The sequence below is a fragment of the Drosophila willistoni genome, unplaced genomic scaffold, assembly GCF_018902025.1.
Source record: "Drosophila willistoni isolate 14030-0811.24 unplaced genomic scaffold, UCI_dwil_1.1 Seg714, whole genome shotgun sequence".
Taxonomy (NCBI): domain Eukaryota; kingdom Metazoa; phylum Arthropoda; class Insecta; order Diptera; family Drosophilidae; genus Drosophila; species Drosophila willistoni.
Genome location: NW_025814623.1, coordinates 664 through 72,752, shown reverse-complemented (window position 1 = coordinate 72,752; position 72,089 = coordinate 664). Strand labels below are relative to the sequence as shown.

At 39.8% G+C, this 72,089-nt stretch overlaps 1 non-coding gene and 2 pseudogenes across 1 annotated transcript; all 3 read right to left on the bottom strand.

The window, feature by feature from the left end:
• Window positions 1-36,657: 36,657 nt before the first annotated feature.
• On the bottom strand, window positions 36,658-36,837 carry LOC6646837. The gene has a single exon (XR_006955295.1). It is a non-coding gene; the product is annotated as a 5.8S ribosomal RNA (ribosomal RNA).
• Window positions 36,838-40,368: 3,531 nt separating this feature from the next.
• LOC124461890 lies at window positions 40,369-44,752 on the bottom strand (annotated as a pseudogene).
• Window positions 44,753-44,970: 218 nt separating this feature from the next.
• LOC6646841 lies at window positions 44,971-45,150 on the bottom strand (annotated as a pseudogene).
• Window positions 45,151-72,089: the final 26,939 nt, after the last annotated feature.

The following is a 72,089-nucleotide window of genomic DNA, read 5'->3' as shown; positions in this document are numbered from 1 at the left end:
ACATCATTGTGTACTCCACTTCATTGGAGGAACACATACTATCACTCAGAAAGGTATTTAACAAACTAAGAGAAGCTAATCTTAAACTCCAACTTGACAAATGCGAATTTATGAAAAAGGAAACTGCATTCCTTGGTCATATAATAACAACAGAAGGTATAAAACCTAACCCAGATAAAGTCAAAGCAATTCAAAATTTTCCGATACCCAAAACTCCAAAAGAAATTAAATCATTCTTAGGATTATGCGGATTCTTCAGGAAATTTATACCCAACTTTGCACATATTGCAAAACCTTTAACTCTAGGATTAAAGAAAGGAGCTAAAATAAATATAAACGACCCAAATTATATTTCATCCTTTGAAAAATTAAAATATCTCCTTATGAATGATCCTATACTTGCATATCCCGATTTCAAAAAACCATTTTTCCTAACCACAGATGCCAGCAACATAGCTTTAGGTGCGTTCCTTTCACAGGACCATAGACCTATTTCTTATGGTAGTAGAACACTTAACGAACACGAACTAAATTATTCAGCCATAGAAAAGGAATTACTATCTATTGTATGGGCAACTAAATATTTTAGGCCATACCTTTTCGGTAGAAAGTTCGAGATTCTAAGCGACCATAAGCCTTTAGTATGGCTCAACAATATAAAAGAACCAAATATGAAACTTCAAAGATGGAAAGTAAGACTAAATGAGTTTGATTACAAAATTAAATATTTACCTGGCAAAGAAAATCATGTAGCAGATGCCCTTTCCAGAGTTAAAATAGATGAAAACTTTTTAGGATCAACAGAAAGCACAGCAGCTACAATACATAGTGCTCACGAGGATAATGAAAACTACATTCCAATAGTAGAAAGACCCATTAATTATTACAACAGACAAATAGAATTCATTAGAGGTTCAGAAGACAAAGCAGAAACAACAACTTACTTTTACAAAACGAACATAAAAATAACATACAAAGAAATGACCAATGCTTACGCAAGGGATATAATCATAAGATATCTTTGCAGTAAGAACACTGTACTATATTTTCATAATGAACAAGATTTTCCCATATTCCAACAAGCTTTTATCGAAATAATACAACCAAACGCAAATACAAAAACCTCGAAATCTAGCATTAAGTTAGAGGACCTTCAAACGTTTGCACAATTTAAAGAAATAATCCTAAAACAACATAAAGAATTATTACATCCAGGAATCGAAAAAACGATTAATTTGTTTAAAGAAAAATATTATTTTCCCGATTTTCAAAACCTAATTCAAAACATTATTAATGAATGCTCAGTATGCAATATCGCAAAGACAGAAAATAGAAATACAAAACTAACTTTTGAAATAACACCAGAACTTTTTAATATCAGAGAAAAATACGTCATGGACTTTTACATGATCGACAATTTACAATTCCTCTCATGCATTGACATTTACTCGAAATTTGCAACACTTGTAGAAGTAAAGTCTAGAGATTGGTTAGAAACCAAGAGAGCAATTATGAAAGTATTCACTGAAATGGGCAAACCGATAGAAATAAAATCAGACAAAGATTCAGCATTTCTGTGTATAGCACTAAAAAATTGGCTACAAGAAGAAAATGTAAAGTTAGAAATCACATCAAGTAAAAACGGCATCTCAGATGTAGAAAGATTCCATAAAACAGTAAATGAAAAACTCAGAATTATAAATAGTGAAAATGACATCGAAGATAAATTACTTAAATTTGAAAAAATTCTCTACGTATACAACCATAAGACGAGACATAAAACAACTAACCGAACACCAGCGGACATTTTTATCTATGCAGGATCCCCCGACTATAATACCCAAACAAGAAAAATACATCAAATAAACAATTTAAACGAAGATAGACACGACTTCGAAATCGACACTAGATTTAAACAAGCACCACTAGTAAAGTCAAAAACGACAAATCCATTCAAAAAGACAGGAGAAATAAATCAGTTAGACGAGAAACATTTTGAAGAAAGAAATAGAGGACAAAAAGTTACACACTACAAATCAAAATTCAAGAAGAAAAAGAAAGTTAATAAAAGCAAATACGACAATTAATTAATTACAGGTCAACAACTCAAGATGACTTTTTTATACATCATGCTATTCTTAACATTAAAATCAACATGCAGTCAATCCATTGACATAAACCCAGTAAAAGCACCAAACGGTTACTTAATATTTAAAACAGGAACCATGGATTTACCGACAAACTTTGAATATCATTATTTAAAAGTGAATTTAACTCTAATAGACATTACATATAATAATTTAATGCAACAAGCACAAGAATTTAAAAACCTAATCCATATTCAATACTTAACAGAAAAACTAAGTAGGGAAATTAATGGAATACACATTGTAAAACGTAACAAACGAGGACTAATTAACGGAATTGGTTCAATATACAAATATCTTTTTGGTACTCTTGATCAGGAAGATAAAGATGAATTAGAAGAAAAATAAATAATCTTGAAAGCAATAGCGTACAAGCAAACGAACTAAATTACGTAATAGACACTGTTAATAAAGGTTTAGAAGTAATAAACAGCCTCAGGGAAGAAAAAGAAAAAGAAGTAAGATTAGAAGTCCTAATCTTTAATTTTGAGCATTTCACAGAATACATTGAAGACATAGAAATGGGCATGCAGCTCACTAGATTAGGAATTTTTAACCCAAAACTTTTAAAACATAATCACTTAAGTCATGTTAATTCGGAAAAACTATTGAATACAAAAACTTCCACCTGGCTTAAACCAAGTTCAAACGAGATATTTATCATTTCAAACATTCCTCAAGAAGTAATAAAAACCCCTATCTTTGAGATACTTCCTTATCCAGACGAGAATAAAAATATTTTGACAGAAAATTCATACGATAAATACTATTTTAATAACAAGACTTTGTTCAATAAAAACACAAAACAAATAGAAACTAACGAATGTATAATAGGCATTTTAAATCAAATCCCAACCACTTGTAAATACACTAAGACATATAAGAATTTTCAAACTAATTACATTGAACCAAACATAATTGTAACATGGAATCTACCAAAAACTAAACTTAATCAAAATTGCGTAAACAACGAATTAATAATAGAAGGCAATAACATAATAAAAATTTACGATTGTGCCTTACAACTAAACGAAATATCAATAATAAATTCATTACTTGACTATAGCCAAAGCATTTATGTAACAAACAATATCACCAGGCTAGAACCTATTTCCTTTATCCAAACAAAAGAGATAATTAACGAACATACGAAATATTATACTGCATTTCAAACTATTACATTAACCACTTTTATACTTACTATAATAAGTTTGATTACATACTTAATCTATAAGTTTAAGGCAATGCCACAAAAATTAATTATTAAGCATTTCCGATCAAATAACAATCGTGGTCCCACAGACATAACCGAAACCCCAATTGTTGAAAAAATCGAGTCCCAAATTATAAACAAAATTGATACTCCAATATTTACAGCTGAGAAAAACCCCTCGCTATATCCCAATGTATCCGCCTGAGGACAGGCTATTTTCTTTAGGATGGGGGAGTCATATATCCGACTCCAATACTCAATAACATATAAATATTTCGGCCCCTAAAAATCATAACGTAAACAATTGTCCCCCTCAAAACCAAAGCGTATGAACGCTAATCCATAAAAATTAACATAAACAATCGAACACTTGAAGTAATAATTGTCCCCCTCAAAACCAAAGCGTATGAACGCTAATCCATAAAAACTAACATAAACAATTGAACACTTGAAATAATAATTGTCCCCCTAACAACCAAAGGCGTGAGAACGCTAACTCAGCACTTAAAATCGGACCAATCAAATCGTCGAAATATCAACCACGCCACCAAAGGGCTCCCAAATTTAGCTATAAATATAACCATAAGACATTTTTGTACTTAGTTCTAAGTTTTCTTTCAAATAATAAAGTACGTTACTTAACTCACGAAAAAAATATCTTTTTTTTCCTTATCGAGAAAATCGAATATTTAATTATATAAACGTTTGATCCCTAAAAGTGGGCAATATAAGTTCAAAGAGTAACCTGCGTTCACTGCTTGCACTGCTTGTACTGCTTGTATTGTTAGTTAGCGTTATACTAACTAACAGAATGTAGACTAACATTCTATAATTTTGAGGAAAAAATAGGAAATGCGATTTCGAGATTCATTTTTTTTTGGTTCAGAAAATTTTCTTTGAATTTTTTTTTTCCGATTACTGGGCAGGGCAGCAGCGCAAAGGGCCAACTTACTAGCAGAAATGGCACAGAGGGATTTGAGTCAGGAAAGAAGGTTAGATTAGGGTATAGAGCCTTCCGAATCTGTTAGGAATAGCGACGTTAATTTAGCCAGATTAATAGCGAATGCCATGGCGACGGCTGCATCTCGCCAAAATGAGCGTCTGGAAATTCAAGTAGTTAGACAAACGGAATTATTGACACAAGCGTTAGAAAATGGATTCCAGAGATTGTAGCGACACACCAAGTGAACGCTGAGGAAAGTACACAACAGGCAGCGAACTTACGTAGCCAAGTATCAGCAACAGCAGCTAGTGAGCAGGCAAGTAATGGTAACAGTATTTTGGAGCTTAGACCAGAAAGAATAAGTCAGGTTATAAGTAGTTGGAAGTTAAGGTTTAATGGCAAGTCCGGTATATCAGTGGACGAGTTTATTTATAGAGCGGAAGCAATGACTCATCAGGCTTTAGAAGGTAATTTCGTAGTTCTGTCGCGGTATGTTAGCAATTTGTTTGAAGGAAATTCTAGTGAGTGGTTCTGGAGCTGCTATCAGCAAAAGCAGACAAGGGGATAAAGAATCGTTCGACGAATTCTACGAGGCGATAGTGACACTAGCTGACAAACTGTCTACTCCGTTACCAGAAATTGAGTTGCTAGAGCATCTTCGGGCTAATCTTCTGCCCGATATTCAGCATGAGTTATTATATGAGTCCATAGCTTCGGTATCTAAGTTAAGGCAGTTAGTGCGTACTAGAGAAACCTTTATGCAGACAGTACGCAAACCATTGAGTGTACCACCAAGACCCATGCCTAGGAGAGTGGTAAATGCAGTGAGCATTCAAACAGAAGAAGAGTCCGAGGCAGAAGATGAGGTGCCAGTGGTGGAAGCAGTTAACTTGGTTTGTTGGAACTGTGATACGGCGCGTCATCCCTATCAAGAGTGTGTAGCAGAACGGCGAGTGTTTTGCTATGGCTGTGGGAAGCCAAACACGTATAAGCCATCTTGTGCCCATTGTAATGATCATTCAAAAAACACGGCAGGTCGTGCACTTCGGAGAAGTGCACGCAGACAGATGATCTCGAGGGCCAGCAATACAGATTAAAGGAAACACTAGGGTTAGAAAAATATTTGCCCGAATTTACGCATATCTCTGATGAGAAATCGTTAGAAATATCTAAATATTACGAAACGGAACCAGTAGAGTCGCCTAGATTAGGAATTTATTGGTCACAGACTCGTTCAAGAGAGCGAAGGAAGGCTTTTAATAAAGGTGTTAAAAAGGAGCGAAAGCTAATAGCCCCGGCGGTAGTCGGCAATGTTTTTGATATCCGCCCTTATGCAGAGGTAAAGTTATTCAATAGATTAGTAAGTGGCCTCATGGATACTGGGGCTAGTATAAGTTGTGTTGGTGGCAGTTTTGCCGAAGAATTATTGGCTGTAAAACAGAATATTAGGCCAATGTCAAATAAAGTAAATACTGCAGATGGAACACCCCAGCAGATAGTAGGAAAGATAAGTACTGAAGTTAGTTTTAGAGGAAGTAGTAAGATATTGAAATTTTATATAGTCCCTGGCTAACCCAGGATCTCTACTTAGGCATAGATTTTTGGCTCGCTTTTGATTTATTACCATCTGGACTGTCAGTAGGACCGCTACAGATAGCTAGTAGAGGATACGGCGCAACGGATGTTAGACAGTAATCAGAAGCAACGTTTGTCTGAATGTATGGGTTTGTTTCCATCATTCGCTAAGTTGGGACTAGGGAAAACGCAGTTGCTGTCACATTCAATAGATGTTGCTGGTGCGGCACCAATTAAGCCGCGACACTATCCTATGTCACCAGCAAAGGAACAAATAATATATGAAGAGTTAGATCGCATGTTAAAATTAGGAGTTATTGAGGAATCTCAAAGTGCTTGGTCTTCGCCCGTTGTGTTGGTGAGTAAGCCAGGAAAACATAGGTTATGTATAGATAGTAGACGGGTGAATGCCGTTACAGTTAAGGATGCTTACCCAATGCCAATCATAGACGGCATCCTTAGCAGATTACCTAAGGCCGAGTACATTACAAGTCTCGACTTGAAAGACGCGTATTGGCAAATTCCTTTAGAGCCTGAGTCACGGGATAAGACAGCCTTTTCAGTAGCAGGTAGACCCCTGTACCATTTCAAAGTAATGCCTTTTGGATTGTGTAACGCGGCGCAAACCATGTCCAAACTCATGCATTAAATAGTGCCACCACATCGGCGTCATCAGATATTTATCTACTTGGATGATCTGTTAATTGTTTCAGATTCGTTTAACGAGCATATAACTCTGCTTACAGAGCTATCCAAATGTATATCCGATGCAGGGTTAACTATAAACGTCGAGAAAAGTCATTTCTGTAGAAAGAATGTCAAGTATCTAGGGCATATTGTAGGTGAGGGAACGATCAAGACAGACCCAGATAAAATATCCGCCATAGTCGATTTTCCCACCCCAAAATCGGTTAAACAAGTTCGGAGCCTTTTAGGAATGGCGGGTTGGTATCATAAATTCATTCAAAATTACGCTGCTATTGCGTCTCCAATTACCGATACTTTAAAATATAAGCGTAAATTCATATGGACATCAGAAGCTCAGTCAGCATTTGAAGACTTGAAACACGTTTAAGCCAGGCACCAGTTTTACATAGTCCCGATTTTAAAAACCTTTCTCCATAAACTGTGACGCAAGCCATACGGGAGTGGCGCAGTGTTAACCCAGTTGTTCACGCCACCGGGTGAACAGCAATGAGCGGCGAAGAGCAGTGAAGAGTGAGGAGGGTTTTTTTGATCCTCGGCATCTACGGTCACACCAGGAGGGGTGACTGGGTTTTTTCCAATGGGCATCGCCATTAGACTGAATCGAGATTTTCACCCGAACACCCGTTCACCTCCTGTATATATACTTTGCGATTTGTCTTTTTTCCAACCGAACCATTTCGTGTGTGTGTCGGTATATCTTGTGAACTAAATAAAGCAAACATAGAATTAAAACGAAGTTTTCGCGCGTTTTAATCATTCTACTCACGTACGAGACCCTGAAGATATTGGCACCCGCCAACCACTTGATATTATATCGGGTCCTTCCGCCCCGCCACAAACACTGGTCCTTCGAGCCGGATATCCTTCCGCTCCTCCAGCTTGCATCGGCGGAATTCCTGATAAGTACAAAATTTCATTATTCGTTTCATTTGCCCCTACATACTAATAAAAGTGTGAGGTTTTCCCGCTTCTCCATAGCGACCTACACACTTTTACATATTGTATGTACATACCTGACCTGTTCCAAGGGTCCATGGTAGTTCCTAATCCTTAGCGTGTTTGTCCAACGTTCTCGTTTTCCATTACATTTCCATTTCTTTATATATATATAAATATATATATATATTTATATTTTTCCCCGCACTTGTCCAAATCCACCTCTTTTACATATGCATTCACATGTACATGTAATTTCCACAGCTGTTTGCCAAGTCCGCGTAAAGGGTTAAAAAACAAAAAGAAAAATATTAAAGTGTTATAAAAAATAGAAAAAAAATAATAATCCAAGTGTTCACCGCGTTTTCTTATGTGTTGAAATAATTATTTTTAATGCCAAATTAATTGCCGCACGCGCGTATCTACGTACATACACACATCGTCATCTGTTGATGTACGCGCATATGTACATATCCATGTACATATGTATAATCCCTTCACACATTTACCACAACACAAAAGGCCAAAAAATATTGTTTTTTTTTTTAATAGCACTTAACGTATGCACCGCGATTTCTTGCGCGTTCGAATTAGGTGCGAAATTAATTCCCCACGCGCGTCTTTGGAAACCGTTGCACTTGCTTACATATGTACATACATACTTACATAGTCATACATTGCACATATGTATGTACATATCCACAACACATAATCCATTTCGGTGTCGCGCATTGATTTAACACCACCCCACCTCCAATTAAATGACAATTACTTACGTTATTTTTGTTGTGAACAACGCGTGTGCACACATATCTATATACTCACCTGTGTACTTATGCATGTACGTACATACATAGATCAAGCATTTGTCCACATGCATTGATCGTTTGTTTTGTTTGCCTTCGCACACAACACTCGCGGCGTGTAAAAGCGTTCTTTTGTTATTGGTTTTCTCCTTTTTTGCACAACCACAAAAAAAAAACCAGAGGGCCGGGGCTAACTTCGACCGCGTCAAAGTTTGTATACCCTTGCAACATTTTTGGTAACTCTTTCCTTACCTATAGCCATCAAAAGTGAAAAAACGTTTAAGCTAAAAAGGCTTCTGTTTCCGAAAGAACGGCCTACAATCTTAGCATAGTAAAAAACTAAGATATTGATCAAAGTCACTGTTTTGCACTGATCGTTCCTATGGGATCGTTCCTATGGGAGCTATATGATATAGTTACCCGATCTTTATTAAATTCGGCACAGTCATTAACAGATATATTAAACTAACAAATGTTTAATTTGAAAGCAATCGCGTCAAAAGTAACGAAGTTATTGACAAAAGTCACTGTTTTCGAAAGATCGTTCCTATGGGAGCTATATGATATAGTCACACGATCTTGATCAAATTTTGCACAGTCGTTTATATGTGTAATTAACTCACCAATATTAAATTTCACGACAATAGCTCAGAAAATAACGAAGTTATTAAGAAAAGTCACTGTTCGTGACTTTGCCATTTGTATGGGAGCTATATGATATAGTGATCCGATCCGGCTGAATCCGAGATATACAACGCCTGCAGTATATACAAGCTTACATGCAAAATTTCAGCTCTGTAGCTCTTACGGTCTAGGAGGAGTTTGCGTTGATCCAGACGGACGGACAGACGGACAGACGGACGGACGGACGGACGGACGGACGGACATGGCTATTTGAACTCGTCTCGTCGTGCTGATCAAGAATATATATACTTTATATGGTCGGAGATGCTTCCTTCTATGCGTTGCACACTTCTGACCAAAATTAATATACCCTTTTTGCAAGGGTATAATTATTAACATAATTAAACAACAACATCAAAATATAAACAACGGCCGACAGCTGTTTTCGGAGTAGTGGTGACACGTGAGTCGAGTCGTGATATCGATAGGCGGCTCAAGCGCGCCAAGTTCAAATCACATTATTTCCGATTCCCTTTTTTCGCCTAATTATATATCCGCCCATATTTATAACTAAATACATATATATTTTTCCAGCACTATCGTGCCCATATTTATATATCCATTCATATTCAAAAATTATAAATATATTTTTCCGGCCAGCCTTTTGCGCTCATATATATATCCGCCCATATTTATAAATAAATACATATATATATTTTTTCAGCACTATCGGCCCATATTATATATCCATCATATCAAAATTATAAATAATTTTTACTTTTGCGCTCATATATATATCGCCATATTATAAATACATATATATATTTTTTCCAGCACTATCGGGCCCATATTTATATATCCATTCATATTCAAAAATTATAAATATATTTTTTCCGGCCAGCCTTTTGCGCTCATATATATATCCGCCCATATTTATAAATAAATACATATATATATTTTTTCCAGCACTATCGGGCCCATATTTATATATCCATTCATATTCAAAAATTATAAATATATTTCTTCCGGCCAGCCTTTTGCGCTCATATATATATCCGCCCATATTTATAAATAAATACATATATATATTTTTTTCCAGCACTATCGGGCCCATATTTATACATCCGTCCATATTTATAAATTATATATATAATTTTTTCCGGCCAGTATTTCTCCGTTTCCGTTTCCGAGCCGCACGCGAGATAATTCTCCCGCAATCCTGCGGTGCACAGTGAGAAAGCTCTTGCGTCCTCATACAGTCCACTTCTCATTTCCTCAAATTTTCCTCATTTCCTCATTTTCTCAAAACCCACACACTCGGTGTTCGACGGTAAGGTCGTCCCCTGAGTATGTCCACGGAGCCGTCCAAGACTGCGCCGAAGTCTAGCGGTCTTTCGTCTCCCTCTTCAACTCCGGAGAAGGTTCGGCCTCCGATAACTCCGGCGACCGTGAAGCGTACGGATATTTCGCGCAAGTTCTCGTCTGTTCGCAGCCGCAGCGAATCCCCAAGATCCCGTCCGTCTTCGTCCAGCCTCCCTCAGGGTCGCAGATTCTCGGTTAAGGACTCGAGTGAACACAAAGGTCGTTCCAAGCTTTCAACCCAGACCCAGATCCCGCACGTTGTTGTGACGCACTGTTCTGACGCTCCCGTCACCCGATCCGTATCACAACAGCGCAGAGAACACTCCAGAATGTCCCTCTCCGATTTCATTCTGGCGTGCGACGCATTGACTCTGTTCGAAGCTCGGGAGAGTGAAGCTCTAACTTCTGAAGTGCCCTTGTTTTCCATTAAAATGCACTTAGAGCAGCTCAAATCGCTGTGGTCAACTGTCGAGATGGAACACTCCCGTTGTCACAAGGCCTTGACAGTCCAAACCGACGAGGAAAGCTTGGCAAACATAAGCCGCATCAAGGCGAAGCACGAATACGCTTATGCGGCGTATGTGCGATGCGGGACGTTGTTTGGAGAACGCATCGAACAGCTCTCGGCACAGATGACGAGTCTTATGCGTCAGCCCACCGCTCCGTCGAGGCCGGCGGGGCATAGAGTTCCTCCGTGTGAGGTGGAGACATTTGATGGCGACAGCCTAGCATGGCCCACATTCCGCGATTTGTTTGCTGCCATTTATATCGCCAACCCGTACTTGTCACAAGTGGAGAAGCTCTATCACCTGAACACCAAGACGCGAGGGGAAGCGAGAACCATCGTAGCTAAGTCCCCCCTGACGAATGAGGGTTTCCAGGCCGCGTGGGAGAACCTCACCGCACGGTACGAAAATAGCCGTCTGCTTGTCATGACTCAAGCCAGACAACTCCTTCAGATTCCCGCGGTGGCACAAGAGTCGGGCAAATCCTTGCGAGAGCTGCAGACTGCGTTTCAAGGGGGTCTTACCGCGCTTGAGCGTTCGGGTGTTAGTACGGAGAATTGGGATGTCTTACTTATCGCCATCTGCACTAGCAAATTGCCGAAGGCCACAATCCTCCTGTGGGAGCAATCAGTGCCAAATAAGACTGTCGTCTCAAATTGGTCCGATTTGAACCAATTTCTTACCGATCGGTATCGTGTCCTGGATGCCACCGAAGAACATAAGTCGGGCCCAAGTGTGCAAGCCATCCCCTTTGGCCCCCGCAAATCCTCTGCAACGATGAAGGTCCAAGCGTTCCCCGCGAAAGCCCAGCTCAAACCGGCTTCTTGTAAGCTGTGCCATCGGGAGAATCACCCTATACGGCTCTGCCCGAGTTTTCTTGATATGCCTGTTCACAGGCGGCTGGAAACCATTAGACAGCAGGGACTTTGTCTGAACTGTTTTGCCCGCGGTCATCAAGTGAAGGGCTGCTCCAGTGCGCATAATTGTCATACCTGCAAGGAACGTCATCATACGCTGTTGCATCCTAGTGATGTGTCCGTGTCCTCGCCGTCCGCTGCGCAAGTCCCACCATCCAGCGCCACAGAGGGTCCGTCCACGAGCAACCAGCTCACAAATGCTCAAAGTTATTTTGCATCTACCCCAGGCAGAGGCCTTTTAGGCACTGCGATTGTCACTCTGCACCATCGTGGTGTGGATCACCATATTCGGGCGTTGATCGACTCTGGGGCCGATTCAACTTTTCTCTCCGAGCGTGTCTTCAGCATGGTCCAGCCCCCCTTCTACCCAGTAGACGCTGCGGTTACTAGCATGGGCCAGAGTGATGGAGGCTGCGCCGACAAGGTGTGTCTGCTAATGCTGTCTCCCCCGTGTGACAGACTGAACAAGATCGAGGTCTCCGCCCTGGTCGTATCCAAATTGTCAGGGGCCATTCCAACAGCTCCATTCCTTAATACGGTTCCGACGCAGTGCCTCGATCGCCCCCTGGCTGACCCGTACTACAACAAGCCCGCGCCTATTGACATGATTATCGGTGTTGACCTCTTTCCCCACATCCTCGGAGAACGGATCAAAAAGGATATTGGTGAGTTCGTCGGGCTAGAAACCATCTTTGGATGGGTTCTGTGTGGAGCTATCATGCCTGACCCTCCAGTGTCTCGATCAGTTTTCGCGGCACAGACGCGAGTTAGGCCAGAAGCAAAACTTGATGTACTCCTCACCAAGTTTTGGGAGGTGGAAGACCTTCCCGCAAAACCGGAAAAGGAGGATGACGTATTCTGCGAGCGGAACTTCCAGGAGACCACCCAAAGAGGAAAGGACGGTCGATATGTTGTGTCCCTAACGTTCAAAGGTCCGAATAGCGTTGACTTGGGCCACTCAAGACCGATCGCGCTGGCTCAATTCCTGCGGAATGAAGCACGCCTTCTCAAGGATCCCGTCCTAAAAACGCAGTACGATGCCATTATTCAAGAGTACGAGGAATTAGGTCACATGATTCGGGTGACGCCTCCTCAAGATGGGAAAAACTTCTATCTCCCCCATCACGCGGGTTTAAGCCCGATAGCACCACCACTAAGGTACGCGTGGTATTTAACGCGTCGAGCCCCTCCACACAAGGCGTCAGCCTCAACGATGTCTTGCACACCGGCCCCACTCTTCAGGCCGACCTCACGCTTCAGGTACTGAAATGGCGGTTCTTTCAATTCGTTTTCAACGCCGACATAACGCAGATGTATCGACAAATCCGAGTCGACCCCAGGCATACCCCCTTTCAGCGAATCCTCTACCGAAACCGCTGCGGCAATATTCAGGATTATGAGTTACAAACTGTCACGTTTGGGGTTAACTGCGCGCCATTCTTGGCGATCCGAGTCCTTTTACAACTGGCACAAGACGTGCAAGCGATGTATCCTCAGGCGAGCGAAATCCTTCGGAACTACATGTATGTTGATGATGTCCTTGCCGGCGCTCACACTGAAGCCGACGCCTCCAATCTGCGGGCTTCCCGCTTCGGAAGTGGACTTCCAATAAGAAGGAAGTACTTCAAGCCATTCCGAGAGAGCACCTGCTGCGAGAGGACTTTCTCGAGCTGGAAGACGCGAGCACTGCAAAAACCTTGGGCATCCGCTGGCAAGCTGCCGAAGACGTCTTCTTCTTCACCGTAGCGGACCCCCCCTTGAAGGAGTCGATCACCAAGAGGCAGGTTCTGTCCCATATCGCTAAACTCTTTGACCCCGCTGGTTGGCTAGCCCCATTTGTCATCCGAGCGAAGATATTCATGCAACAAATCTGGCTTACCGAACTGGGCTGGGATGATGTTCTGCCGCCTCTCCTGCTGCAGCAATGGCACGAATTCCTGCAGGATTACCCAGGCCTCAGTCGACTCCGCATTCCCCGTTGGCTAAACACCAGCGATAAGCTCTCGTGGGAGCTTCATGGCTTCTGTGACGCGTCACAGAAAGCGTATGGAGCAGCCCTATATGTGGGGTTCGGTGCGGCGATCAAGTAGACGTCCATTTATTAACGGCTAAGACCCGTGTAGCTCCAGTCAAAACAGTCTCGCTGCCTCGGCTGGAGTTGTGCGGAGCGGTTTTGCTAGCCGATCTCTGGGCGTCGATCGTTCCTGAACTCCCAATCCCACCTGCAACCTCCCAGTTTTGGACCGACTCTACCATCGTGTTGGCTTGGCTCAATAAACCCCCGTGCAGTTGGTCCACCTTCGTGGCCAATCGGGTATCCAGCATCTCCAAAAGCACCAGTGGCCAAAGCTGGTCACATGTGCGCTCCGAGGACAACCCCGCTGATCTGGCGAGCCGTGGGGTCTCCGCGGCCGAGTTATCGGCCAGCAGACTCTGGTGGCATGGGCCGGACTGGCTCCAGCGAGCCCCCGAGTATTGGCCAACTCCCCATAACGAACTCCCAGACACCCAGCTGGAGCAACGAGTCCAGTGCCACACCACCGCGACCACCCTACTCGAGGACGTCAGCGAACGTTTCTCGGATTATGGTAGGGCATTACGAGTCATCGCGTACATCCTACGCTTCGCCACCAAAAGGATTTCGACGCCTTCCACGGTTCACCTCACCAATGACGAACTTCTCTCCGCCGAGCGCGCCTTGATTCGGACCTCTCAGCGTCGGGAATACCTCGCGGAGATACGGGCCCTGGGGGAAGGGCGACCCCTGCCATCATCCAGCACGCTACTCAATCTGAATCCATTTCTCGACCAGCATGGGTTACTCCGCTCCTGCGGACGACTCCGGGCCGCTGAGTCCCTCCGATATGATGAACGTCACCCTATTCTCCTCCCCTATAGTACTCATTTCACTCGCCTGCTTGTCGAATTCGCCCACCGCATCACGTTGCATGGCGGCAATCAATTGATGGTGCGGTATCTGCGCACCAAATTCTGGATCCCACGGATCAAGAACATGGTGAAGTCCCACCTCAAGGGGTGCAAAGTCTGCATCGTTCATCGTCGACGACTACAGACCCAGATGATGGGTGATCTCCCTCGAGAACGCATCACGTACTCCAGGCCCTTCACCCACACGGGCATTGATTTCGCAGGGCCGTTCGAGATCAAAAATTACACCGGGCGTGCGTGTCTCATAACTAAGGGTTATGTCTGCGTCTTTGTGTGTTTCAGCACGAAGGCAATCCATCTCGAGGCTACCTCCGACCTCACCACTGAAAGATTTCTTGCAGCCTTCTCTCGGTTTGTCGCACGGAGACAATGCCCACAGCGCATTTACTCCGACAATGGCAAAACCTTCGTAGGGGCCTCAAAGGCGCTCGAACAAGATTTCCTGAACGCCACCAAGCTTGATATAATGAAGGCATTTCCCCAGCACATTTTATCCTGGCAGTTCATTCCGCCAAGCGCCCCCCATATGGGAGGACTGTGGGAAGCAGGGGTCAAAAGTTTTAAGACCCTGTTTTACAAGTCCTCGTCCACTGTCAAATACACCTTCGAGGAACTTTCCACTCTCCTGTGTAGGATCGAAGCGTGCCTAAACTCCAGGCCAATCTCTCCCATGAGCGAGGATCCAGAGGACCTGCTGGCCCTAAGCCCGGGACATTTCCTGATTGGAGGACCGCTCTTATCCATTGCGGAACCGGAAATTCTGGTCGAGCCTATGTCACTGATCAACCGATGGCAGCGATGGCTTTCTGCCGCCGCTGGAAGAGTGAGTACCTCAAGGAGCTTCACAAACGGAACAAGTGGAATTCGCCGACTCGCAGCATCCAGACCGGCGACCTCGTGATCGTGTCCGAAGATCATCTCCCCTCCAACGAGTGGCTGATGTCACCACCGCGCGTGGGTCTATCCGAAGACCCGTAGCGAAGCTTATTCTGTTGCAAGACAGCAGGAGTCCTGAGCCTAAACCTTATCGTGACTCCCAATCCCTCTATGTTCCCTCCGAATGTCCTCGTCTCCGTGCATGTTGTTCGTTCCCGTGCATAGACTAATCCACTCCCCCCTACGTAATTTCTTTCGTTACAGTTCGTTCAGCTCGCCCCTTCATAGCGACATGGCCCCCACACGTCTGCCGCACCACCGCAGCAAACGAGCTGCTCCGCAGGGCATGAACGTGTACCGATGCCGGGTCTGTCGGGGGGTTCATGCACTCCGGCAGTGTCAGCGCTTCCTGAACCTCCGAGGGGAAAAACGGCTCCGGGCGGTGCTGATCAACAAGTATTGTCCCAATTGCTTGGCACACGAGCATTCATCCGACGCGTGCCGGACTCGCCATGGTTGCCGACGATGCGGGCAAAGGCACCATACCCTGCTCCACATGGCCGACCAACCGCCGAGACAACGTGCCTCCGCCCGGCGTCGCAGCCAATCACCCCCCTCCGGGCGTGCTGCACCCCCGCTACAACCCTGTTCCCGATCATCGTCCGACCGCTCCGCTTCCCCAGAAGGCGCACCCGAAATCTCTCTATCCTCCCTACTCCACGCCAGGACGACGACTGTCCTGCCAACCGCAGCTCTCCGGTTGGGCAATGGCTCGAAATCCTTCGAGACCCGCGTCCTTCTCGATGCGTGTGCGGCTGAGAGCCGCATCAATCGCTCCTTTGCCCGGTCCCTGGGGTTAGCTGTAACCAAGGTCGGGGTCGACCAAGCTGTACGGCCGTCCTCGAGTCGAGGTCCGACGAGACGTTCCGACGGAACGTTATATTCCGGGTCGAAGAGGACTTGCTCATTCGCACTCCCATCCGGGAAGTGGCGGCGCCGGTTCGGGAGAAGTTCGCCACCCTGATCCTGGCCGACCCCTATTTCTATCGGCCGGCGTCGGTGTCCGTGGTACTCGGGGCAGACCTCTATCCTGAGGTCATCCAACCAGGCTGTGTGCCCGGTCATAGCGGTACTCCCGCAGCCCAGAGCACCGTGTTCGGATGGGTCGTCTCCGGCTCCTGTGGGATCTAGGCGCTCCAGAACGTTGCCGTCCCCCATCCTTTATATGTCCAGGGTGGCAATTGCAACATGTTGCAAGGGGGGCGGTATGTTCACGCCACCGGGTGAACAGCAGTGAGCGGCGAAAAGCAGTAAAGAGTGAGGAGGGTTTTTTGATCCTCGGCATCTACGGTCACACCAGGAGGGGTGACTGGTTTTTTCCAATGGGCATCGCCATTAGACGAATCGAGATTTTCACCCGAACACCCGTTCATCTCCTGTATATTTTTTCGATTGTCTTTTTTAACCGAACCATTTCGTGTGTGTGTCGGTATATCTTGTGAACTAAATAAAGCAAACATAGAATTAAAACGAAGTTTTCGCGCGTTTTAATCATTCTACTCACGTACGAGACCCTGAAGATATTGGCACCCGCCAACCACTTGATATTATATCGGGTCCTTCCGCCCCGCCACAAACACCAGTTAACAGAGGATAAGGACGAAGTACCCATTGCGTTTATGTCAAAAAAACTGAACCAGGCACAAAGAAACTAATCATTACAGAGAAAGAGTGTTTGGCAGCCGTGTTAGCAGTAAAAAAATATAGGGCCTACGTGGAGGGTCAAGAATTTTCTATCATAACCGACCATGCTTCTTTAAAGTGGTTAATGAGTCAATCAGACTTGAGTTCTAGGTTGGCCAGATGGTCTTTGAAACTTCAGGGATTTAATTTTACCATTTCACATCGAAAAGGTAGTCAAAATGTGGTGCCAGACGCTTTGTCCAGAGTTTTTACCCCTGATTTAGCGGTATTAGATAGTGATTTAGGAATCGATCTCAATTCGGTGCATTTTTTAAGTCCCGAATATGTGGAGCTAAAGGCGAAGGTCGAAAAAAACCCCCAGTCAGTACCGGACGTGAAAGTAATGGGCAATTTAGTTTACCGGCGTAGTGAGCATTTTCCTGGAGAGAAGTTAGCAGATGATCAGTGCTGGAAACTATGGATTCCCAAGGGTTTAGTGGCGCAGTTGTTGAAATTCTCACGAAAGCCCACTAGCGGCCCACTGCGGTATTAATAAGACATTGGAAAAACTCAGGCGCTACTATTACTGGCCAAATCTAGTGTCAGAAGTTAAAGAGTTTATAAACAGATGTGATGTTTGTAAAGCCACTAAACACCCGAATTATACGTTAAGGCCACCATTAGGCAAGTCGGGTGTAACGTCAAGATCTTCGAGAGACTGTATGTGGACTTCTTGGGTCCTTACCCGCGTAGCAAGTCTGGCAATATTGGAATTTTTATTGTAGTGGACCATTTCTCAAAATTTCCGTTCCTAAAGAAAGTAAAAAAGTTTACCGCGGAAGTGGTTACCCAGTTTCTAGAAGAGGATCTTTTTCATTGTTTTGGGGTACCTGAGATTATAGTATCCGATAATGGGCCCCAATTTAGAGCACACCATTTTAATGAGCTGTTGCAAAGATATAAAGTGCGTCACACGTATACGGCTGCGTATGCTCCGCAGGCTAATGTGTCGGAGAGAGTAAACCGGTCGGTATTGGCAGCAGTGAAGGCTTACGTAAGTCCAAGCCAGTCTGATTGGGACGAGAAGCTAAGTAGTATCGCTTGTGCATTGAGGTCTACTATTCATTCGGCGATAAACACAACACCCTATAGGTTGGCATTTGGTCAGCATATGGTAACCGACGGGTCCGTTTACCAAGTGCTACGGAACTTAGAATTGAGGATCGGGCTGTAAGGTTTAGTAGGGACGACTCTTTCGAAATAATGGGAACTAAAGCTAAGGAGGAGTCACGAAAACAGCATGAGCGGAATGAGAATCTGTATAATTTACGTAGTCGCGAGGTGTCTTTTTCAGTGGGACAAGAGGTATTTCGTAGGAACTTCCAGCAAAGTAATTTCTCAAAGGGATTCAACTCCAAGTTAGCGCCACCGTTCGTGAAGGCGAGAGTGAGACGCAAGCTCGGCAACGCGTACTATGAGTTGGAGAATCTACAAGGCCATTTGGTAGGCAAATTCCATGCAAAAGATATTAAGCAATAATTTTTTTTTGGCCCGGTTTCAAGCGAGTATCACCCTTTCCATTAGGTAAGTGTGATTTTAGTGGGGGGGTTTTGTAGTAGCGCTTGTAACCGTTTGTATTTAGAAAGAAAACGAAAAGAAAAGAGTAGGAATGATTTTTCTTCTTCATAACTAAAACAATATATAAACGTTTGATCCCTAAAAGTGGGCAATATAAGTTCAAAGAGTAACCTGCGTTCACTGCTTGCACTGCTTGTACTGCTTGTATTGTTAGTTAGCGTTATACTAACTAACAGAATGTAGACTAACATTCTATAATTTTGAGGAAAAAATAGGAAATGCGATTTCGAGATTCATTTTTTTTTGGTTCAGAAAATTTTCTTTGAATTTTTTTTATCCGATTACTTTTATTTTTTTGTGGCGCCCCCTAGGCTTCTCTAGAGTTGGGATCAGGGAAGTTTAGGGGTAATCGAGGCGAAGAGAGGGGTCCAAAGAGGACTAAGGGATAGAGATTTAGCCAAGTATGTCGGCCCCCATGGGAATGACTTTTCTTTTCAAAATCATCTTCAACTAGTGCGGTCGAAAAGAATTAAAATCGTAGTGAAAACTAATTTTTTTTTCGGAAAAAGTCCGATTGTGAAGTTTGAATGGTGAATTCGAAGCAGTTTTCAAAAAAAAATGTAAGTCCAGCGCTATATAAACGCGCCTATCAGTTTGAGTAAAGGAAGCAATTTTTATGAAAAATGTTTGTCTTTTAGGCACATGGGCAGTCTGATGAAGTAGATTGTAATAATATATTTTTAATAAGTAATATATTTTTTTAATCCGGTGCCAAGTCAAATGGTAAGCAGTAAAAAAATGCGCCTTTTAATGTGTGTAGTAAGAAAGTTTTGTTTTATATGTAGAGTTGGCACCTAGTTCACAGACCAGATGCAATGGTCTAAGCCGGTCAGCCGACTAGAGAAAGGCTTATGAGGGACAAGCCGTCAAAACGGACCGAAGCCCCTGGAGCAGAAAACGCAGAGCATTGGCCAGAAAAGATCTGAGACGGGCATGAAGAGTAAAACAAAAAAATAAAGAGTATAGGATTCTCTAGACTAGAGGAGAGACTCCCCCCCGCCCTTACCATGCAAGCAAACTCTGATAAGTAAAAGCTTTTCTTTTGTGATAACTATCAACCAGCGGAGCTTTCATATGTGTAGCCGCTTGGCTGGCGTTCCGTTTTGGTTATTTTATTTACTGGTGATCTTTGCATAGCCTTCAGCCAAGAAACTAAATATCTTCGCCAGGCCCTAATATTGCATGGGTTAAACTAATGTTGGGCGAAAATAATTAAATGCTTTTAATTTTTTTTTCTAATACTTTCGCCTTAAAGCTAACTTTTAAATTGTAAAATTCTGAGTTTTTGGTGTACTCCAAAGCCAAGTTAATTTTTTTTGTAATTTTTTTTTTTACTTTATTTTTATAATTTCATTTGTAATTTTTTTTGTTTGGCATGAGTGGAACTTCGGTGAAAATTTTAGTTCACCCCTTTTTTGGTTTTTTTTGCACGCCACTGGCGAAAGCTTAGCATGGTTTAATTCTCTCTCGAATCAACAACATACTCTCTCCCCATATTTTTTTACCCAATTACTTACAGCGGTCACCAGAAAGATCTTTCTCCGTGGGATGCTTAAGTGAGTACTCTTTGGTTTTAATGTCATTTTTTTGTCTTTTTGGTATATGATTGACCAAGCAAAGTAAAGAGAGAGTTAAAGCAGTTTTCGTTGCTCTCGTTTAAATAACATATAAAATTTAATTTTGGTCTTTTTGGTCTTCAGAAGTTTAACTTATGCTCAAAAAAAAAAAAAAAAGGAATGAGTTTGGTTTCTTTCTTTGAGTTTATACTTTTCATATAAACATTGTCATATCTACATATCTACATATATTTATATCATAATCTATAATTTTTAATTTTTGAAATGCTTTATATTATTTGTTACTTTTATTAAATATAAGTTTTTAAGATGAATTTAGGCTGAGACGTTTACAAGGGGGGGGAATCATGCAAAGTAAGTTAGGTTAAAAATTGGTTTGGCATAGGGATCGGGTAATTTTTTTTTCTTTGGATACAGCGATCATGGTAGGGTGGGCGAATTTGTTTTGGGCGTCACTGATATCAGACCCCTTCTTGTTCAGCAGCTGCGTCAGGAAACGCGATATTTCTTTTCTTTTTCTCATTCTTTCTCTATTTTTTTTTCTTTTGCAAGTACAAAGCGTTAAACCGAGGATAAATTGTGTCAGTACGCGAATTCATTAATAAAATTGTAACTAGTAGAGCGGGTAGTCTATCCATTTTCCCCCATCCCCCATTCCTCACCGACTAATTGAGCCGAAACCAGCGCGTACTACTGATAGATTCTACCAGATTCCAACATCTCGCAGTAAAGTTGTAGCAGGTCATATGTTACAAACCATACATACAAACAGGCAAATGTAGCCCTTTTCCTTCCTGGGGTTTCGTCCCTTGTGAACCCCCAACAAGATAGGACCAGCATAATCGCATCCAGTATGCTCAAATGGAAAGCCTTGTCGCACTCGGACAGCCGGTAAATTAGCCATAAACTGATTTGCTGTGTGATGGCGCTGTCTAAAACAGTTTAAACACTCATGTGTGATACGTCGAATAAGATTTCGTGCGCCAATGATCCAATATTTCTGGCGAATTATTACAAACATTGCTGAAACTCCTGGATGAAGATTGACCTTATGCTCATGTTTCAGCAGCAATTCCACAAGGCGATGTTGTTTCGGCAAAACTACTGGATGCTTGGCATCTGCAGGCAATTGCGACCTTTCCAAACGTCCACCCACACGTATAGTTCCATCTTCGTCAACGAAGGGAGATAGTTTGTTTAAAATTGATCGTCGCTCCAAAGATTGCTTCTCAAAAGCAGCTGTCTATCGTCATTGAATTGATTTTGTGCCTGTCGTAGGCAAAACTTCCTTGCTCTGGTAACTTCATCGAACTTTAGAGGTCCTGAATATTTAGACTTGCCTGATTTGATTCGATGAACGAAGCGTAATACATATGCGACCACTCGAACCAGTCTGATCCAAGATGATGTCCTTCCGAGTAGTACCTCAAATGGGGAATCCTCAATATCCTTGGAAATGGTTGTCAAGATATTGGTTTTGAACTCAAGTTCTGCTGCTGGCTTGAGAATTGAGCAGCAAGTTGGTGGTCTATTCATTGTCTCTGAGTATAGTGTACAGTCGTTCAGCCAAGATGGTCCCTTCCACCATAGATCAAAGTTAATTAAGTCACTCGCTAGCATGCTTCGTGCACAATCCGCAGGATTCTCTTTAGTGCTGACATGTCTCCAAGCGCTACGTGGTATGGTCTCTAGTATTTCTGCCGTTCGGTTGGCAACAAATGTTTAAAGTTTACAGGGTTGATGCGAAAGCCATGACAAAACGATTGTAGAATCGGTCCATGCGTGTATCTTAACATCCTTCTGGCGCAGACCAGACCTTACTGCTGGGAATAAACGAGCTAATAGTAGAGCTCCGCAAAGCTCCAATCGTGGCAACGACTTCTGCTTTAATGGTGACACTCTTGTTTTAGCTGCAATGAGTGCCACTCCGATGCTTCCATCTAGGTGTGCCACACGGTTGTAAATGACAGCAAAATAAGCCTTTAACGAAGCATCTGAAAATCCATGCAGTTCGATGTCATCGGGTTGATTGTCTACAAATCGTGGTATCTTCAGGTTCCTTAACGTGAAAATGTCCTTTCTGAATGTTTGCCATAAGTGTGCTTGCTTCGTTGGCAGTTCCGAGTCCCAATCCAGATTAAGCAGCCTAATTCTTGGAGCAGAATTTTAAACTTGATCACCACTGGCGCCAAAATGCCGAGTGGGTCAAAGATGCGTGCCGTGTCAGATAGCACTTGTCGCTTCGTACAAGTCATATGTTCCGATAATGAAACCTTATATGTTAGGACGTCTTCTCCAGGACGCCAATGCAGCCCAAGCACCTTTGCTGCCATCTTTGAGAAATCGATTTCATTTCCCCCGTTGCTGGCAATTCGTTTACTATTCGAGACCCATTTGCTTAGCTCCAATTGTGCCCGTGACATAAGGAGTATCAGCTCTTCCTTAATGTCGAGCAGGTCTTGTTCGTTCATGGCTCCTGTCAGTACGTCATCGACGTAGAAATCACCCAAAACTATCCTAGCCGCCCTTGGAAAGTCGTATTCGTGATCAGTTGCCAGTTGTTCCAGCACTCTAACTGCCAGAAACGGTGCACATGCCGTGCCATAGGTGACTGTGGTCAACTTGTAATGCTTCAATGGTTCCTCAGGGTCTTGTCTCCAAAGGATTCGTTGAAAATTCTGATGTTCAGGGGCCACTAAAATCTGTCTGAACATTTTGACGATGTCCGCAGAAAATACGAATCTGTGCATTCGAAAACGCAGACAAACGTTCAAGAGGTTGCGTTGTATACATGGGCCAATGTGAAGTGCGTCGTAAGAGATCGTCCATCCCGATCTTGAAATGATCCATCGAACACCACCCGCAGCTTGGCGCCTATGACTGGATGGTGTGGCAAATAGAATGACTTCTTACATACGTTTGTGTCTTCGTCTGCAGCTACTTCCTTCATGTGACCCAGCTGGATATACTCTCTCATAAACTGAGTATATTTTAACTTCAAGCTGGAGTCCTTCATTAGACGACGCTCGACTGCGAGAAAGAGCGATCTCGCTCCTTGAAATGTATCCGCAAATTGTGGGTTTTGTTCCTTGAAGGGCAAATCGACTATGTATCTTCCATTCGAGTTGCGGTTGTGGGTACGCCGGAAGTGCGTTTCGACCTTTTCATCCTCTTCGTTTACAGTTGTGTGTGATGGAACTTCCTCTAGTTCCCAAAATCTTTGCAGTAGTCCATCTATATTAACCGTAGTCAGCAATGACGTAGATGATGTTTGCAATCTTGAAGTGTATACCGATGTGATTACCCATCCAAATACGGTGTTAACTGCAATAGGGTGCCCTTGACCATCGCATAACTTCTCTCCGGTGAGAACTAACCAAATGCAATCATTGCCCAGCAAAATGTCGATTGAAGCGTTAGTTCTGAAGTCAGGGTCAGCCATTTGGTATCCATTAAATACCGACAGTGATGAAGCATCAATGTTTTCACGTGCCAATGGTGAGGTGATCTTTCCTAAAATGTGAGCTTTAATATCGATGCAATGACTCGACACACGAGACATCATCTGTACGCACCGTTCCGAAATGAATGACAAGTCTGAGGCGCTATCCAATAAAATACGGCACGTCAGCAAGGCTCCTTGAGAATTTCGGACGTGTACCAATGCAGTAGGTAGAGTGCTTCTTCGTTGGCCATTTGGCTTACTGGTCTGGTAACATTCATCATTGCTATCGCTGATGCCGCTGGGGACTCCTCAGAAGCCTGGCCTGAGTTGCCTTGGTGCTGCTCTGAGCTATTTTGCTGTGTAGAATGGCCTTCAGAATGCAGCATCGAATGATGGCGACGCTTGCAATACTTGCAAGAAGACTTCGAGCCACAAGCGCTTACTCCATGTCCAGTTCTCAAACAATTAAAACACATATGTTTCTCTTTCGCAAAGGTGTAACGTTGCTTGACAGTCAAGCTCTGGAATTGAGGACAAGCCGACAGTATGTGCTCAGTACTATGACATTTCATACAATTACCTGTAATGGCAAGCATGGTGCGTGCTTGCCTTTTTCCTCTTTCATCCCTCGGTTTGCTCGCTGCATGATCGACCACTTGACTGAGCTCAAGGCGATCGCATCGTGAGTCCAAAAACTTGAGCAACTCTTCAATGGTAGGATTTTCAATATCCTGGCTTTTGTCGATCCATTCACGTCGGGTAGCCTCATCAACCTTGTTGATGAGCAAGTATATGAGCCAACAGTCACGGCCCGTTTGTCCAGAAGCGTCTAAAGCCCGAATAACATCACTGGCTCCGCATGTCAGAGCGCGTAGCGATGATGAGTTTTGCTCAACAGCTTTTGGCAAGGCTGTGAATTTGTCCATCAGTAAATTCACCAAGTAACGGGGCTTTTCATATCGATCACTCAATGATTTCCATGCAACGTCGTAATTTGATGCCACCACGGGCAAATGTTGGATGAGTATCGCTGCTTCTCCTATGACGCATGACTTCAGGTGATGAAACTTTTGGATATTCCCGTGAATGGTACTCTCAAACAGGTCTTTAAAGGCATGCCATTCCTTGTAATCTCCACCGAAGGGCTTGATGTTGATTTTCGGTAACTCACAATCTCTTGGTGCCGCTGTTGCAACCGACTGTGAGCCTGACGAAGACGAAGATTGCTGTGGCGAGAGCAATCTCTCAACCAATAGTTGCTGCTGCTCCATTTGCCGTTGCTGGTGTTCCATTTGACTCTGCATCTGGAGTTGTAGTTGTTGCTGTTGATTCTGCATTTGTTGCAGAATTCCTTGGAAGAGCGAACCATCGTTACCAGCCGCGCCGATTTCTTCCAACTTGCCAGACGGAGCCAAGGCAGCTCGTAAAGCCTTAAGGCGGGCATTTGCTATTTCATATTTCTCCTCGTATATCCCGAAGTCTTCGGTAGGGTCCACATAACCCTCCAATTCGTCGCCAGACTTCACGAACTCGTTCCACGCATTGGACAAAGTTTCCAATTTGGTGTCAATTGCAAGACGTCGGCATCCTGTGCAGGATTCTCTGCATATCCATATATGCGGGTAATGGTTGTCTTCAATCTCCCTCTGGCCTTTATGAATATTTTCACTTCCTCCATGATGAGATGTCAAGAAATTTCCACTGCTTGTGTGGACCAAAAATTTCAAGACGCGTGTTTCTCCCAGAGATGTGTTCCCTCACGATCTCGTCGATTATATCGATAACAGATACCGATAGGCGAGTGGCGCCACCGTTTGTCCGCACTTTTTCTAACAAGCACGCGATTGTCTATTCGATAGTAGGCCAGAACTATCGACTAATAACTTTGAGGTTAACAATTAATTGCAACCACGTTGCAACAAATTATTAAGCAATGAGTAACAAACAAACAATGCCCAACGATCCGGCTCGAAGGACCAAATTATGATGAACAATAAACCACTGTGTTTAATATCTCATAAGAACTTAACTTTATTTTTACTTCAATGTTACTGAACTGTGTCTGCCACTGCTAGAACACGTCTTGATCGTTCGTTTGCTTGCTTATTACTAAATTTTCAATTCTTACGCAACTGAGTAGGACATATAGGTTTATAAAGAGTAACAGAGACAGAGCATACCAGACTGGCGCCAGTATATTCTAGAAAACTTAAGAGAAAATACAAAAAAAAAGCATTGTGAGATGTGCAAGATCATTCATGAGTCTTTGCTTTGCTGCGTATAGCAATGAAAGTTAAATGACAATTGGTTCCTCAACATCCGGATTCATCTGAAGAATCGTCAACTGACTCTGACATGTCAATAGCTGACTCTTCTTCCACTGAAGAAGGCGAGTTTAAAAGAACAGTGGTTGATTCTGGAAGGAGGGCCACAGTCAGCAAGGCAGCGATTAAAAGTATGGAACTTGCAAGTACATCCAATGGCGCCAATCGGTTTGCATTGCTTGCAAACCTGGACAACGACAACATCACAAGCGAATCCAATGAAGCTGCTAGCTCATCATTAGCCAACAACAAAGCAGAACCACTCAAACCGAAGCCCCCTCCAATAATTCTTCCTGAGGTATCAAACATAAAAGGTATGACCACGATCTCAAAGCTGTAGCAGGAGAGGGCACCTTCACTTATAAGGCGGGTCGTGACGGCAAAGTACGTGTTATGGCCAACAACATAGCGACTTTCAGAAATTTTCAAAAATTCCTCGACGAACGCAACATGTTTTATCGGACTTATCAACCAAAAGAAGAAAGAACATATCGCATTGTCATCAAGGGAATCCACCACTCTACCCCTTGCGATGACATAGCCGAGGAACTAAATGCTGCTGGACATGCTGTGCGCAATATCATCAACGCAAAGAGCAAAACAAATAAAAAGCCAATGTCGATTTTCTTCGCCAACCTGGAGCCACAAGTGAACAATAAAGATGTTTTCAAAATGAGATATCTATGCCGTGCTGTGGTCACAATTGCGCCACCAAGAAAATTCGATGACCTGGTCCAATGTTACCGCTGCCAAGATTTTGGACACACCAAGCGGTACTGCAATCTCCCGTTCAAGTGCGTCAAATGTGCCGGCAACCATAACACACTCGAGTGCACAAAACCTAGGGAAGACCCACCTAAATGCACACATTGCGGCGAGTCCCACACAGCTTCCTATAAAGGTTGCAGAATTTACTTGATTGCAAAGCAGAAGAATGGCCGCAAACCACCCAGACCGCAACCTAATACCAACGAGGTAAATGAAACGGCTAATCAAACCAACAGTCATACCCAACCTGGCCTCAGCTACGCAAATGCTGCCAAAACTCCATATGAATGCACTCAGGTCAATACCCACAGTGCAAACGAGATATCCATCCTTGCCAAAATAGGAGCTATGATGGAGAAAATTTTCGACCAATTCAGCATGCTTACACAGCTGCTTACCACCGTCGTGGCAAAGCTATGCAAATAGGTCTTAGAGCACCCATATTTAATACCAACGGTCTCTGCGCACAAAGGCCAGATATCGAACTTTTTATAAAAACTCAACCCGTGGACATTCTGCTGGTTTCAGAGACCCACTTCAACACCACACAATACCTCAAAATCCCTGGATATGAGCTAGTCACCGCAAATCGCCCAAGTGGATGCGCACGAGGGGATCAGCTATCTTGGTGAAATGTGGAATCAAGTTCACAGCACTTCCACCAATCGAACAAACCTGGATTCAGTGTGCCCAAATAAACAGGAGACCTGATAATTGGAGCAGTCTACATACCTCCACCCAACTCGGTAGACACTCAAATGTTCGAGCAGTTCTTCTCAGAACTGGGGCCAAGATTCATAGCAGCTGGCGATTACAACGCGAAAAATACTTGGTGGGGTTCGAGTTTAACAAACCCCAAGGGCAGAGCACTGCAACGCTGTCTTGGCTTAAGAAATCTGTGCGCCCACTCATCCGGAGAACCTACATACTGGCCTACTAACACCGGGGCAACACCTGACGTTCTCGACATCGCAAATCAGCAAAGGAATTAACCCGAACAAAATTGTGCTCCAAAACTCCATGGACCTATGCTCGGACCATTGCACAGTCATGATGCTGTTAAACTTGCCCGCCCACCTCACAAAAGGCCCTGCTAGGATTTTCTGTAAAAACACAAACATAAGTCGCTACCAAAAATTGATCGAAAGGACCTTCCAAGCAGGTAGCTCTTCAGGAGTAGGAAGTAGGGCATTGGGAGTTGCTTCTTTAATTTATATATAAGCCCGGTGTGCCAGACGCGATCAAAGGCTTGTTTGACGTCTAGGAATACGGCTGAGCATTAGCACCAACGGGCAACTGGATAACGAAATGGAAATCGACAATGAAGTTGAAAAGCTAACTAAGCTAATACATGAGGCAGCTTTCCAAGCAACACCGCCACCACTGCCTGGCCCCAGAAAAACTGCTCATCTCGAACGTCACCTTTGGGCTCCCGAAGTCGCTGCAGCAGTGCGTGAGAAACGCAGGCTCCGAAGAGTCTTCCACACATCCCGAAACCCGCTGGACAAAAGAGCACTCAATAGGGCAACCAAAGAACTAAAAGAGCTACTGATCGCCCTCCGCAACAAGGCCTTCGCGGAATATACAAAAGACCTCGAGCCGGGAGACGCGTCTAACAACCTATGGAGAGCTACGCGATACCTCAAAAGGACAATAAAGAGAATCGCCCCAATACTAGGTCCCAACAACATCTGGTGCAGATCGGAAGAAGCAAAAGCAGAGGCATTTGCCGACCACCTAAGCGCCACTTTCACCCCTGTGCTGACCTGCTCTCAGGAAAATCACGACTCTATAACTAACTTCATAGACATACCTTGCCAAATGGACTTGCCCATGCGTGAAGTTGATCCAGAAGAATTCATAGAGGAAGCCAGCAAACTTAAGCTCAGGAAAGCACCAGGATATGATGGCATAGGAGCAGCACCGATTAAGGCACTACCTTCTGTTGCCTGGAACCTCATCAGCCGTATTTTCAACAAATGCTTATTGCTTGGACATTTCCCACGCCAGTCGAAATGTGCTGAGTATATCATTCCAAGCATATAAGCTGAACACAGAACTCATACGCCAACAGTCTTTGTCAGTCTCTAAATACTCGAAAAAAATTTAAAAGATACTGCAATTAGAAGACGACGGCTAATCCTAACCATCAATCGATTCAGACAACACGCACACCTGAGCAATGTCATCGCTTAGTGGAGACAATCACCATGTCATTCGAGAGGAAGGAATACTGCTCAGCCGTATTCCTAGACGTCAAACAAGCCTTTGATCGCGTCTGGCACACCGGGCTTATATATAAATTAAAGAAGCAACTCCCAATGCCCTACTTCCTACTCCGGAAGAGCTACCTGCTTGGAAGGTCCTTCTACGTCAGGGTAGGCAGTGAAGAATCCAGGATCCTACCAGTAAATGCGGGAGTGCCGCAGGGAAGCGTACTTGGCCCAATCCTATACACTCTTTACACGGCAGACCTTCCTATCTACTATCACCAAGACCTGCTGGTTGCCACATATGCCGATGACACTGCATTCCTGGCACATGCTAAAGATGCATCGGATGCATCACTAATCCTCCAAGAACAGCTCAACTTGGTGAGTCCATGGCTGAAAAAGTGGTGCATAACAATCAACGCAGAAAAGTCCCAACACATCACCTTCGCATTGAAAAGAGACGACTGCCCACCAGTAACGTTGGATGGTCAAACTATGCCCAGATCGGATAAAGCCAAGTACCTGGGACTGACCATGGACAGGCGTCTAACCTGGGCCTCCCATACTCGAAATAAACGTAAGCAGTTGGATGCTAAGCTCGGAAAAATGTACTGGCTCCTGGGAAGCTTCTATACAACACGATGCTGAAACCAATATGGGCATACGGAATTCAAATTTGGGGCACAGCTAGCGCCTCCAACATCCAGAGAGTACAAAGCTTCCAATCCAAACTCCTACGCGTGATAACTGGTGCACCGTTCTATATGACCAACAAAATCCTACACCGTGAACTGGAGGTGGAGACGGTACTCGAGACCATTCAGAGCAGAGCGAGGAGCCACATGGAGAGGCTAAGCAACCACGAAAACAACCTAGCGATCAACCTGCTGGACAACAGCTTGCACACCAGAAGGCTTTAACGCCACTATCCACTGGACCTACCTTTCCGACTGAGCTGAGCAGCCCAAGACCCACACCGACATTCAGTCCGTACAAATTGTCTTGTCCAAATGTTAACGTCTAATCAAATTCAAATTTATTGTTTCTATAAATTGCATGTATAATCACATTTAGTATTTTTTCCCATATGTTAATGTTTGAACAAATTTAATAATTGTCCTCCGGAGAGATCTTAAATAAAGAACACTGAATCAAAAAGTAGAAATACTATCAAATTTTATTATAATAAATAAATAAATAGACATTGCCAGACAATCCCATAAGTTATGATATATTTTCATATGATATGAAAAATTTTAAATGTTGAGTTAATTTTTTTTTTTTTCATATAAATATTAAATAAATCCCATACGTTATGATATTTTTCATATGATATGAGAAATTTTGAATGTTGAGTAAATGTTTTTTTTTTTTCATATAAATATTAAATAAATCCCATACGTTATGATATATTTACATATGATATGAAAAATTTTAATGTTGATAAATTTTTTTTTTTTTCATATAAATATTAAATAAATCCCATACGTTATGATATATTTTCATATGATATGAGAAATTTTGAATGTTGAGTAAATTTTTTTTTTCATATAAATGGGCGATATTAAATAAATCCCATACGTTATGATATATCAATATATTTTCATATGATATAAGAAATTTTGAATGTTAAGTAAATTTTTTTTTTTTTCATATAAATTATGAAGATGACAGTTGGCATCGCCGTATTCATTTATTAAAGCTATATACATGTAAGGTACCATGGAGAGTTACAGAGGCTTAACAGCAGCAAGCGGACAGATGATCTTTAACAGCAGAGTTTAGCAGCAGAGCAACAGAGAGTACAGCAGACAGCAGAAGAGAAGAACACGAGAGAGAGACAGTTGAAGTTGCAGGGTACAGCAGGGTAAAAGCAAGTGAACCGAAGCAGCAGATCAAGACTTGAATATTTGTAACTTTTCAAAACTACATTAAATTAAATTAATAAATAAACTTAGTTAAGTAAGCCCACTCAACTCACGTTTGGGGGCTCGTCCTAATTTGGAAAGTGCAAGTTATTTGGAGTTGTCCGGAGGTGTCTCAAATTTGGCCAGAGCTCTGGCCTGACGAAGCACACAAACAAGTTTTAGTTTTGATCTATAAATACACATAGCAACACATTGGACAATTGGACAATAAATAACAAAAACTACAAAATCTACACAAACATCTCATTTTACATACCTTCGTGGATTTTTTCCATGATAAAACTTTTTCACAAATGCAAATACTTTTGTTTTGTTTACTTTGAAAGTCAAAGAAGCTTTCCCGCGTTTTTTTCGATAACCAATGCAACCCTAAAACAGCTGACTTTAAGTAAGCGTAAAACATTAAGGGCACTCCCTAAAAATTTTTAAAAATAATTTTTACACTTATTGGAATGTTTTTAATTAGAAACAAATAAAAAAAATCAGATTTTCCAAAAAAAAATTTTTTAATTTATGCCAAAATTTTGGGAATTTTACCCAATGTCCAAGTCGATTGGCAATTGCTGAAGAAATCGATGTAGAGAAGCAGATCGATGAATGGTTAGCAGCCGGAATCATACGTCCGTCTTCATCGAACTACGCTAGTCGCCTGGTACTAGTAAACAAAAAGGATGATACGCGGCGTATCTGCGTTGATTTTCGTAAGCTGAACCTAATGGTCTTAAAGGACTGTTTTCCTGTTCCGGTGATCGATGATGTGCTGGATAAATTGCAGAACGCCAAGTTGTTTACGGTGATGGATTTGGAGAACGGCTTCTTTCATGTCCCCATCGAAGAGGAGAGTAAAAAATACACTGCTTTTATCACGAAAACGGGTCTGTACGAATTCAACAGAGCCCCGTTCGGACTCCGCAATTCGCCAGCCGTTTTTATTCGCTATGTGAATCATATATTTCAAGAGTGTGGTATAAATATTAAATAAATCCCATACGTTATAATATATTTTCAAATGATATGAGAAATTTTGAATGTTGAGTAAATTTTTTTTCCATATAAATGGGCGATATTAAATAAATCCCATACGTTATGATATATATTTTCATATGATATATGTTAACGTTTGATCAAATTTAATAATTGTCCCTTGGATAGATCTTAAATAAAGTAAACAGAACCAAAAAAAAAAAAAAAAAAAAAAAAAAAAAAAAAAATATGATATATATTTTCATATGATATAAGATATTTTCAATGTTGAGTAAATTTTTTTTTTTTTCATATAAATATTAAATAAATCCCATACGTTATGATATATGTTCATATGATATGAGAAATTTTGAATGTTGATTAAATTTTTTTTTTTCATATAAATGGGCGATATTAAATAAATCCCATACGTTATGATATATATTTTCATATGATATGAGAAATTTTGAATGTTGAGTAAATTTTTTTTTTCATATAAATGGGCGATATTAAATAAATCCCATACGTTATGATATATATTTTCATATGATATAAGAAATTTTCAATGTTGAGTAAATTTTTTTTTTTTTCATATAAATATTAAATAAATCCCATACGTTATGATATATATTTTCATATGATATGAGAAATTTTGAATGTTGAGTAAATTTTTTTTTTCATATAAATGGGCGATATTAAATAAATCCCATACGTTATGATATATTTTCATATGATATGAAAAATTTTAAATGTTGAGTAAATTTTTTTTTTCCATATAAATATTAAATAAATCCCATACGTTATGACATATTTTCATATGATATGAAAAATTTTGAATGTTGAGTAAATTTTTTTTTTCATATAAATGGGCGATATTAAATAAATCCCATACGTTATGATATATATTTTCATATGATATGAGAAATTTTGAATGGTGAGTAAATTTTTTCATATAAATGGGCGATATTAAATAAATCCGATACGTTATGATATATATTTTCATATGATATGAGAAATTTTGAATGTTGAGTAAATTTTTTTTTTCATATAAATGGGCGATATTAAATAAATCCCATACGTTATGATATATATTTTCATATGAGATGAAAAATTTTAAATGTTGAGTAAATTTTTTTTTTGTTTTCATATAAATTATGAAGATGACAGTTGGCACCGCCGTATTCATTTATTAAAGCTAAATACATATTGCATTTTTCTTCTTTTGACCTTTGAATAGGTACAGTTGCGTCACTAAATAAATGACGATTCATTTGGCTACATTATGACGATCACAGTTGGAACCGCCGTTTTCGTTCTTTTAAGTTATATACATATAACATTATTTTTCCACCTTTCAATATGGACATTATGAAGATGACTGTTGGCACCGCCGTTTTCATTTATTAAAGTTATATACATATAACATTATTTTTCCACCTTTCAATATGGACAGTAGGAATCTCTTTAAGTATATATATTGCGTCACTAAATAAATGACGACTCATTTGGCTACATCATGACGATAACAGTTGGAAACGCCGTATTCGTTGTTTTAACTTATATTTATATATAAGTTTTTTTTTCACCCATTAAAATATGAAGAGTAGGAATCTATTAATGTAAATTCATTGCGTCACTAAAGAAATGACGATACATTTGGCTACCTAAAAAATGAGGATAGAAATTAACTTATTATTATATGAAATACTCTCCCATATAATAAAAGTACATCAGCAATTTTAAAAAAATCGAATCATCAAGCAAAGGATAAGCTTCAGTGGATCGCAGTATGGCAGCTGCTCAACCACTTACAACACCTTGCCTGTTACAAAAGTCGTTTACTTCGTCGTTTGATTCTAGGCTTTGTCATTGTATTAAATAATGTTTTAATAAGAACCAGGGATTGAAAATGCTATGCTACGTCGGAGTTTTTTTTGTTGCTCCCGCTACTGCTGTGATTTCGAACGGCTACGTAGCATAGCAGAGAGCACAAACGGAAAACGATTGCTCTTCTGCTCTGCTCCGTAGCATACATTGTCGGAGCACAGAGCAATAGCAAGAGCAAAAAATTTTCGATACGCTATTTGTAGTTGTAGCAATAGCACAAGCATTAAAAGCGAGATGAGAGCGGAGCAAACAAAATAAATTTGCCGACTTCCCTTACCTACATTATTCTATCGACTAGAGACTCTTCACCTTGGAGACCAGCTGCGGATATTGGTACGGCCTGTTGAGAAGTTTGCGTATCCCCACCATAAATTTTCAAGGTCCGAGGAGAAAATATCGACACAATAGTATATGTCATTCTCTTCTAGCCCATCTCCCATATCTCTGTGCGAAAGACTTCCATGGTAGTACGGCTATAAAACAGAAAAGAAAACTCTTCCGATACCTCTCGACGGCTTCTTTATGGTCGTTCCTGTTGCCAGGATGAGCACGAGGCCCATATTTAATAACAAACGGATACTCAACAGGTTACGGAATTGGAACCGCATTCCCTTTCGTTCAAAATTATTCAAGTGTTTTATTATTTATTATTTCATTTGACATTTTTAAAACTTGAAAATTTTCGGCTTTCGCCTTGAACTTAGGACCGACTAACTCGTGATCAACCACTGTTCACACTAAACCCTTCTCCACTTCAGTCCTCCAAGGTCTCATTCGATTATTTGCGGCTCCATGCAGGCTTACGCCAAACACTTCTAAGCACACCATTGTACCTTCCTACTCACTAAAGTTTCAAAATTTATATTATAAATAATATAAATCATCTACTTTAGCGGTAATGTATAGGTATACAACTTAAGCGCCATCCATTTTAAGGGCTAGTTGCTTCGGCTGGTGAATTGTTACACACTCCTTAGCGGATTTCGACTTCCATGATCACCGTCCTGCTGTTTTAAGCAACCAACGCCTTTCATGGTTTCTGTATGAGTTGTTAATTTGGGCACCGTAACATTACGTTTGGTTCATCCCACAGCGCCAGTTCTGCTTACCAAAAGTGGCCCACTGGGCACAAGTTAAGGTTCTTACCCATTTAAAGTTTGAGAATAGGTTAAGTTCGTTTCGACACTAAGGCCTCTAATCATTCGCTTTACCAGATAAGATTATTTTATATAACATTTAAATGCACCAGCTATCCTGAGGGAAACTTCGGAAGGAACCAGCTACTAGATGGTTCGATTGGTCTTTCGCCCCTATACTCAATTCTGACAATCGATTTGCACGTCAGAACTGTTTCGGTCTTCCATCAGGGTTTCCCCTGACTTCAACCTGATCAAGTATAGTTCACCATCTTTTGGGTCACAGCATATATGCTCAAGGTACGTTCCAGTTAGAGGTATAAATAATATAAATACCATTATACATAACTATATAGAACGCCCCGGGATTGTATGAACTATCTATGAATAGTTAAAAAACTAATCCCATTATTAGTCAAGTTAATTATGCTATTAGGTTTATATCCCAATAACTTGCACATATGTTAGACTCCTTGGTCCGTGTTTCAAGACGGGTCCCGAAGGTATCCTGAATCTTTCGCATTGTTAATCATACAAGTGCATATAATAAACACAGAAAATCAATGATAATCATGCTATTATATAATTCCGAAAAATTAACGCACTGTATTCATATAAATCTTTATCTTTATCAAATTAATGACATTTATTCTATGTTAAAATGCAAGTGCACTCCTCGGTAGATGAGTTGTCTAAGTGGCCCAGTCATTTAGTCAACTGAACAACGAAGATCCGGGTTCGAATCCCAGGCTACTGTATGGATGTAGTTTTTGTCTAATCCGAAGGCCTTAGTTGCCAGTGCTTGTAAAATATAGTTAGGTTGATAGTTTATAACTATATCCTATACTTTAATAATAATAATAAAATGCAAGCAAAATAATTTAAATAAACTATAAGTCATATTTTATGATAAATTTGGTTTATGTTAATAGATTACAATGTCCTTATATGGAAAAAATGCACACTATTATTATAATATTATTAAAATATCAAAACTCTAATGATGAATTTTCCATAATGGATATTTAGGTTCATCGGGCTTAACCTCTAAGCAGTTTCACGTACTATTTAACTCTCTATTCAGAGTTCTTTTCAACTTTCCCTCGCGGTACTTGTTTACTATCGGTCTCATGGTTATATTTAGTTTTAGATGGAGTTTACCACCCACTTAGTGCTGCACTATCAAGCAACACGTCTATTTGCTCGCCGCTACTAAGAAAATCCTTGTTAGTTTCTTTTCCTCCCCTAATTAATATGCTTAAATTCACGGGGTAGTCCCATATGAGTTGAGGTTGTATACACACACAATATACACACAATTATTTTTTCATTTCACATTATTAATAAGATAGATATTCCTCAGTATCATTTGATTTGAAAAAGAAAATTATACATCTTCGTTTTTCTCATACATATCTGAGCCAATGTGTTTCAATTATTATTAATATTATGAATATACATATATATCAAATAATATACCATATGCTTTAATATTTCGTAAAATATTAAAACAACTTATTTAGCATAGTCTTACAACCCTCAACCATATGTAGTCCAAGCAGCACTCTAAAATTAATTAAAGTACCATAACAGCATGGACTGCGATATGCGTTCAAAATGTCGATGTTCATGTGTCCTGCAGTTCACACGATGACGCACAGTTTGCTGCGTTCTTCATCGACCCATGAGCCGAGTGATCCACCGCTTAGAGTGATTATTAAATTGTTTGTTTATTTCATTACGTCAATAATATTTTTATTGAAAGAAATTAAAAATACACCATTTTACTGGCATATATCAATTCCTTCAATAAAATCTTAACCCAAACGAATGCTGCGAAATGTCTTAGTTAACAATAGTGATTGAATACTGGACTTGACAAAATTTAAAAACTTAAAATTTAAAGTAAACTATCAATTTATGTAAAACGTTAACCTTAAATGCAGGTACAACATTGTACATTTGGGATGTTGCTTTAACCAATGTATGCCCAAACCAACAATGGCCAATACATTACGCAACGCCTGTATATTATGGTACATATACACGTAGATAAATAACGATATACAAAAATCATTGAATAGGGATTCCCGGAGAGAAGGAAAATAACCCAATCTTCATTCGTTGAATTCAAAATATTAACTGATTTTATTTCAAGAATTGTTGTGTATATAAATGAATTCTTAGACTCTAGGCAACAATTGTTCTTAAAAATACTTATTCTAATGACCCACGCTTTCGGGGTTTGAAAATTGTTTATATTTCATGCTCAGTGTTGGCTACTTGATACCGCGCCACTGTTTCGTTTTGTATATTTCTTGGTGCATCTGATTTGGTGAAGCCATTTCAGATGAACACGATGTTTAATCTTAAACATTCTGCAAAGGGCCGCCAAATGCGACGATTTGGATTCTTTTATTTTTATTAAGTTGTCTTAAACAAATTATTATTATTAATATTATCATTAGTAAGATAATTGTTGTTAGAGAAGCATAAAAGCTACATGTTGGACTGACTTTCTATTCTTTCCTATTCTGCCGTATGGTTTACTAAATTGGCTTCTACTAAATTTTATATTATATTTGGCAAATTACTAATATCGCCCAAATGCTTTATAATTTCTGTTTCGGGATATCTACCCACTCCTGATGTGTATTACTGTGTTGACTTCTAGCCTTTTTATATGGTGTAAACTTTAAAGACCTACTACTTCTACCTTTCGGTTTAAGCCAATGTGGCTTTTGCTCCACTGTTTTGACATTTCGCTGATAGCTGAACTTTGAGCGGTTATTCTGCTTTAATGTTGTCCCTTTATTTTGCAATACCTGTTCTTTTTCTAATACAGACTCGGACAATTTTTTAACGGAATCTTTTTTTACATTATTTTTTAAATTATCTTTATCTATTTCTACCATTGCCATTGGAACATTCCTTTTTTGTATTGGCTCTGGGATATATAATTTTTCTTCCCCAGTTTTTACTTTACCTCCAATGGTAGGTCCTGCCGGGGGCCATAAACTTATTTTTTGAGTTTTGTTGTTGAGTTTGTTTGGCATTGTATTTTTTTTATTTTGAGATTTACTTTTTTTGTTCTCCCAACGTTGCTTAAAACCTGTGACATCTATTGTTGTTGCCACTACAGATTTATTCTGATTTGATTCGGTGCATCCCGAGACGATCCAAACAAATTGAGTATTTTGACCTAGCAGGCCATCAATCTTTCTAATTCCCCCTTTTAAGATGTGGGTATAAACGTTTACCCCCATTATTATATCAACCTTACCAGGTTTATTAAAAGAAGGATCAGCTAGCACGTAAGTTTGCCATTTTGACATATCCACGTTTGCTATTTTTAATGGAACAGCTTTCGTTAACTTTGGCAACACAATTGCCTCTACCTTAAGATGCCTTTTCCAGGGATTTCGCGTCTTTACATCTATTTTTACCTTATATTTTGATTTTTTGGCTTTAATTGAGGACAGGCCACTTATTTCTGTATTTTGTTTAATTTTAAGTAATTTTAATATTTGAGCGGCCTCTTCGGACAAAATGGTGCTCTGTGAACCACAATCAATAAGGGCTCTTAGAGTCTTATATCCCCCATTTACATTTTTTACTTGTATTACAGATGTGGCCAACAGTGTTGGTTGTGCCGTTACACAAGTATTAATACTCTCCTGTTTTTCTTCAAATTGGAGTAAGGTATGGTGTCCCTTACTGCACAATGAACAGACCATTTCATTAGTGGTTCAAGCATCTTGTGCACAGGTGTACTTTTTTAGCTGTTTCATACCTTTCCGTAGGTGTCAATCCTTTAAACTTATAGCACTTATACGCTTTATGCCCGGCAATTTTGCAAATCGGACATTTAGCTTCGAGTTCCGCATAATTTAAAACAGTTTGTAGCGGTTTTTTCTCTTCTTCGCTCATGGCACTTAACGAGCAATATCTTTGCTCCAAGTATTCCATGACATCAGATAGCTTTTGAATTTCCCTTGTTTTTCTAATTTGGCTCTCATACAATTATAGAGCCTCTCTATATATGTGTTGAGCGAATATTACGTCAACTTCATCGGATAAATTTGCTTTAATTTAATTAAGTGTATTGACTCATTAATTATGTCAATCACATCCCTAACATTTTTCGCGGATTCATTGTTGATCATCGGTAAATCAACGATCCGACTTAATTGTTCGGAAAATACCCTCCGATTGTTTTCATAGCGCTTGGTTAAGAGTTCCCAAGCGGCACTATAATTGTCAGCTGAACCTGACAGTAAATGAGCCACCATGCTCCTCGCTTCTCCCTTTAATGCGGATTTTAAATAATTGAATTTAAGAGTAAGACTTAAATCTTCTCTATTCTCAATTAATTCTGCAAATAACTCTACAAACAGGTCCCATTCTCTTGGCTCTCCAGAGAATGTGGGTACCTGAATCTTTGGCAACACCGGTAGTTCGCCTCTCACGGTTACATTCTCAATCTTAACATTTTCCATATTGCTCATTTCCATTTCTAGCATTGACAATGCGATATTAAATAAATTCCAAACGTTATAATATATATTTTCATATGAGATGAAAAATTTTAAATGTTGAGTAAATTTTTTTTTGTTTTTATATAAATTATGAAGATTACAGTTGGCACCGCCGTATTCATTTATTAAAGCTAAATACATATTGCATTTTTTTTCTTTTGACCTTTTAATAGGTATAGAAGGAATCTCTTAAAAAATATATATTGCGTCACTAAACAAATGACGATTCATTTAGCTACATTATGACGATCACAGTTGGAACCGCCGTTTTCGTTCTTTTAAGTTATATACATATAACATTATTTTTCCACCTTTCAATATGGACATTATGAAGATGACAGTTGGCACCGCCGTTTTCATTTATTAAAGTTATATACATATAACATTATTTTTCCACCTTTCAATATGGACAGTAGGAATCTCTTTAAGTATATATATTGCGTCACTAAATAAATGACGATTCATTTGGCTACATCATGACGATAACAGTTGGAAACGCCGTATTCGTTGTTTTAACTTATATTTATATATAAGTTTTTTTTTCACCCATTAAAATATGAAGAGTAGGAATCTCTTAATGTAAATTCATTGCGTCACTAAAGAAATGACGATACATTTGGCTACCTAAAAAAAAGAGGATAGAAATGAACTTATTATTATATGAAATACTCCCATATAATAAAAGTACATCAGCAATTTAAAAAAAATCGAATCATCAAGCAAAGGATAAGCTTCAGTGGATCGCAGTATGGCAGCTGCTCAACCACTTACAACACCTTGCCTGTTACAAAAGTCGTTTACTTCGTCGTTTGATTCTAGGCTTTGTCATTGTATTAAATAATGTTTTAAAAAGTAACTAGCGCGGCACCATGTGATCGAAGATTCTCCCAATTTACTATGTTACAAATAACATTGGCATCACATCCATTGTCGTTTATAAAATAAACTTTTAATGGTTTAGAAGCCATACAATGCAAATTGCCCCTTATTCATCATTACAGTCCAGCACGGATACGACCTTAGAGGCGTTCAGGCATAATCCAACGGACGTAGCGTCATACCACTGTTCACTCGAACAAGTATTGTGCCATTGGTCCGTACCTGGGGTTCCTCTCGTACTACGCAGGAATGCTGTCGCAACAACGTTTTGTCATTAGTAGGGTAAAACTAACCTGTCTCACGACGGTCTAAACCTAGCTCACGTTCCCTTGCATGGATGAACAATCCAACGCTTGGTGAATTTTGCTTCACAATGATAGGAAGAGCCGACATCGAAGGATCAAAAAGCGACGTCGCTATGAACGCTTGGCCGCCACAAGCCAGTTATCCCTATGGTAACTTTTCTGACACCTCTTGTTAAAAACTTTTAAAACCAAAAGGATCGATAGGCCGAGCTTTTGCTGTCCCTGTGTGTACTGAACACCGAGATCAAGTCAGCATTTGCCCTTTTGCTCTATGTGCGGTTTCTGTCCGCACTGAGCTGGACTTGAGACACCTCCGTTATTATTTGAGAGATGTACCGCCCCAGTCAAACTCCCTACCTGGCAATGTCCTTGAATTGGATCATACCTGAATAATTGGAGTTATACCAAATATTTCAAATTAAAAATACATAAATGCACTCTCTCATTAAAGAATTTGTTTGCGATTATATACCAAACTCGTGATACTTTGATCAAGAAGCTTGCATCAAAACCCAATACCATAAGATATAATAAATATATCCGTATAATGGATAGGAAATGATACAAGTTCCATGTAATCAAGTAAGTAAGGAAACAATAAGAGTAGTGGTATTTCATTGGCGATATCAAACACGAGGAATAATATCTCCTACTTATTCTACACCTCTTATGTCTCCTTACACTGCCAGGTAAGAGTCAAGCTCAAAAGGGTCTTCTTTCCCCGCTAATTATTCCAAGCCCGTTCACTTGGCTGTGGTTTTGCTAGATAGTAGATAGGGACAGTAGGAATCTCGTTAATCCATTCATGCGCGTCACTAATTAGATGACGAGGCATTTGGTAATTTTTTTTTTTTCTTTTTTTGATCGCCGAGGTAGGAAATCTTCTAAAAGATACGAGCAACCAACTACTGGACAATCTCATATGCACGATTCGCTGCATCATCGGGACAATGAAGTCCCAAAGCGCCTACGTACTAAAACCACCTCTTTTTGACAATGCGATGTTTGTACCTTTTTAGATGGAATGCCAAGGTAGCACAATGCCAAGGTTAGTACATCTAGCTTCGAGTATACCCAGCACAATACATGAAATATTTGAGGGACGTCACTCGGCCATTTACTGCTCTGACGCTGATGAGTTTGGTATCTTCAGCGATGAGGAGATCTTTTGCAATCAATCGTTTTACCGGCTGACCACTCCAGATTCCTCTCCAGTTGAGTGTAACGGAATTAAACTCGATTAAAAGAGTCATAGTTACTTCCGCTGTTGACCCGCGCTTACTTGAATTTCTTCACTTTGACATTCAGAGCACTGGGCAGAAATCACATTGTGTAAACACCCGCTAGGGCCATCACAATGCTTTGTTTTAATTAGACAGTCGGATTCCCCAAGTCCGTGCCAGTTCTGAATTGATTGTTAATTGATAATCGTTATAATTTAAAAGAACTAATTAAAAATTAGTATTCTTAAAAATTTTAGCAAGAAAGTTCCACAATTGGCTACGTAACTAACTATCCGGGGAACAGATAACTATCATAAATGATAAAAACTCTATTTACCCAGAACGAGCACATAAACCATGTTATTGTTTTCCAATCAAGCCCGACTATCTCAATCTTCAAAGCCAATCCTTATCCCGAAGTTACGGATCTAATTTGCCGACTTCCCTTACCTACTTTATTTTATCGACTAGAGACTCTTCACCTTGGAGACCAGCTGCGGATATTGGTACGGCCTGTTGAGAAGTTTGCGTATCCCCACCATCAATTTTCAAGGTCCGAGGAGAAAATATCGACACAAGAGTATATGTCATACTCTTCTAGCCCATCTCCCATATCTCTCTGCGAAAGACTTCCATGGTAGTACGGCTATAAAACAGAAAAGAAAACTCTTCCGATACCTCTCGACGGCTTCTTTATGGTCGTTCCTGTTGCCAGGATGAGCACGAGGCCCATATTTAATAACAAACGGAGACTCAACAGGTTACGGAATTGGAACCGCATTCCCTTTCGTTCAAAATTATTCAAGCGTTTTATTATTTATTATTTCATTTGACATTTTTAAAACTTGAAAATTTTCGACTTTCGCCTTGAACTTAGGACCGACTAACTCGTGATCAACCACTGTTCACACTAAACCCTTCTCCACTTCAGTCCTCCAAGGTCTCATTCGATTATTTGTTACTACCACCAAGATCTGTACCAATAGCGGCTCCATGCAGGCTTACGCCAAACACTTCTAAGCACACCATTGTACCTTCCTACTGACTAAAGTTTCAAAATTTATTATAAATAATATAAATCATCCACTTTAGCGGTAATGTATAGGTATACAACTTAAGCGCCATCCATTTTAAGGGCTAGTTGCTTCGGCAGGTGAGTTGTTACACACTCCTTAGCGGATTTCGACTTCCATGATCACCGTCCTGCTGTTTTAAGCAACCAACGCCTTTCATGGTTTTTGTATGAGTTGTTAATTTGGGCACCGTAACATTACGTTTGGTTCATCCCACAGCGCCAGTTCTGCTTACCAAAAGTCGCCCACTGGGCACAAGTTAAGGTTCTTACCCATTTAAAGTTTGAGAACAGGTTAAGTTCGTTTCGACACTAAGGCCTCTAATCATTCGCTTTACCGATAAGATTATTTTATATAACATTTAAATGCACCAGCTATCCTGAGGGAAACTTCGGAAGGAACCAGCTACTAGATGGTTCGATTGGTCTTTCGCCCCTATATTCAATTCTGACAATCGATTTGCACGTCAGAACTGTTTTGGTCCTCCATCAGGGTTTCCCCTGACTTCAACCTGATCAAGTATAGTTCACCATCTTTCGGGTCACAGCATATATGCTCAAGGTACGTTCCAGTTAGAGGTATAAATAATATAAATATCATTATACATAACTATATAGAACGCCCCGGGATTGTATGAATTATCTATAAATAGTTAAAAAACTAATCCCATTATTAGTCAAGTTAATTATGCTATTAGGTTTATATCCCAATAACTTGCACATATGTTAGACTCCTTGGTCCGTGTTTCAAGACGGGTCCCGAAGGTATCCTGAATCTTTCGCATTGTTAATCATACAAGTGCATATAATAAACACAGAAAATCAATGATAATCATGCTATTATATAATTCCGAAAAATTAACGCAATGTATTCATATAAATCTTTATCTTTATCAAATTAATGACATTTATTCTATGTTAAAATGCAAGTGCACTCCTCAGTAGATGAGTTGTCTAAGTGGCCCAGTCATTTAGGTTGATAGTTTATAACTATATCCTATACTTTAATAATAATAATAATAATAAAATGCAAGCAAAATAATTTAAATAAACTATAAGTCATATTTTATGATAAATTTGGTTTATGTTAATAGATTACAATGTCCTTATATGGAAAAAATGCACACTATTATTATAATATTATTAAAATATTAAAACTCTAATGATGAATTTTCCATAATGGATATTCAGTTTCACGTACTATTTAACTCTCTATTCAGAGTTCTTTTCAACTTTCCCTCGCGGTACTTGTTTACTATCGGTCTCATGGTTATATTTAGTTTTAGATGGAGTTTACCACCCACTTAGTGCTGCACCATCAAGCAACACGACTCTTTGGAAACACCATCTAGTAATCATTAACGTTATATGGGCCTGGCACCCTCTATGGGTAAATGGCCTCATTTAAGAAGGACTTAAATCGTTAATTTCTCATACTAGAATATTGATGCTCCATACACTGCATCTCACATTTGCCATAAAGACAAAGTGACTTAGTGCTGAACTATTTTCTTTTCGCTCGCCGCTACTAAGAAAATCCTTGTTAGTTTCTTTTCCTCCCCTAATTAATATGCTTAAATTCACGGGGTAGTCCCATATGAGTTGAGGTTGTATACACACACAATATACACACAATTATTTTTTCATTTCACATTATTAATAAGATAGACATTCCTCAGTATCATTTGATTTGAAAAAGAAAATTATACATCTTCGTTTTTCTCATTTCAATTATTATTAATATTATGAATATACATATATATCCAATAATATACCATATGCTTTAATATTTCGTAAAATATTAAAACAACTTATTTAGCATAGTCTTACAACCCTCAACCATATGTAGTCCAAGCAGCACTCTAAAATTAATTAAAGTACCATAACAGCATGGACTGCGATATGCGTTCAAAATGTCGATGTTCATGTGTCCTGCAGCTCACACGATGACGCACAGTTTGCTGCGTTCTTCATCGACCCATGAGCCGAGTGATCCACCGCTTAGAGTGATTATTAAATTGTTTGTTTATTTCATTACGTCAATAATATTTTTATTGAAAGAAATTAAAAATACACCATTTACTGGCATATATCAATTCCTTCAATAAAATCTTACCCCAAACGAATGCTGCGAAATGTCTTAGTTAACATGAGTGATTGAATACTGGACTTGACAAAATTTAAAAACTTGAAATTTAAAGTAAACTATCAATTTATGTAAAACGTTAACCTTAAATGCAGGTACAACATTGTACATTTGGGATGTTGCTTTAACCAATGTATGCCCAAACCAACAATGGCCAATACATTACGCAACGCCTGTATATTATGGTACATATACACGCAGATAAATAAAGATATACAAAAATCATTGAATAGGGATTCCCGGAGAGAAGGAAAATAACCCAATCTTCATTCGTTGAATTCAAAATATTAACTGATTTTATTTCAAGAATTGTTGTGTATATAAATGAATTCTTAGACTCTAGGCAACAATTGTTCTTAAAAATACTTATTCTAATGACCCACGCTTTCGGGGTTTGAAAATTGTTTATATTTCATGCTCAGCGTTGGCTACTTGATACCGCGCCACTGTTACAATCTTAAGTGTTTTCCACAGAGTGTGGATGCATGTTTTGTTTGGTTTTAAGCAATAATTGTCATATGAATCTTTATGACTTATTTTTGTGTTATGTTTTTGTTTCGTTTTGTATATTTCTTGGTGCATCTGATTTGGTGAAGCCATTTCAGATGAACACGATGTTTAATCTTAAACATTCTGCAAAGGGCCGTCAAATGCGACGATTTGGATTCTTTTATTTTTATTAAGTTGTCTTAAAAAAATTATTATTATTAATATTATCATTAGTAAGATAATTGTTTTTAGAGAAGCATAAAAGCTACATGTTGGACTGACTTTCTATTCTTTCCTATTCTGCCGTATGGTTTACTAAATTGGCTTCTACTAAATTTTATATTATATTTGGCAAATTACTGATATCGCCCAAATGCTTTATAATTTCTGTTTCGGGATATCTACCCACTCCTGATATGTATTACTGTGTTGACCTCTAGCCTTTTTATATGGTGTAAACTTTAAAGACCTACTACCTCTACCTTTCGGTTTAAGCCAATGTGGCTTTCGCTCCACTGTTTTGACATTTCGCTGATAGCTGAACTTTGAGCGGTTATTCTGCTTTAATGTTGTCCCTCTATTTTATACCTGTTGTTTTTCTAATACAGACTCGGACAATTTTTTAACGGAATCTTTTTTTACATTATTTTTTAAATTATCTTTATCTATTTCTACCATTGCCATTGGAACATTCCTTTTTTGTATTGGCTCTGGGATATATAATTTTTCTTCCCCAGTTTTTACTTTACCTCCAATGTGAGGTCCTGCCGGGGGCCATAAACTTATTTTTTGAGTTTTGTTGTTGAGTTTGTTTGGCATTGTATTTTTTTCATTTTGAGATTTACTTTTTTTGTTCTCCCAACGTTGCTTAAAACCTGTGACATCTATTGTTGTTGCCACTACAGATTTATTCTGATTTGATTCGGTGATCCAACCAAATTGAGTATTTTGACCTAGCAGGACATCAATCTTTCTAATTCCCCCTTTTAAGATGTGGGTATAAACGTTTACCCCCATTATTATATCAACCTTACCAGGTTTATTAAAAGAAGGATCAGCCAGCACGTAAGTTTGCCATTTTGACATATCCACGTTTGCTATTTTTAATGGAAGAGCTTTCATTAACTTTGGCAACACAATTGCCTCTACCTTAAGATGCCTTTTCCAGGGATTTCGCGTCTTTACATCTATTTTTACCTTATATTTTGATTTTTTGGCTTTAATTGAGGACAGGCCACTTATTTCTGTATTTTGTTTAATTTTAAGTAATTTTAATATTTGAGCGGCCTCTTCGGACAAAATGGTGCTCTGTGAACCACAATCAATAAGGGCTCTTAGAGTCTTATATCCCCCATTTACATTTTTTACTTGTATTACAGCTGTGGCCAACAGTGTTGGTTGTGCCGTTACACAAGTATTAATACTCTCCTGTTTTTCTTCAAAATGGAGTAAGGTATGGTGTCCCTTACTGCACAATGAACAGACCATTTCATTAGTGGTTCAAGCATCTTGTGCACAGGTGTACTTTTTTAGCTGTTTCATACCTCTCCTCATACGCTTTATGCCCGGCAATTTTGCAAATCGGACATTTAGCTTCGAGTTCCGCATAATTTAAAACAGTTTGTAGCGGTTTTTTCTCTTCTTCGCTCATGGCACTTAGCGAGCAATATCTTTGCTCCAAGTATTCCATGACATCAGATAGTTTTGAATTTCCCTTGTTTTTCTAATTTGGCTCTCATACAATTGTAGAGCGTCTCTATCTATGTGTTGAGCGAATATTACGTCAACTTCATCGGATAAATTTGCTTTAATTTTAATTAAGTGAATTGACTCATTAATTATGTCAATCACATCCCTAACATTTTTCGCGGATTCATTGTTGATCATCGGTAAATCAACGATCCGACTTAATTGTTCGGAAAATACCCTCCGATTGTTTTCATAGCGCTTGGTTAAGAGTTCCCAAGCGGCTTTATAATTGTCAGATGAACCTGACAGTAAATGAGCCACCATGCTCCTCGCTTCTCCCTTTAATGCGGATTTTAAATAATTGAATTTAAGAGTAAGACTTAAATCTTCTCTATTCTCAAATAATTCTGCAAATAACTCTACAAACAGGTCCCATTCTCTTGGCTCTCCAGAGAATGTGGGTACCTGAATCTTTGGCAACACCGGTAGTTCGGCTCTCACGGTTACATTCTCAATCTTAACATTTTCCTTATTGCTCATTTTCATTTCTAGCATTGACAATGAATTTCGGACATCAAGTTGTAAATCATCCATTATATTCTTAACTTTTGCATCACTTGTTAATACTTGACATGAAATAATGTTAATACTCATATGAATCTTTATGACTTATTTTTGTGTTATGTTTTTGTTTCGTTCTGTATATTTCTTGGTGCATCTGATTTAGTTAAGCCATTTCAGATGAACACGATGTTTAATCTTAAACAATCATTTTCAATCTCCGATCGGAATACATAATTTAAGAAGAGTTAATATATTTTTTTCTACCGTCAATTGTTATATATTTATACTCAATTTACTTTATTTAAATTTAATTTAATTTTTCAAATCAAATATTGTAGTAAATCGACTTCCACTGATCAGATTTAATAATAATAATAATCAATTTCATTTTCATTTTATGCTCTCATCTTCAATTTCATTTTCATTTTATATATATTTATATTAATTTGGTATTTATTTATTTTAATAACGGTTGGAAAATACAATAATTATCCTTCCGCAGGTTCACCTACGGAAACCTTGTTACGACTTTTACTTCCTCTAAATAATCAAACAAACCTAACACGCAAGGCGTCACAGTGATCACGTCCGGAGACCTCACTAAATAATTCAATCGGTAGTAACGACGGGCGGTGTGCACAAAGGGCAGGGACGTAATCAATGCGAGTTAATGACTCACACTTACTAGGAATTCCAAGTTCATGTGAACAGTTTCAGTTCACAATCCCAAACATGAAAGTGGTTCAGCGGTTTACCCGGACCTCTCGGTCTAGGAAATACACGTTGGTACTTTTATTGTAGCCACGAACTAAGAACGGCCATGCACCACCACCCATAGATTCGAGAAAGAGCTATCAATCTGTCATACACACTTATGTTCGGACCTGGTAAGTTTTCCCGTGTTGAGTCAAATTAAGCCGCAGGCTCCACTCCTGGTGGTGCCCTTCCGTCAATTCCTTTAAGTTTCAGCTTTGCAACCATACTTCCCCCGGAGCCCAAAAGCTTTGGTTTCCCGGGAAGCGACTGAGAGAGCCATAAAAGTAGCTACACCCACTTGCTAGCTGGCATCGTTTATGGTTAGAACTAGGGCGGTATCTGATCGCCTTCGAACCTCTAACTTTCGTTCTTGATTAATGAAAACATCTTTGGCGAATGCTTTCGCTTAAGTTAGTCTTACGACGGTCCAAGAATTTCACCTCTCGCGTCGTAATACTAATGCCCCCAAACTGCTTCTATTAATCATTACCTCTTGATCTGAAAACCAATGAAAGCAGAACAGAGGTCCTTTTTCATTATCCCATGCACAGAATATTCAGGCATTTGAAGCCTGCTTTAAGCACTCCAATTTGTTCAAAGTAATTGTACCGGCCCACAAAAACACTCGATTAAGAGCACTAATGTAGGTTTTAAATAGGAGGAATATATAAAAAATACAAGTACTTAATTACATATAAGAACTCCACCGATAATACGCTTACATACATAAAGGTATAGTACTAACTACAAATGTATGTACTACCCCGTATGAAGCACAAGTTCAACTACGAACGTTTTAACCGCAACAACTTTAATATACGCTATTGGAGCTGGAATTTCCGCGGCTGCTGGCACCAGACTTGCCCTCCAATTGGTCCTTGTTAAAGGATTAAAAGTATACTCATTCCAATTACAGGGCCTCGGATATGAGTCCTGTATTGTTATTTTTCGTCACTACCTCCCCGAGCTGGGAGTGGGTAATTTACGCGCCTGCTGCCTTCCTTAGATGTGGTAGCCGTTTCTCAGGCTCCCTCTCCGGAAACGAACCCTTATTCCCCGTTACCCGTTGCAACCATGGTAGTCCTAGATACTACCATCAAAAGTTGAAAGGGCAGACATTTGAAAGATCTGTCGTCGGTACAAGACCATACGATCTGCATGTTATCTAGAGTTCAACCAATATAACGATCAATTGATCGCTTGGTTTTAGTCTAATAAAAGCACACGTCCCAGAAGGTCTGTGTTTTAATTGCATGTATTAGCTCTAGAATTACCACAGTTATTCAAGTAACTGTTAACGATCTAAGGAACCATAACTGATATAATGAGCCTTTTGCGGTTTCACTATTAATTCGTGTGTACTTAGACATGCATGGCTTAGACATGCAGGCAATCATATAACTACTGGCAGGATCAACCAGAATAATGTTATTTATTAAATGTGTTGTTAAAATAACGATAAGTTTTATGATTTTTAACAAACACATACTTATAAATATTTAAATTATGATATATTTTTGAATAAAATAAATTAATCACATTTGCTTTAATTTTGCTCATTTCAAAAGAAAATAAACATTTGTATTTTGATATTAAATTTAAAATTTAACTTGAATTTGACATTTAATGCGTGAAATTATATATCAAGTAAAACCATCATTCACATTAAGTGAGATGAGTGTTTTATAATTATAAGAAATTAATTCAATAATAATAATTTGATTTCAATAATGGAAAAATTTTTGCTTTATATAAGTGACATATTATTTAAGTTGCAAACATAACAAGATTTATGATGCATACTTATTTACTCTTCTTATATAAAAGGTTAAAGATTATGAACAATTAAACTAAGAACTAAATGCCCATACCATCAAATTTCATTATAATATATAAATAAATAGACATTGCCGATTATAAATGCATAAGACATATGTGTTTAAGAATTTTACCAATATTACATAGTTTTTTTTTGTACTTTTTTTTTTTTTTTTTTAACGGGGATTTCCTATTTACATTCTGTCCGATTTGTGGACAATAAGTAAATTATGGGGCGTGACAGTGACTTAGGGAATTGAATTTTACAACAAATATAACAGACTATGATGTTTAGGCAAAATCATCGTTAAGGTTAGGGTATTTAGGGTTATGTTGGTGGGGGGAAGGGTGGCGTTGGTGGTGAGAGCCAGTGAGCTGATCACTCCTCGCGGTCTGGTAGGTCCAATGGATGGAGTCTTCTTAGGCGGCGGGTGGTAGTGCTGTTGTGTAGAAGATTTATGGCCAGCTGGTTGGGGTGCCTGTCGAGACGCTCCAGATGAGCCTTGCTGAGCCTAGCTATTTCGTCCTGAACCCAGGGCATTTTGAGTTCCTCGTGGATCTCTAAGTTGGTGGTGTATATATGCGCATTCGATATTATTCTGAGAGCCTTGTTCTGGAAGGTCTGAATGAGATCACAATTTTTGCGGCTGGCTGTACCCCAGATTGGAATCCCATATGTCCACATGGGCTTCATGATGGACTTATAAATAAGCATCTTCATGCGCAGCCGCAGTGTCGACCTTCTGCCTATGAGCCACATGTAGCTTTTGAGCCTTAAATCCAGCAATAGCCTCTTGTTTTTCAAGTGAGACTTCCAGGGCAGTCTCCTGTCCAGAGTGACACCCAGATATTTGGCATAGTCGGAAGAAGGTATTATGCATCCATCCAGCTGGACGGGGGGACAGTATCCTCTTTTTAGGGTGAATGTAACTTGTGCTGATTTCTCTGTGTTAACCGCCATGTTCCATCTTTGCAGCCATGCACCAGTGGAATCAATTTGCTTTTGCATTAGATTGCCAGCAGTCTGTGACGATTGATCCACGGTTAAAAAAGCAGTATCGTCTGCATACGTGGCTGTGAGCACTCTTGGGACTTCGGTTGTCGGCATGTCGGCATGTCGGCTGTGTACAGAGTGTACAAGACTGGGCCCAGAACGCAGATATTGCATCTCCGCATCTCACATAGAACATTCTGTCCTTAGGTAATGTGTAGCCATAGGTAATGTGGCGCTGGTAGTGCGATCTTCAATTTGTACAACAGCCCAATGTGCCAAACTCTGTCGAATGCCTTTTTGACGTCAAGAAAGACTGCGTTGCAGTATTTCTTCTCCTCAAATGGTTTCAGTATTTTGTCCGTGATCCTATGGCACTGCTCGGGTGTACCATGGCACTCTCTGAAGCCAAACTGTTGATCAGGGATCAAACCGGCCTCGTCCAGTGTTGATCGTACTCTACGCAAAAATAGCCTCTCAGCTATTTTGGAGAATACGGCCAACAAACTGATCAGACGATAGGAGGCGAGATTGGCTGCAGGTTTCCCAGGTTTTGGGATCAGGATTATTTCGGCGCACTTCCACTGGGTGGAAAAGTGTCCTATCAGGAAGCATTTGTTAATGATGTTTAGGAGGAGTTGAACAGCATTCGTCGGGACGGCTTTAATCGCTAGAACGTCTATACCATCATAGCCAGGGGATTTGGAGGCTTTCAGCTTGCCGATCTCTGATAGCAGTTCTTCAGAATCAACCGTCTCGATAGGAAGGGCCATTTGGCAGGGTATATCCAAAAAGTTCATCGTAAGCTCCGCATCGAGTTGGGAACATCTGTTGAAGGGTTTGAAGGTCTCTGACAAGTGGGTGGCGAAGGCTGCTGCCCTATCGCTGTCTGTGCGGCAGTTTGATGTTGATGTTTTTAGACAGCCGCCAAAGGTTGTACTGCTGGTCGCCAGGCTCGACTTTGTCCAGAAAGCTTTACAAAGAGTTCCGGCGGAGTCTGTGTAGGAGCTCTTTGAGGTGCTTGGCCGCTCTGTTGAAATCTGCCTTATCCCTGGGGTTGCGAGAATATTGCCACACACGACGAAGTCGCCTCTTTTCCGCAACCAGCGAAGATACCTCCGGGTTCCAGAGATGCGCGTTCCTACGTGGAACATTATTGGTATTTTGGTTGGAGTCGGAGTGGCTAGTGAGGCCGCATTGTGGATGCCACATACTCACTAAATCGACCATTTATGTTTGAAAGTACCACTCAATAATAAATTAACATTTTTTTCCCATACGATAAATGGCCGATATTAATATTTTTAATTTTTAGTAAATTTTTTTTCATATATATGGGCGATATTAAATAAATCCCATACGTTATGATATATTTTCATATGATATGAAAAATTTTAAATGTTGAGTAATTTTTTTTTTTTTCATATAAATATTAAATAAATCCCATACGTTATGATATATTTTCATATGATATGAGAAATTTTGAATGTTGAGTAAATTTTTTTTATCTTTCATATAAATATTAAATAAATCCCATACGTTATGATATATAAGTTAAGCACTTCTATCACAACTCATACCATAACATAGAAGCCATAAACCCAAGTCCGTCAACACATGCCCATTAACCGCATGCCCATTGGCCGACTCTATTTTATCATCACATGCAATACCCATTGGTCAACCCCACTCAATCGTCACATACCCATTTGTCGCATGATCGCCAATCTCAAGTAACAGTCCGATCGCTAGGATAAACAATAAGCCTGCACACCCACTTTCCCAGGCCTTAGAAGAATGGTGTCGGGTTCGGTACATACGCAGAATCACGCCACAAATTTCGGCAATAAACAAAGAATGGTCCTGAACACTTGTGTAAACAAAGAATGGTCCCACGCACTTAAAGTGGACTATTGAACTCAGCCAACGCCGCCGCCTGCGACGACGTCGATTACCCAAGCCTTCATCCAACATAATCGAACCATAGCAAATTAGTCTTGAGCCTAAGTACAAACCAACCGGTAACTTCGCTTAAACTCCGCCGAATTCGCTCACCAAAGTCAGCATCTTTCAGTTATAATTAAAACATACTGTTTTGTAATAAAAGCGACTTTATAAATAAAAATTCATTTTTTTAACCCGTGAGTGAAGGAAGTGTTTAATTGGCGCCCGAGCAGGGACCCTGCTAAATACAACGTGATCTTGAGTTAGTGAAAGATACCAGTGATTCGTGACCAAAAAACGCGTTAAAGGCCTTTAGAGTCAGTGAAACAAAAACACTATATCGAACTATACCACGAATCAGACAGGGTCATTTTAATCGCTGCGAATTCCTCTAAGACCAGTTCGGAGGAAAACTGAAAACCCAAAAGTGTTTGCAGGAGCGTTAGTACCTTCAACGTTGGAAAAGCGAGACCTCCTACAAACCGATCAGTAAAAAGCACCGAGGATGATAGCATTAATGTAAGTTAAGTGAAATAAATTTAAGCAAAAGTAAATCAAAATAAAAATTTTTATTGTGAAAACACAGTGGGTGAAAAAAATTGTGAACCAGGAGCGTTAGTACCTTCAACGTTGGAAAAGCGAGACCTCCTACAAACCGATCAGTAAAAAGCACCGAGGATGATAGCATTAATGTAAGTTAAGTGAAATAAATTTAAGCAAAAGTAAATCAAAATAAAAATTTTTATTGTGAAAACACAGTGGGTGAAAAAAATTGTGAATCAAGATCAAGAATCAACTCTTGTTAAAAAGAAAAGTAGAAGCTAAAAATTTTTTTTTATATAAAATCCTTAATTTAATTTTTTCCCCACTCGAAGAAGAAAAAGAAAATAATGAAAAATTAAGAAAGAAAATAGTAATAAGTAAAATTTAAAAAAGAAGAGAAAATAATTTTGAAATTTTGAAAAAAATATTTTTAAAAAAAACAACGGACTTGACCGCAAACCCTTTTTCGACCAACGCGTCTGCTATTTCTTGAGTAGGGACCGATGGCTCAATCCCCTTTAACACAACCTGGAGACCTTTACTGCTTTTTAGTTGGTAGGTATAGAAGTTGATGTTAGCATTACGGAGGTACTTTTCGATGATGCGGAAATTGTCCTCAGTTTGGGTTTGACATTTAATTTCTTTAATGTTACCCCTATTGAGTGGGGTTACAACAAAGTTATTTTCCCCTACTGTTTCTACTAGCTTCGAAATCAGGGCGCTGCAGTTGGCTCCACGGATGTATAAAGGGGGTGGTCTAGCTGATTTAACTTTATCTACAGCGCCGGCTTGATCGTCTTGCTGATCGGCAAGAATTTCAAAACGATTCCCGCTAAGGGGTGCTACTCGTTCATTTGGTTTGGTTATTTTCGGCGTATTGCCACTTTTTTTCTTTTGCGGGCTTAGCTTCCGCTTAGTTATTTTAATATATCTATCCATTCCAGTTTGGACAGAAGTCGTTGGGTTTACTATTGTAGTTGACTCTGGGCAACTTGTCGTTGTCGGCTTGAGGCAGGTAAATACTTCGGCAGACGTTGCAGTAGTTGCTGTCAACGAGCTGACGGTGCTGGTCGGTGCAATCGGTGACCCAGTTATCGATATTGATGGAGAAGCACACTGCTCTCTCCTCGGTAAGTTGCTGTTGATTGCTGAGTGGCTGGCACTTTCGGTGTTATTGCTTGCGTTAGCATTCAGTGGGGTCGGTGACACCACCAAAAAGTAAGCGTTGTTGCGTTGGACCGAGAGTCGACGCTCACGTTGTTGTTGTACAATTAGTTCTTGTAGCTGTTGCTGGTGAGGATCGAGAGAGCTCGGGCCCGAATTGGTGGACATGGCTTTTGTAAAAATTACCACTTTGTTGTTGTAACTTAGTATTTATTGCTATTAGAGCAATCTAATAGCAATATGATTGTAAATAGGCGTCTCTGAGGCGACTGAGAAAATTTTAAATGTTGAGTAAATTTTTTTTTTTCATATAAATATTAAATAAATCCCATACGTTATGATACATTTTCATATGATATAAAAAAAATTTTAAATGTTGAGTAAATTTTTTTTTTGCATATAAATATTAAATAAATCCCATACGTTATGACATATATTTTCATATGATATGAGAAATTTTGAATGTTGAGTAATTTTTTTTTTTCATATAAATGGGCGATATTAAATAAATCCCATACGTTGTGATATATATTTCATACGATATAAGAAATTTGAATGTTGAGTAAATTTTTTTTTTTTCATATAAATATTAAATAAATCCCATACGTTATGATATATCTTTTCATATGATATGAGAAATTTTGAATGTTGAGTAAATTTTTAATTTTCATATAAATGGGCGATATTAAATAAATCGCATACGTTATGATATATATATTCGTCGCTACTACCGATTGAATTATTTAGTGAGGTCTCCGGACGTGATCACTGTGACGCCTTGCGTGTTACGGTTGTTTCGCAAAATGTCATCTGTTCCAGGCACCACCTTTGTAACTTTCACCTTCTTGGGACGCTCCTTGAATGTGCCCTTCAGCTTGGCCACAATATCCGAATCGGATTTGGAGTATGCAATGCGCATGGGTTTGTCATAGAAGGGGAAACCCTGCATTGTCCGAAGGGCATTTGAAGCGCTGCCAATTTCCTTAAAAACTAATGTTTTTTTTCTAGTTCTAACCATAAACGATGCCAGCTAGCAATTGGGTGTAGCTACTTTTATGGCTCTCTCAGTCGCTTCCCGGGAAACCAAAGCTTTTGGGCTCCGGGGGAAGTATGGTTGCAAAGCTGAAACTTAAAGGAGTAGATTTATATATAATCTTTCCCCAAGATTGGTTACTTTTATGGGCTTTGTCTTTTGAAGCAGTTCCTGCTTTGTTATCGGCCATGAAAGCCTGAAACTTAGCGAACATTTCTTGTTCTCCAGACATGGAGGCGAGAATCATCCATGTCTACCACCTGTAGACACCTCCTTGGGCGTTCCTCCCCCATCTGGCAAATATTTAGCAAAAACCGCCAGCGTGGAGAAGAACGATCCGCTTTACGCGGAAGCTTACTTTCCCGCCCCAAATTTCTTTTTTTTTTTTTTTTTTTTTTTTTTTTTTTAAAATTATTGGTTATCCACAATCGTTTCCCAACGATCCCATTTCGTTATCCACAATCGTTTCCTTTATCCCCGACGGAACTACTTTTTAGTATTGCTTCATCAGGGGGAAACTCGACCTACGTCGGGGTTCGAACTCGAGAACAACAGAATTGTAGATTTAGTAGGTCTCCACTGAGCCACCGACTATTTACTTTCAAGTAGTTTCAACTAGGATAATAATAGTCCTTGACCAAAAATTTCAATTGCACAAACCCACAAAACATTCAAAAACAACAAATCAAGTAAAAAAACGGTTGAGGAGCTGACACCACCAGAGGGGGCAGATACTCATTGCTAATGGGAGCTGGACCATGCGAATGACCGCCATGACCACCATGGCCGCCCTCCTCGTGGATGACCTGAATGGTTTTCACTTCCTCGTGATGGCCACCGCCGACTTTGTTACGACTTTTACTTCCTCTAAATAATCAAGTTCGGTCAACTTTTGCGAAACAACCGTAACACGCAAGGCGTCACAGTGATCACGTCCGGAGACCTCACTAAATAATTCAATCGGTAGTAGCGATTTAACAATTTAGTGTTAAATTGTGGTAGATACATTCAGAGTTTGTACAACTAATTGTAAGAGTAATAAAAGAATTCTTAACGACGATCCGTTTTGCCAGTGCCTACCCAATCCACCACGGATTGCCATATGTTAACGTTTGATCAAATTTAATAATTGTCCCTTGGATAGATCTTAAATAAAGTAAACAGAACCAAAAAAAAAAAAAAAAAAAAAAAAATATAAATGGGCAATATTAAATAAATATATTAAATAGATATATTTTCATATGATATGAACAATTTTAAATTTTGTTTAAGAATAAACATCGGGTTCATCTGAAGCGGCTTCACCAAATCAGATGCACTAAAGAAAATATAATACAACTGTACTTTGTCACAAAACAACTAACCTAGCATATGACTAGAAATACAATCAGCCACACATGTTGTGGGAACAAACACTTGTAATTGTAAACTAACCCAAACGATCACAACGGCAGGATGTCAAGTGGCCGACGCCGTGCCCAAAATAATAATAATTTTTCAACCCCCGAATGCGTGGGGTGAGTCGTACTAGAATAAGATCTACTTAAGAACAATTGTTACCTACTAGAGCCTAAGATTTCCTATATAAACTCCGTACTTTAGTAAATAAAATCAGTTCATATTTTGAATTCAACGAATGAAGATCGGGTTATTTTCCTTCTCCCGGAATCCCTATTCATTTTGGTCCTTCGAGAAAAAGGAACTCTGTAGTTTTCCCCCACCAGTGGTAAGAGACTCAGAGAATGAATCAGCTCCTTAAGGTCTGAATTCTTACGATAAGATCAGATAAAGGTAGCAAAATAAAAAACTCTTGTTTTCCCCCACCAGTGGTAAGAGACAGAGTATAATATAAAAGCAAAATATTGCTTAATAAATAAAAAAGTGCGTGCGACCGAAGATATAAAGGCAGTTTGGCTAGTCGAGCAACTGCAATAATTTCGGCGGCGGTGAAGAAAAAAATATAAAGTTGGTGTGTGGCTAAGTCGAAGCCCACATATATATATAAAGTGAAAAAAAAAATATAAAGTTGGTGTGTGGCGTATTCGAAGCCCTAATATCGAAAAAAGTGAACTATATGTAGTTGCAAATTGCCAACTACCAAAAGCAGCAGAGCAACAAGATAGTTGCAAAGGAGAGGCCGCTGGAGAATATACATTGCCAATAGAAGAAAGTCTGGTGCGATGACCGGCACCGGTACCGCCTGAGCCCATAGGCCCTGGACAACAGCAGCTGATCGAGATAGAAAACAAAAAGGCGAGCAAACTTTCGCTACGCAGTGGCAGACAAGCAGCGGCAGATAACTCTACTTGGCGGACAACAGTGGCGAACGGTGTCTACAACAGGATCATCAGATAAGATATAAATTAAAATAGTTTATATTATATTATATTATTAATATTATATTATTATATATACTTATACTCTTATACCAATATCCTAATATTTGAATAAGACAAAAATGTTCCCCACAAAAACTGAAAAACTATTAGCGAAGCAACACGAGTTGCATAAAAGATTAAAAAGCTAGAAGAGTTAGATGCTAGTAAGTTTACTAGCAAGATTATTAACGAAGTAAATGAGATACAGAAGCTATGGATTAGTTACCATAGTCAAATGCTAGAGAGTGGTGTAACTCAACACTACTATTTCACAGATGGGAAGTATGAGGAAGGTTTAGATATGGCAGCCAAATTACTAGCCAAAGGAGAGTCTAGCAGGCAGAGCACTGTTGTTTCTGAAACCATTGAAGCAGATGCAACAATGTCAGAAAATGTTGAGGGCAGCAACGGAGAGTCGCGGGGAAACGCGACCTCCAGTATTGAGAACCAGGAAAAGTTTGAAGAAAAGGTTCGTCATCTCCAGCAATATTTGGAGATGGTGAGCAAAGATTTACGTACGATAGACAATAGAACAGGCGAAATGTATATTAAGAAAATAAAATTCTTGTTCAGGAAGGTACAAGTGTGCCAAGCTTATACACATGAATTATACAGAGATAATGAAACATTTAAAGAGGTCATAGAAGAATTGGAGTTCGACCTTCAGAATACCTTGGTAGCATTAGAAGAGAAAATAAAGGATCAGAAAAATTTGAAAGTTGAGAATGTTACCGTGGGAGGCGAACTACCGGTGTTGCCAAAAATACAGGTACCCACATTTTCTGGAGAACCTAGAGAATGGGACCTGTTTGTGGAACTATTTGCGGAATTAATTGAAAAAAGAGAGGATTTAAGTCTTACTCTTAAATTCAATTATTTAAAATCCGCATTAAAGGGAGAAGCGAGGAGCATGGTGGCTCATTTACTGTCAGGTTCAGCTGACAATTATAGTGCCGCTTGGGAACTATTAACCAAGCGGTATGAAAATAATCGGAGGGTATTTTCCGAACAATTAAGTCGGATCGTTGATTTACCGATGATCAACAATGAATCCGCAAAAAGTGTAAAAGGAGTGATTGACATAGTTAATGAGTCAATACACTTAATTAAAATTAAAGCAAATTTGTCCGATGAAGTTGACGTAGTATTCGCTCAACTGCTGCTAAGGAAATTTGACAGAGAGGCTCTACAGTTGTATGAGAGCCAAGTTAGAAAAACAAGGGAAATTCAACAGCTATCTGATGTCATGGAATACTTGGAGCAAAGATATTGCTCGCTAAGTGCCATGAGAAAGGAAGAGAAAAAACCGTTACAAAAAACGTGGGTTGCGGGTTCCAAAGATGGTTGTCCGATCTGCAAAGGTCCCTGGCATAGCGCATTTCTGTGCTATAAGTTTAAAGCGCTAACACCTAAAGAAAGGGTGGAAATAGCCAAAAAATTGCAACTGTGTACACGTTGCTTGAAGCATTCAAGCAACAAGAGATGCACTAATGAAATGGTCTGCTCATTGTGCAGCAAGGGACACCATACCCTTCTTCACTTTGGGGAAAAACAGGCGAAGGTGAATACTTGTGTAACGGCAGAGCAAAAATTGTTGGCCACAGCCCTAATACAAGTTAAAAAAATAAATGGAGAATATGAAACATTAAGAGCCTTGATTGATAATGGATCTCAAAGCACTATTTTATCTGAAGAAGCCGCTCAAATGTTAAAGTTACCCAAGATCAAGAAACAAACGGAAATAAGTGGCGTATCTTCGACAAAACCTAGAACCTCGAAGTATAGGGTAAATATTGAAATGAAGACGCGTGATTCTGAAATAGAACTTATTAAGGTTGAAGCAATTGTATTGCCTCAATTAATGAAAGCTCTTCCGTTAAAAATAGCAAACGTGGATATGTCAAAATGGCATACTTACGTGCTAGCTGACCCCACCTTTAATAAACCTGGTAGGGTCGATATGATAATAGGGATAGACGTATACACCCACATCTTAAAAAGTGGAGTTGCCAAGATTAATGGCCTGCTAGGACAAAATACTCAATTTGGCTGGATCGTATCGGGATGTACGAAGTCAAAAGGAGATGAGTCTATAGTAGCTACAACAATAGATATTACAGATATGGAGCGGTTTTGGGAAATGGAGGCAGATGAAAAAGATGATACAGAAGCTAGCGAATGTGAAGAAAATTTCAACAAGACGACTATGATTGATGCCTCAGGAAGATATGTAGTAACGATTCCGTTTAAGCAAGAAAGGGAATTAGGTGACTCGAAGGCGCAGGCAACTGCGCGATTTCTTAACTTGGAGAAAAAGTTTCAGAAAAATCCAAAATTTAAGGAGGAGTATGAAAAATTCATTAACGAATATTTGGAGTTGGGCCATATGGTCGAAACTAAGGATGAAGGTGCGTATTACCTGCCACATCAAGCAGTAGTAAAAGAAGCAAGTCTGACAACTAAATTAAGAGTTGTATTTGACGCTTCCGCGAAAACCACGAATAACAGAAGTCTTAATGATGTGATGTGGATCGGGCCGCGGCTTCAAAAAGACATATTCGACATAATAGTAAAGTGGCGAAAATGGCAGTACGTAGCATCTGCAGATATTGAAAAAATGTATCGGCAGATAAACATTGATATAAACGATCAAAAATATTTGCATATTTTATGGAGAAATTCACCGCAGAGAAAATTAAGAATATATAAATTGACAACAGTAACATACGGTACGGCATCAGCACCTTATTTGGCTACAAGGGTACTTGCAGAGATAGCAAACAGATGTCAGGATAAAGTGATTAGGGAAATTATCCGAGATGAATTCTACATGGATGATTTAATGACTGGAGGTAATACAGTACAAGAATCAAAACACAAAGTTCAGCAGGTCTCCAGAGAGCTGGAAAAAGCAGGAATGAATTTGAGAAAATGGATTTCGAATAAGGCCGAAATTGTTGAAGAGGTTATTGATACAGGCGATAATAAAGTATTAAAAATTGATGAGAACGAGGCAATTAAAACCTTGGGGTTACAGTGGGAACCAATTAAAGACGAATTTAAGTTTAAGGTACACTGTGACGAGAGCAGAAAGGTGAATAAAAGAGGTGTGCTATCCACACTAGCCAAGATTTATGATCCACTAGGTTGGCTAGCACCTGTAACGGTAATAGGCAAGTTATTTATGCAGAAGTTGTGGCTAGCAGAGCAAAATTGGGATCAAGAGTTGTCCGATAACGAAACAACAGAATGGAAATACTTCAGGGATAATTTGGTCTATCTGGAAGAAGTCAGATTACCCCGATGGATCAAGACACAGCCTAATATGTTGTTACAGATTCATGGTTTTGCTGACGCTTCAGAAAAGGCATATGCTGCGGTGGTATATGCTAAAGTAGGTGAGGCAGTTACTTTAATAGCCAGCAAGAACAAAGTTAATCCAATCAAAAATAGGAAGACTATTCCTAAATTAGAATTATGTGCAGCACACTTGCTGTCGCAATTACTACAAAGAGTCCAGCAATCTATTGCTGCTCCTTCTGAAATATACGCTTGGAGTGACTCTACTATTACGCTGTGCTGGATAAAGAACGGTGCTAGTAAAGAAAAATTCGTAAGGCGTCGCATAGAGGATATTCTAAAAATCAGAGAAATAACGTGGAACCATGTAAAATCTGAAGATAACCCTGCAGATGTAGCTTCAAGGGGTATTTGTCCAAATAAGTTAAAAGATTGTGAATTGTGGTGGAATGGGCCAAGGTGGCTCGGTGAGGCAAAAGATAAATGGCCTAAACAAAAAACAGACGATGACAAGATTATGATAAATTCCGTACTATTAAATACGGAGAGTAGTATTATGCAGGAGCTTATTGAAAAGTATTCCTGTATGAATAAGCTGGCCAGAATTACAGCATATGTGTTAAGATTTATTGGCATTAAAAAAAGAGATAAAGTGTACCCATCATACTTAACCGTCAATGAGCTTAAGAATGCTAAAAATTTATAATTAAACAGCAACAGGCATATCAATTTAGCAGAGAGATATCATGTCTTACGCAAAACAAGCAAATTGACATGAAAAGCAAAATTTTAAGCTTAAATCCATTTTTGGATAACGATGGAATATTACGCGTTGGGGGAAGATTGCAAAATGCCAACATATGTTTTGATACTAAACATCCTGTGATTTTGGATAAATCACATCTTACAATGCTGTTGATTAAAGATGCTCATAAGGAAACCTTACACGGAGGAATTAACCTTATGAGAAGCCAAATTCAAAGGAAATTTTGGATTTTCGGATTGAGAAACGCCCTTAAAAAATACCTAAGGGAATGCGTCACATGTGCCAGATACCGCCAAGTAACTGCGGAGCAAATTATGGGTAACCTGCCCAAAAATAGGGTAACGGTGTCATCCCCATTTCATAACACGGGGATTGATTTTGCCGGTCCATATCATATAAGGTGCTCAAAAAACCGGGGACAAAAAACATTCAAAGGATACATAGCTGTATTCGTTTGCTTGTCGACTAAGGCAATGCATTTAGAAGTTGTTAGTGACTTGACAACTGATGCCTTCCTAGCAGCATTTCGAAGATTTGTTGCAAGACGGGGTAAATGCGCTAACATTTATTCTGATAATGGTACAAATTTTGTAGGTGCGGCTAGGAGGCTTGATGAAGAATTCAAAAAAGCAGTTCAAGACAACGTTCAGGTGGCCCCTGTGCTAGAGCGAGAACAGATTAGCTGGCATTTTAGCCCCCCGGCAGGACCCCACTTCGGAGGTATATGGGAAGCTGGGGTAAAGTCGGTTAAGTATCACCTGAAAAGAGTTATAGGAGACAGTAACCTCACATATGAGGAACTGGCAACATTGTTGTGCCAAATAGAAGCCGTGTTAAACTCACGTCCGTTGTATACGACGGGTGAAGATATGGACAACAACGAGGTGTTAACTCCCGGTCATTTCTTAATTGGAAGACCTACATTAGAAGCAGCCGAGTCCATATCAGAAGAAAAAATTGGAAATTTAGACAGATGGAAATTAATTCAGAAAATGAAAAAAGATTTCTGGTTAAAATGGAAAGACGAATATCTATATACTCTCCAGCAAAGGAATAAGTGGCGACGAACCACAGAAAACTTAGAGAATGGACAGGTCGTCCTGATCAAAGATGAGAATTGTCACCCAGCCAGGTGGCCTCTGGGCAAGATTGAGGAAATTCACAAAGGCAGGGATGATAAAGTAAGAGTGGTAAAAGTCAAATTGCAGGAAGGGTCAATTACAAGGCCTATTAGTAAAATCTGTCCACTTGTTGGGGTAAAATCATCCGAAGACGTTGAGGAGAAGCCATATCGGAAAAGTACCAGATTCTGTAATCTGTCCAAAGTAGGAAACGTAATGATGTTAGCAATGTTGGTGCTGCTTTGTCAACTTTCGAATGCAGCAAGCATTAAAGATAATCGACCAAAAATTACGGTAAAAGAACTAAACGCAACAGCCGCATTATACTTAGATCCAATGGGTGAAGTGGAAGTAGTAGCGTCCTCATGGGATCTGGTTATATACTATGACATGTCGGCCTACTTTGAAATGCTCAGTCAAGGTGACAGAATGATTCCCAAATTGAGGGATTTATGTCAAAAATTGTATAATTTCGAAGACCAGTGCCATTTTGTATTAAACAGCACGGTAAAACGAATTACGGAAATCGAAGCAAATAATAGATTGTTCATGAGTCAAAATAAGCCAAGAAGCAAACGAGCACCGTTTGAATTCATGGGTTCACTGTACCATATATTATTTGGCATCATGGATGCGGATGACAGGGTGCAGATGGAAGAAAACATGAGAAGTTTACTGACAAATCAGCAAAACTTGAAACATCTAGAAGAAAAGCAGACATCGATAGTAGACTCTACGGCAAACATTCTTAAGACAACTATAGATGAAATAAATGATAATTTTCATAACATGAACAACCGAATCGAAAATATGACAGAATTACTGAAAGAAAGCTATTACGTATATAGAGAATCCATCCAGTTCTTCATGATTGTAAGGCAATTAAGTTCCGTGGTTGATGAATGTGAAAAAATTCAGACAGGAATTATAAATCTTTTAATAGACATCAACCATGGTAGGTTGAACCCTAATATTTTAAAACCAAGCCAAATGAAATTGGAAATAACAAAAATAAAGGACAAGTTGTCCGAAGCATTAGTGCTACCAGGTAAAAGGACAGGTACTGAGTTAAGAGATATATATACGCTGTTGACGGCCAAGGGTATTTTCATAGATAGAAAAATAATTATAAATGCAAAAATACCACTGTTTGGTAGACACCCGTCTTTTCTTTATAAAGTTATTCCAGTGCCTGTACGATTGAATAATAATCAAATGGTAATGGTTCATATAGATAGTCAGTATTTAATATATAATTTTGAAATAGACGCGTATCATTTAATGTCTGAACCAGCTATGCAAAAATGTCGGAACTGGCAGTCGAACAGGAGAACATGTGAAGGAAGTTGGCCATGGAGTGGTGCCAATGATAATGCTTGTGAGCTGACACCTTTTAAACAGAATACAAAATCTAACTGCTTATACACAACGATTATTGAGACAAGATCTTACTGGGTAGAATTAGATAGCAGCAGTAGTTGGTTATTCAAGGTACCACCTAAAACTAAGGCCAGAGTCCAATGCGGTAACGAACAGCAGGAGGTGCTAGACATACCAGAACAAGGAATTTTGAGTCTCAGATCAGGCTGCACAGCTAGGGCAGAAGATAAAATTCTAGTAGCTCATCATAGCGTTCAGTCAGAGTCGTACATAGCTATTAAAACTTCGCACGTAGGCGATATTAGTAACATAGCAAATATAGCATGGAATCCAGTAGAAGCAAACATAGTAAATCATTCAGCAGAATTAGAAAGAATAGGAAGTCAATTAAAATCGTTAAAGGAACATCATATTGAATTACTAGGCTTAAATTTCCATCATGTAACTGGTCATGCTTCCTTAATGTTAGTCATCTTACTAATTATAATATTAATAATAGTTTGTTTAAGACAACTTAATAAAAATAAACGAATCCCAATCGCCCCATTTGGCGGCCCCTCGCAGAATGTTTAAGAATAAACATCGGGTTTATCTGAAGCGGCTTCACCAAATCAGATGCACTAAAGAAAATATAATACAACTGTACTTTGTCACAAAACAACTAACCTAGCATATGACTAGAAATACAATCAGCCACACATGTTGTGGGAACAAACACTTGTAATTGTAAACTAACCCAAACGATCACAACGGCAGGATGTCAAGTGGCCGACGCCGTGCCCAAAATAATAATAATTTTTCAACCCCCGAATGCGTGGGTGAGTCGTACTAGAATAAGATCTACTTAAGAACAATTGTTACCTACTAGAGCCTAAGATTTCCTATATAAACTCCGTACTTTAGTAAATAAAATCAGTTCATATTTTGAATTCAACGAATGAAGATCGGGTTATTTTCCTTCTCCCGGAATCCCTATTCAAATTTTTTTAACGTTTAATATATATTTGTTGAATCTACTCTTAAATTAGAGCCTAACAACAAGTTTGAGATATTTTTCTTAGTCTAGTACTTAAGATAAATTCTGGGGATATTGCAGGCGGCCCTAATCACTTGTTATTGGTTTGGTCTGCCATTTCTTTTAAGACGAGTTCTATTATTAGTTCGCGTAAGGCAATTGGCAAGAACATTTGGATGTGCATCCAGTTTCGCAGAATACTTTAGTTGTTGAGTACCTATTTCAGATTTTACGCTAGGTATATTTAGATCATTTTGAATGTTGTCGTTTCGTATTTACCACGGGGCCCCCGTGATTGATCTTAGAATCTTCGACTGCGCTCTTTGTATAATATCGAGGACTTTATACTCCAGCCGTAGAGGGGACCGAGCATTGGTGATCCAATGTGGGCTACTCGCTTTCAGTTTAAGCTGTGACTTTTTTGATTCGATGTGCTTGCGCCAAGTTAGTCTTCTGTCTAGGTGGATGCCAAGGTAAGTGACATCCACGGCTTGAGGAACTGGTACGTTGTTTAGCTTTAGAGCTGGACAGTTTCTTCTGTTAAGCGTAAATGTAACATGTTTGCATTTCGGCTCGTTGACCCGGATACGCCAGGTTGCTAGCCATTCCTCTACCACCTTGAGGTGTTCCTCTAATAAAATGGCTGGAAAACCATTTAAGATGTGTGGCAAATACGGATGCCCTCTCTTCGTCATTGCGGGCCCATCCACCGATTGGACTCCTTATCGGTGAAATTGTCTCTGTAGGAGCGCTTAAAGTTGGGTGGGCTTTCCACAGAGGATGTTTAGTGCTGGTTGGACTGAGCTTTTCTATGTATTTCCTTTGAGCCCAGCTTTCCTCTTGTCTTAACGCCTTGGAGAGGTTGCGATTAGCTTGCCTTAGGCGAAGTTTTGCTGCTGGTCATCGAGTAATCTGCCATTCTCTTCTTAGACGTCGATTTTCCGTTACTAATTGTTCTATCCGCCGGTTCGTAGGCCTGTCAACAGGTTTGGTGTAAGAAGAGGCATGTGGAGTAGATACTCTTGCTGCAGCTTCCATTATCGACTCAAGTGCAGAGACGCACATATCAATGTCCTCTGCAGCATCCAGTTTCGGCGAACAGTCAATGTGGGCACTCATGTACATTTTAAATTTAAGCCAATTTGTTTTGTTGTTTGTGAGCCTATAAGGGCGATCAATTACTTGAGGTCTTGTTAATAGTGTGAATAGCACTGGAGAGTGATCGGAAGTTAAATCTAGCAGTGTATCCGCAGTGATCCGATTACGTGGAATCCTCTTGGTTACTGCAAAATCAATCAAGTCAGGCACTTTCTGTGGATCTGTGGGCCAATAAGTAGGCCTACCCGGTGAGACGCAATCCATCTTGTTGAGAGGGTGTACTATTGTGTTGTACAACTGCTTGCCTTTAGGATTTACCAGGCGAGATCCCCAGTGCGTATGTTTGGCGTTATAGTCCCCTGCTGCAATGAAGCGATCTCCGAGTGTGTTAAAGAAATCGGTAAATTCCTTTTCAGAGATTAAGAAGCGTGGTGGGCAGTACAGGCAACCAATGTAGTGTTGCCGCAGCTGGTTTGCATGGTTATAGCAGTTGCTTGTAGGTGCTGTGTTTCAAATCTGTTGAGGAACGAGTGTTTTATACGGTTTTTGATTAGGATACCAGTCCCGCCATGAGCTTTTCCGTCTGGATGGTTTGTTGCGTAGAAGGTATATTTTGTTATTTGAAAATGATTTTTTGATGTTAAATGTGTTTCCGAAATCAGCAAAACGTCGATTTCACTTGAGTCTAGGAATAGTTGCAGTTCATTTTTGTGCTTGGAGATGCCGTTAGCATTCCAAAGACATAGACGTAGGGAAGCCATTATTTATTCTCGATAAGCTTCTGGATAAGCAGGTTTTGATTCCGCATCAGTTCGTGCATACGGTTTTGCATGAACGTCATAAAAGTGGTCATGTTTTGATTGAGTGAGATCAATAGGGCCTCGAGACCACTTGGAGTTTGCTGGCAAAGCTCTGGTGCGCTAGGTAGCGGATTCTGTAGATGGTGGAGAGACGGGGTCTCTTTCGGGGGCTCCGTCTGTCCAGTTCGGAGCACACTAGCGAAGGATACACTAGGAGTGGTTGTAGCAGTCATGTTGGATGATCTAACAGCCTTGGCGAAGAAAACCTACGATGTAGTTTTGGAGGCGTTGAAGGTGATTTTTGGTCTAGCTGGGGGTTTGCGCCCGTTTAGGTGTTATTTAAGATCCTTGAAGACAGGACTCCTCTGTAGTTGGCCGTGTGGTTCCCTCCACAGTTGCTGCACAGCCTTAGTGCGACGTTGTTTCTGTCCTTGGTGCAAATGCCATCTTCATGATGTTCGCCGCAGCCAACACACACTGACCTAAGATTGCAATTGTTAGAGGTGTGGTTGTATTCCTGGCAGTTTTTACACTGCGGTGGTTGGCGTCTCTTATGGGGCTCCTCTACGGTGATTCTTCTGTGCAATAGAAGCTGTAGGTTGTAGATCGGGTGCACTTCATTTGGCTTCAACAGCTTTGCATCAGGTTGGAGCTCGATTTTAAAAAGCGGCTGTGCGACTTTGTTCCTGTTGATGATGTTAACAACGGACTTGACCGCAAACCCTTTTTCGACCAACGCGTCTGCTATTTCTTGAGTAGGGACCGATGGCTCAATCCCCTTTAACACAACCTGGAGACCTTTACTGCTTTTAGTTGGTAGGTATAGAAGTTGATGTTAGCATTACGGAGGTACTTTTCGATGATGCGGAAATTGTCCTCAGTTTGGGTTTGACATTTAATTTCTTTAATGTTACCCTATTGAGTGGGGTTACAACAAAGTTATTTTCCCCTACTGTTTCTACTAGCTTCGAAATCAGGGCGCTGCAGTTGGCTCCACGGATGTATAAAGGGGGTGGTCTAGCTGATTTAACTTTATCTACAGCGCCGGCTTGATCGTCTTGCTGATCGGCAAGAATTTTAAAACGATTCCCGCTAAGGGGTGCTACTCGTTCATTTGGTTTGGTTATTTTCGGCGTATTGCCACTTTTTTTCTTTTGCGGGCTTAGCTTCCGCTTAGTTATTTTAATATATCTATCCATTCCAGTTTGGACAGAAGTCGTTGGGTTTACTATTGTAGTTGACTCTGGGCAACTTGTCGTTGTCGGCTTGAGGCAGGTTGCTGTTGATTGCTGAGTGGCTGGCACTTTCGGTGTTATTGCTTGCGTTAGCATTCAGTGGGTCGGTGACACCACCAAAAAGTAAGCGTTGTTGCGTTGGACCGAGAGTCGACGCTCACGTTGTTGTTGTACAATTAGTTCTTGTAGCTGTTGCTGGTGAGGATCGAGAGAGCTCGGGCCCGAATTGGTGGACATGGCTTTGTAAAAATTACCACTTTGTGGTTGTAACTTAGTATTTATTGCTATTAGAGCAATCTAATAGCAATATGATTGTAATAGGCGTCTCTGAGGCGACTGAGAAAATTTTAAATGTTGAGTAAATTTTTTTTTTTTTCATATAAATATTAAATAAATCCCATACGTTATGATACATTTTCATATGATATAAAAAAAATTTTAAATGTTGAGTAAATTTTTATACCCTTGCAAAAAGGGTATATTAATTTTGGTCAGAAGTGTGCAACGCATAGAAGGAAGCACCTCCGACCATATAAAGTATATATATTCTTGATCAGCATGACGAGACGAGTTCAAATAGCCATGTCCGTCCGTCCGTCTGTCCGTCTGTCCGTCCGTCTGGATCAACGCAAACTCCTCCTAGACCGTTGGAGCTACAGAGCTGAAATTTTGCATGTAGGCTTGTATATACTGCAGGCGTTGTATATCTCGGATTCAGCCGGATCGGACCACTATATCATATAGCTCCCATACAAACCGCAAAGTCACGAACAGTGACTTTTCTCAATAACTTCGATATTTTCTGAGCTATTGTCGTGAAATTTAATATTGGTGAGTTAATTACACATATAAACGACTATGCCAAATTTGATCAAGATCGGGTGACTATATCATATAGCTCCCATAGGAACGATCGGTCGAAAACAGTGACTTTCTTCAATAACTTCGTTACTTTTGACGCGATTGCTTTCAAATTAAATATTTGTTAGTTTAGTATATCTGTTAATGACTGTGCCGAATTTGATAAATATAGGGTTACTATATAATATAGCTCCCGTAGGAACGATCGGTCGAAAACAGTGACTTTTGTCAATATCTTCGTTATTTCCTATGCAAAGATTGTTGGCCTTTCTTCCGCAAACATTAGCCTTTTAGATAAAACGTTTTTCCACTTTTATGGCTATAAGTAAGGAAAAAGTTACCAAAAAAGTTGCAAGGGTATACAAACTTTGACGTGGTCGAAGTTAGCCCCGCCCTCTGGTTTTTTTTTCATATAAATATTAAATAAATCCCATACGTTATGACATATATTTCATATGATATGAGAAATTTTGAATGTTGAGTAATTTTTTTTTTTTCATATAAATGGGCGATATTAAATAAATCCCATACGTTATGATATATATTTTCATATGATATGAGAAATTTTGAATGTTGAGTAAATTTTTTTTTTTCATATAAATGGGCGATATTAAATAAATCCCATACGTTATGATATATATTTTCATATGAGATGAAAATTTTAAATGTTGAGTAAATTTTTTTTCATATAAATTATGAAGATGACCGAAATCAGCAAAACGTCGATTTCACTTGAGTCTAGGAATAGTTGCAGTTCATTTTTGTGCTTGGAAATGCGTAGCATTCCAAAGACATAGACGTAGGGAAGCCATTATTTATTCTCGATAAGCTTCTGGATAAGCAGGTTTTGATTCCGCCATTCAGTTCGTGCATACAGTTTTGCATGAACGTCATAAAAGTGGTCATAGTTTGACGTGAGTGAGATCAATAGGGCCTCGAGACCACTTGGAGTTTGCTGCAAAGCTCTGGTGCGCTAGGTTGCGGATTCTGTAGATGGTGGAGAGACGGGGTCTCTTTCGGGGGCTCCGTCTGTCCAGTTCGGAGCACACTAGCGAAGGATACACTAGGATGGTTGTAGCAGTCAGTTGGATGATCTAACAGCCTTGGCAAGAAAACCTCCGGTGTGTTTGGAGGCGTTGAAGGTGATTTTTGGTCTCTAGCTGGGGTTTGCGCCCGTTTAGTGGTTATTTAAGATCCTTGAAGACAGGACTCCTCGTAGTTGGCCGTGTGTTCCCTCCACAGTTGCTGCATAGCCTTAGTGCGACGTTGTTTCTGTCCTTGGTGCAAAATGCCATCTTCATGATGTTCGCCGCAGCCAACACACACTGACCTAAGATTGCAATTGTTAGAGGTGTGGTTTGTATTCCTGCAGTTTTTACACTGCGGTGGTTGGCGTCTCTTATGGGCTCCTCTACGGTGATTCTTCTGTGCAATAGAAGCTGTAGGTTGTAGATCGGTGCACTTCATTTGGCTTCGACCGCTTTGCATCAGGTTGGAGCTCGATTTTAAAAGCGGCTGTGCGACTTTGTTCCTGTTGATGATGTTGACAACGGACTTGACCGCAAACCCTTTTTCGACCAACGCGTCTGCTATTTCTTGAGTAGGGACCGATGCTCAATCCCTTTAACACAACCTGAGACCTTTTACTGCTTTTTAGTTGGTAGGTATAAAGTTGATGTTAGCACATTACGGAGGTACTTTTCGATGATGCGGAAATTGTCCTGCAGTTTGGGTTTGACATTTAATTTCTTTAATGTTACCCTATTGAGTGGGTTACAACAAAGTTATTTCCCCTACTGTTTCTACTAGCTTCGAAATCAGGGCGCTGCAGTTGGCTCCACGGATGTATAAAGGGGT